This window comes from Aulonocara stuartgranti (genome assembly GCF_965226115.1).
Source record: "Aulonocara stuartgranti genome assembly, chromosome: 3".
NCBI classification, from domain to species: domain Eukaryota; kingdom Metazoa; phylum Chordata; class Actinopteri; order Cichliformes; family Cichlidae; genus Aulonocara; species Aulonocara stuartgranti.
Window position 1 is genome coordinate 80,039,862 of NC_138941.1, and position 72,089 is coordinate 80,111,950.

The following is a 72,089-nucleotide window of genomic DNA, read 5'->3' on the forward strand; positions in this document are numbered from 1 at the left end:
TTCAGCAACATTAGCAACTGGTGGAGCCCAGCAGGTGGATGAGAGAAAGGCAGGAGGAGCAGAGACCCGAGGCGGTGAACTGAACTTCAGGTAAGAAGTTATGAGCTGCAGTCTATCTGGGTCAGATATAAACCAAGTTTAGGTGCAGTTTATTTTAGTCGTGCTGACTTTTTACAGTCAGTTACAATAACTCGTACTGTGTGAGCTAGCATGAGTTTCTATACAGCTGGGTGGTGCTATGATGTTACTGATAGTGAACTTTATTTTATTCACAAGGTTAGTTAGTAAAGTCCCGTAAAAAGCTGAATCGTCTCGTATTCAGAGAAAATATTACGCACTTCGTATGGAGCTGAAAACAGTTTGTCCCGGACTTTAGCTAGAATGAAAAAGACACAAAGCTGGAGTTATTCTGTCTTTGCTGCACAGCTGCCTCTCCTCTCATTCTCCCCCCTCCCTCTCCCGTTTCTACTTCAATCATGAAACTGATCAATGATCAGCTGATCGACTCTCTTGTTTGTTTATCGCCCACTTTGCGCCAGAAAGAGGAAACCAGCGGATGTCGCGCTAAACAACAGCAGCACGTTTAAGCTTGATCAGCTGTTGTTAGAATTTATTTAATATTAATTTCTAGTATCAGCTGATGTTTGCTGGAGCCACAGCTGTAAAGCTGCTGGTCATGATGTCGGTTTGTATATGTGGTGAGAGGGAAACATGAAGATGAAACCAGGAGATGTCCTTACTGAACCATCAGAGCTGTGATGGAGAAACAGGTTTACCTTTTAGGTGACATGAATGAGTTGAAGTTATGAACTGTTTCTGAGAGACAAATAACACCAGGATCCTTTTCTAAGCAGCTGACAGCTGGTAACTGTGCAGGGGCGGGTCTAGCAAAGTGTTGCCAGGGGGGCAGGTAGGGCATTAACAGGGAAAGGTGGGCACAAAGAAATACTTTTCTTTCTTATTCTCATTTAAAATGTCTCGCTTTTAAAAAATAATTATCTGAATCTTACAACAAACGATTGATAGATTGATGCATATATACCATCAGAACTGTGTACATCACTGTCACAACAGCGTTTGTTTTCATTCAAAGGCTTTATGATTTTTCCTATAATGGCGGCCGGTCTGTAGTCAAAATGCCCGGGCCAATTTTCTGTCCCAGTCCAGCCCTGTATGCAGCTCATCTGCAGTCTGGTGTTACCTACATCTTCCTATTCAGAAGCAGAATTTCTGAGTTCTGAGTACAATCAAAGCACCACGACTGCAGTTTTTGTGTTGGATGTAAAAGGCGCACATGACGCTGTGACGTAGGCTAGAATCATGGCAGCAGTCAATGACGGTCCAGGCGTGGGATTTCTCTCGTGGAAATATGCACATTATCTTTTCCTTTCTATTGGTAGGTGACACAGTGCACTGTGGCAAGTAAGCAAGCTAGAAGACTGGCAAAGTTATGGAAGCAACACATTAACAAGAGAAGTCTGAGTAAAACCAAAGTTACTTTCCCCAGTAACTAGTTACTTTGGAAGTAACGAGTAACGTCAAGTAACTGAGTTACTTTTGAGAGAAGTAACTAGTAATGTAACTAAGTTACTAATTTAAAGTAACTTACCCAACACTCAGTCTGACCCAGGTTGATAGAGGGACCCAGTCTGGATCACATTCCTGCATTTTGTTTCTGGTTTTCCTACAAAACACAACAAACATTAGCCCACAAAGCCACAGTGAACAAAGCAGCATAGCAACGAATTAAATTCAAATCAATATAAGACTTATTTGTAACCCACATCAACAATTATGTTATGATAAATACGTAATAACTACAACAGAAGACTGACCATTGTGGAAATGCTTGGAGCAGACTAACATGTGAGCTGGAGTGTTCTGGGACGTTATATTTGGTCTTTGAACGGCTGCAATCCAGGCCATCCGTCGCCTTTTTGTTACTTCAGAAACACGGCTTTAACAATTTCTCTTCCACGACGTAATCTGATTAACCGATCTCTTTACCCGTTGACTTCCCGTGGCTGTCATGCGACTAATAATACAACAGCTTCTTGCTATTATTTGTGTTCTTTTTATCGCTGTGTGGCTGTTGTTGTGAAAGCCTGCGTGTGCTAGTACCGCTTGCCACCCCTACCCAAAATCCTTTGCAGTTTTACCCCTGAATGACGTCACATTTTCAATCTCTGTAGGTCGTGTCCAAATTCATGGGCTGCATCCTCCTGAGGACCCGTCCTTCAAATTCGGGGAAGAGGAGGACACATTTGTCGGCTGCATTCGGAGGAGTCCACGAATTTGGACAGCCTTCGGTGCGTCGCTGTGACGTAATCGGTCTATAAATGCGGCCTCAGGAGGAAGCAGCCCATGAATTTGGACACGACCTTAGTACGCACCATCCATAGTATGCGTACTGCGCGTACTATGGACGGTGCGGTGGCTGGATTGGGACACAGCCACTGTGGCTCTGTGTAAACTATACAGACCATGTTTGCAGACATCATGTGAGAAGCAGCTCTGACAGTGTGCAGACCGTCCCTCTGTTAGAGTCCTCTGTGCTCCCACAGCAGGGTAAAGTTATCTATAACAGTCACACCACAGACTGATCACAGTCAGGTGTGTGAGACCAGCAGACTGAAACAACCCACCACACAGCTGAGACACTGCACTGAGGTGAGTGTGGTGGTTCAGAGACTCCAGGACCCCAACAGATGCAGAGCATCTGGTTTAAACAGGTCAGACTGTGGATTTAGGAAATTATCAAGCAGGTTTTTTGTCTTCATCCTGTTGTTCCTGAGGATGAAGTCATCAGGTGAAGCAGGATGGAGTGAAGACCAGGCTGGGATCAGCTGTGGTGTCATGTAGATGGAGGGCGAGGTGCTGCAGGACGCTGTGGAGGAGCTGAGGCTGTGATATTCTTGAGGTGTCACTTGGAGAGGTGCAGGTTTCCTTCAGGAGTCTGATCCATTTGAATTCCCTGGAGATGGAGACCATAGGCTGTCCTCCACCAAGGACACTTAGTTCATCCTGGAGGCTGAAATAGTGGATGAACTCCTGACAGTGAGGGGTGGAGTCAAGACCGTCTGCCAGTGCTTCATGCTGTGGTCCTGGGTTTAGATCCTGGTGGACTGAAGCTCAGTGGAGCCTTTGGTTGGGTGCTCAGTGTGCTCCATGGACCTGAAGCCTGGGCTGGTCCTGACCACGGCACAGCTAGAGTTCAGATCTTTCTAGCTTCACTGAGGAGTCCAGGAGCTGTGTCCTTCTTCAGTCTGGTGCAGGGTGGAGGGCCTTGGTTCATTCATGGATTTTTCAGCTTAGACAGACATTTGTCTGACAGGAACAAACAGTCAACCTCATCATCTGAAAACACAAAACAGCAGCAGTCAGAAACATCACATCATTTTAACACTTTAATAAGAAACAAAGACCTAAAACAAATGCTAATCAAGTTATTTAGAGTAAATACAGGAGCCACAGTCAGACCAACATGTGCTGGTTTTTGATATTTCCAGCAGCTTCCTGCTGTATCACAGTTTCTCCTGCATGCAGCAAATATCTGTGCTCACCGAGAGCTTCCAGTCTTATAAAACATTAATATGTTCAGTAAATGTGATTATTCTTCATGCACTGTTTGTGATGTGAGGAGGGTCAGTGCTGCAGCTGCAGCAGGCTGTAGTTCAGTCCAACCAGCTGAGCCTGTGACACACGTTTATTTTCACTTCATAGGTGGATGATGTTCTTAGTTTATCAGGGAAGTAATTCAGGTTCACTTTAACTGCTCGAAGATGAATCAAAATCACATCAACTGTAAACACATAGATGTGAACTGTGGATTTATAAATGTGAATATTCCTTTTAAAACAAGTAGGAAAAGTCCACATACTTCACTCAGGTACACATGCTTGTGTTGTGCAGCAACAAGCAGCTCTTTGAAGGACGTTCCTATCAAAGCTGAGTGAACCTGGTGCTGTATGAACATAATAGTTCAATAATATATTTGTATGAGGGAACAGGAACTGTTCATGTTTGTGTCTCATCTCTACGTCTTCATATCAATCATGTGTGATAAACACTGATACAAACTAAACAGCTGTATTTATGTGTTGTTGTTCCTCCATTTGTGTTCAAATGAGTTTAATAACTACATACAAACTAAACCCACACATGTAAACGTATAAACAGTGTGGGTCAGGAACACGCTGCACCTTCATGAGGCTGAGCACACACAGGACTGACAACCTTTACAATTAATTCATCATTTATTTCAAGCACATTTGTACATAATCAGTGATTAATGAGCAAACAGCAGCAGCCAGTGAAGATGGAAATATGGATAATATGAAGCTCGATGTTTGGATCCTGCCTTCAATACAAGAAACAAACTGTAGATAAAGATGAATCATCAGAGGCTGGATGTTTCTGATCACTTTCATGGATTTATTGTGACTAAAGAACATAAAAGGCTTTTAATCAGACAGCAAAACGGTGGATGTATGCATGATAGATGGATGTTTGGGTGGATGGTGAAGTGGAAGTGGAGCTAACTTTAGCCTCTTTCCACTGACGACTCTTTTCAGTTCCTTTGTTTCCAGAGGTCCTGCAGCAGCTTTATATCCTCTTCTGTTCGATCCAGTTAAAGACTCTGCAAGTTCAGAGATGTCACAGTATTTAACTGTTTGTGTCTCTATGACTAAAGTCTGAGGTTATCACACACGTGTTGGATTCTGGGTTCAGTTCTGGCTGAAGCTTTTCACTGATTTTGAGGACCCAGAGTTCAGCAGTTGTTGAAAGTTCGGAGGTCAGACTGGCTGCAGAACAGCGAGCTTCATGAAGCTCAGACTGTTAGGCGTCTGTGTTTGAGAACTGAGTCACATGACGTAAAGAGCAGCAGCGTCTCTGAGGTTTACCATCGGTCACCTGAACTCTCAGAAAGTCCCCGCTCTCTCTGTGCTTTCACTTCCTGTTCAGCCAGCAGCCAATCAGAAAAGCAGCTGCTGCTGTGTCAGCTGTTACTACAGGCAGAAGACTGTATGTGAACAGCAACAGAGACACACAGTCAGGCACCGCTTGCTGGATCCACACTCAGTCAGAGTCAGAGTTTAAGGCTGGAATGTCCCAAACCAGTTTAACCAGTTTTACCAGTCTGACAGTCTGAGTGGAGCCTGCAGGTTTGAGTCACATCAGTAATAATCACCTGTTCACACAAAGTCTGAAAAAATACATAAATAAAAATTTAGAGCTGATTATTGCAGCAAGCAGCCAATCAGAAGCAGCTGAGTCATCAGTTACCAGGTAAAGCTGAACAGCAGCAGAAGTGTAATGTAATAATGTAATGTGTATGTGTTAGCAGTGCCCGGGGAGCAGTGTGTAGGGACGGTACCTTGCTCAGGGGTGCCTCAGGGTGGCCGTTCAGTGGAGTTGAACCCCGACCTTCCGATCATGGGGCCACCACTCTACCTACTGAGCTATCCCTGCCCCCACAGTGCTCTGATCCTTCACTGCAGTACGGTAATACTACAAACAGACACGAAGCCCTGCATTAGAAACAAATCTGCTTCTATTCTTACTTTATTTTCTTATTGTGAAGCAGTGACAGGGGAAAGAAAAACTCCCTTTAAACAGGAAGAAACCAACTGAACCAGCCTCAGGGAGGGGCGGGGCCATTGATATACCCTCATGTTAATTAGCTGTCTCACTGCACGTCCTATAGTGGATTTATTTCTACCTCTGAACTGTCCCACCATCATCACTCTGCTGGATTCAGTGTCAGTGATGTTCTGCTTCCATGGGCATAAAAGGATGTAGTCAGCCACCCATTGTTCTCCCACTTAAAAGATACAAGACCACTGATAATCTCCCTCCATCTGGGGCTCCATGCAAGATCTCATCCCGTGGGGTCAAAATGATCATGAGAACGGTGAGCAAAGATCCCAGAACCACACGGGGGGACCTGGTGAATGACCTGCAGAGAGCTGGGACCAAAGTAACAAAGGCCTCCATCAGTAACACACTACACAGCCAGGGACTCACATCCTGCAGTGCCAGACGTGCCCCCCTGCAAAAAACAGTAATTAAAACCATTTGCAATTTGTTTTATGTCACTGATCATTGTAGTTTTATTATTTGAAAGTTATTTGGTTATTCCAATCCTTTAGATCCATTATTTATGATATCATTTGGTACTGTCCATATGTTTTTATATTACTGCTCAAAGAAATAAAGGGAATACAATAATAAATGTCCTGTATTTATATAGCGCTTTTCTAGTCCCTAAGGACCCCAAAGCACTTTACATATCCAGTCATCCACCCATTCACACACTGGTGATGGCAGCTACATTGTAGCCACAGCCACCCTGGGGCGCACTGACAGAGGCGAGGCTGCTGGACACTGGCGCCACCGGGCCCTCTGACCACCACCAGTAGGCAACGGGTGAAGTGTCTTGCCCAAGGACACAACGGCCGAGACTGTCCAAGCCGGGGCTCGAACCGGCAACCTTCCGATTACAAGACAAACTCCCAACTCTTGAGCTGGCTCTCACAAACCTGTAACTTCTTCTGTTAGAGGCTCCTCTGTCCTCTATTCTTATTAAATATTTTGTTCTTTACATAGTTGAATGTGCTGACAACAAAAATCACAAAAATTATCAATGGAAGTTAAATGTATCAATCCATGTAGGCCTGGATTTGGATTTGGAAAAAACATAGGACAGGCTGATCCAACGTTGATGTCGTGTCCTTAAACACATCAAAATGAGGCTCAGTAGTGTGCGTGGCCTCCACATGCCTGTATGACCTCCCTACAACACCTGGGCATGCTCTGGACGAGGTGGTGGATGGTCTCCTGAGGGATCGCCTCCTAGACCAGGACTAAAGCATCCACCAACTCCTGGACATTTTGTGGTGCAGTTGGTGGATGGAGTGAGACACGATGTCCCAGATGTCCTCAATTGGATTCAGGTCTGGGGAACGGGCGGGCCAGTCCACAGCATCAATGCCTTCGTCTAGCAGGAACTGCTGACACACTCCAGCTACATGAGGTCTAGGATTGTCTTGCATTAGGAGGAACCCGGGGCCAACCGCACCAGCATATGGTCTCACAAGGGGTCTGAGGATCTCATCTCAGTACCTAATGGCAGTCAGGCTACCTCTGCCGAACACATGGAGGGCTGTGCAGCTCCCCAAAGAAATGCCACCCCACACCAAAACTGACCCACTGCCAAACTCATGCTGGAGGATGTTGCAGGCAGCAGAAGGTTCTCCACGGCGTCTCCAGACTCTGTCACGTCTGTCACATGTGCTCAGTGTGAACCTACTTTCATCTGTGAGGAGCACAGGGCGGCAGTGGCGAAGTTACCAATCTTGGTGCTCTCTGGGAAATGCTAAACGTCCTGCACGGTGTTGGGCTGCAAGCACAACCCTCACCTGTGGATGTCAGGCCCTCATGCCACCCTCGTGGAGTCTGTTTCTGAGATCTTCCTTAAGGCAGAGTTTGATGTAGACCTTGCAGTTTGCAGTCCATCTTGTTTTGTCTTCTTAGTATTCGTGCTTGTCGTGCTATGTCAGCATTTTTCTTTGTCAGATGCTCGTTTATGTAGACACAGGTTCCTCTCAGCTTCTTAGCCTGTCTTAGTAGCTCCATTTTTGATTTTCTATTCACAAAGCGTATTATTATACATGGTTTCCACTGTTATTTCTTCAAGGCAGAGAATGGCAAGTCGCAGTGTTTTTACTATTAATAGTTATTCCCTTGCCACTGAAAAAAAAGAAAATTTGTCAGTGTCAACTTCTATAGGCTCACTGCCTTCCTCTGCTACTACAGCTCTGGCATACACTGTTTTGTCTCCAATCCACTTACTATCAACTCATTCATACGGATGCTCTAGATCTGCCCTCGGGACTCAAGTAAGGCTATTTTTGTCCTTTTCTTCATTTAGTTTGTGTAGTTCTTTATTCTGTCCCATCATGTCCAATAGCAACTTCTGTTGTTTGTAGATGTTAGAAAGCTCTCCTGACATATAATTTATAGATTTCATAATCTCCTCTATCCAGTCCTCAGACTGTGACCTTCTTTGGTAGCATTTTGTAGGCAGCTTTAACAGATGATCATCCACTGTCAGGGCACTTGGGCATAAATAAAACTTATTACAAAGTCCTCAAACACCTTTTCTGGCCAGGACTCAAAGCTGATGTAGCACTATACTGTCCTACCTGTCACCTTTATAAAGTTGCCAAGTCCCTGAAAGTCAGCGAGCACTTGAAAGATTTCACCAGACGTTAAAGTCCATGCTCCACAAAAACTGTCTGGATAAAGGCAGGAAGTGGAATGATCCCATTTCTGTCGTGTGCTGTGCATGAAGCAGTGCAAGAATCATGAGGGTTCAGTCCTGCTGAACCTGGGTTTGGACATGAGTATGTTGCCAAAATGAGAAATTGCCTTAAATCAGCTTGCTCTTTAGCCAAGGATACCTTGACCACTAGCCAGGTAAAGATGAAAAACACTGACCAGAGAGCCCTTGCTAGCAGGTTTCAGCCCCCCCAGGACATGCACCATTGGTGCATATCCTGCCTGAATGCCCAGCCAATAAAACCAGGGCATTAATTGCTCCAGAGGTCTGTCACATCCCATACGCCCTGTCACGGGGTTATAATGAGCCTCCTGGAAAATCATTCAGGACGACCCTGCATTACAGCTGAATGCAGCACAGACACTGCACACCACTTAAGGCCATGAACCCATCAACACACAGATTGCCCCAACAGATTAAATCTGAATCTTTGTTTTTAGGTTTTATTGTTCACATTCTCTCTGTGGTAACTTAATGTCACGCAGGTGGAAATGGACTCAGGCGCAGACCAGCGCAACTAGAATAGCAGTCGTCAATGTATTTACAAAACACCACGTGAAAGTATGTACGGTGTACAGGGCAGGGGTATGCAACGGTCCGGGGGAAAGGGGAGAAAGTCCAACACACGCTCCGCCCACTCGCTCCTCTCGTATGGTTTTCCCATACGTTTGTTTGGTCTCTCACTCCACTCCACGCCACTAGGGAAACAGATCGGGTGTACAGACGAGTCCGAGAACCTGAGCACAAGAGAACTGCTGTTAAAATAAACAGAGTCATCACACAAGAAACAGGGTTTAACAGGACTGTACTGACAAGAGTAACTCAATGATCTAGTGAAGAAGCCTTCTGAGTCCTGAGTTTAAATAGCCCAGGAGTCCAGGTCATCAGGTAGATTCACGGCAGGTGCGTGGGCCAAGGGCGGAGCCCAGCTGAGCTCCGCCCAGGCAGACAGGTGAGAGACAGGAGAGGGAGAGAGAAACACAAACTAAAAACAACATGTAGCCTGAAACCTAGGTCCACCAAGGAGACAGAGACCATGACACTTAAGCTCTACTTGTGTTGTTGGCTATAACACTAGTCCTTGTATTTGTTCACCAGAAAATAATAATGACACTTTTATCGTTGTCTAGGATTCAGCCTAACCCTGGGCCCCTGACTGTATCTCATACATCATATTTAAACTGCCTTATTGAAACATACTTCATACAAACGCTTGTACTTTGGTACCTTTGAAAATCAGTTTTGGACTGTTGGCTGCAACAATTGCCTGTTAGCTGCAATTGGCCTCCACAGGTGCTGCGGGGGTCCAAACAATACACTTCTCTTCACTCAACTCAGTCTCTCCAAACACTCCAGAGCAGGAAAAATCCAGAGGTCTGTATCCTTGGAAAAGAACAATGGGATTACTTGCATGAGAAAAGGGCAAGACATACACACAAGATTAAGAAACCGGCGCTGAACTAACTGCAAAGTTTAACAAAGAATGTGGCGGCCTCCTGATCAGACCGTCTGGGAGAGGTGGTTGATTTCTGCAGGCGTGTTCAGCCAAAGGCGGGAACACAGATACAAAAGACAGGGAGAAACAGGGGGGCACAAAGAAAGACTTTTATATGTCATTTAAAAACTTTGAATAAACAATTATCTGAATGTTACAACAAAAGTGGTCATCTGATTAAATGTATAGAAGTCCATTACTGTATATAGTAACTATTAAGTCTAGTATACCCTAGTAAGCTATAGTACTTTTTCCTTTGGGAAGATACCATCTGTGCAGTCTGCAGTTCTGTTGAAGAAAGATGTTGAATCTATTTAAATACTGTAGAAAAATAATTGATTTCTGTGCATTTGTTTTACTCGTGCATTAAATTAAAGTTTACATCGATTAAGGGCGGGGGGTGGTTCCCTAACGTTTTTGCTGGGAGTTGGAAACCCTATGAGTTAGGTAGGTAAGTACTCTTTAAAATACCAGGATAGGGAGGATGGTGCAGGTTTAACTTTATTAGATTGATCAGTGTTGCTGAACTATAAGATGTTTTGGCTGCAGTGTGTTTTTTGCATACAGGTATAACAGAGTAGCTTCAGTCTCTTGTTTTTTAAAACTTGAGTATGAACTTATACAAAATGCAGCAAGATATTTATAAACAACAGTTTTATTGATTACAAAATATGCTATATCAGATTCATATCGGTATCGGCAGATATCCAAATTTATGATATCGGTATCGGACGTTAGAGAGTGGTATCAGAGTTAAGAGGTCAGGAGTTAATGTTTCCATTGTAACACCTCCAGATTTGACATAGAAACACTCATTTTTAACACTCGATTTTAACTACTATCATTTTACACCTCAGAGTTACATTAAAAGAATGTGACTCTACTTAGAGTAAAATTAACTCTACTTTTGCAAGAAGACTACTAACACCAAAACATTTAACACTTTTGAATTTGCTGTGTACGTTCATTAATAATCCTAACTGATAAGGGAAGAAATGAGTGCTTGTAGCGGTAAGAAACTCTGCACCTTCGCCCCCAGTTTAGTAAAACGTAGTCAGAATGCAGAACATGAGAGGTTAAAATGCCGTCTGCCTGTCTGAGGATGTTCTAGTAGTTCTTGGGGGTTTACAGGAGCTGTCATGGCCATAATCCTCCCTGCTGTCCTAATCAAAGTTTAATCTGAGCTTTTGACTCTACAGTTAAATTACCAAACCAGCGTGCAGTGCCATACCTTAAGATCGACTCAACTGTTGCTCTGTAAAAAATCATCATGATATCACTGTGAACGCCAAACAACCAGAGAGAGTGTAGATGCTGATGGATCAGAGCACAGACACTGTTTGCTTGTGTTCTCCAGCTGAGATCACTGTCAGTATGAACTCGCAGGTATTTGAAGGAGTTCATTTTTTAATTCAGTTCACTTCAATCCTCCACCAGGATCCACCAGCATCTCCACTGTCTTGTATTAATCTGCAGTTGGTGAGCATCGCAGCAGCTGACACACTTCTCCACTGCACAGCTGTGGGGTTTTAAATTGGACTTTGCAGGTAAAGGCTAAGTACCACAGTGTGATCAGATAATTTCACAACATCTTGATTTGAATGGGAGATTAGTGTAAAGTGTGATTAATTCATATTTTACACTGCTGTGTAAGAAAAGCTTAAATTAACAGTGCAGTATTGAATATTACATAAAATAAACTATATACACAATGCAGAGATGCAGAAATGTGTGCATGTAGCACAGAGCCATGGCTCAGTGTCTCACAGGATTAACTGTACTTTCACAAGTGTTACAGTTTTTTTTACTGATTAAAAACTTCCATTAAGGCTGTTAGTTCTACACAAAGTAATTAAGCAAAATATTAAATTACAGAAAAGTGTTTTTCAGTTTCTGCTAAAGAAATTTCATTTTTTTACAACTACAGTTAAAAAAACAGAAGGTCTGGGTAATGAAATACCAGAACATTTTGTGTAATTTTAAATATTTATTTCTTACAATATAAAGAGTCTTCAGATTTCTTCCTGAAGAAAGCGGAGATGTAGTCAGTGGGCTGTGTGTGGTCCGAGATATATAAATCTAGTCTCACAGCGTAACAGCTTGTAGCTCAGTGTTCCAACATTTAGAACTAGAGATCAATGCGGTACTAACATGCTGTTAGTTCATTTTGTAAGGTAGACCCTACAATAATACATACAGAGAATAAAACAACAATCATATGACCCACTAAGCACTTTGCCAACAATGCTGGGATGGCGCGGTGGGTATGCTGTCACGTGGTGTGTGGAGGCGGCGGTCACGCCTGCCAAAGATCATCTGGATGGATCTTGATATCCCATAGTGCCAAAGCACGCAGGTCCTTCGAGTGAGGTCCCGCCAGCTCTGGAAATTCACCCCACGGGAGATTTCCCCACTGGAGCACTCTCGTGATGACACCCTGTGTTCAGCCTTTGACCAAATGATAGAAGCTGATGGTCATGTGATGCACCCTGAACTGAAACTACCTGTGCTTCGTATTATTGAAAGGCTTTGCCAAGTGAGTCGCGACACTGGCATGGAGGAGACACACACCCAGTGTACAGTGTTGCTGGTGAAATGATTTTCCAGGCGGCTCATTATACAGCAATGATTAATGGCCCCATTTTATTGGCCCGGCATCCCTTCCAAAAGCACCTTTGCACCTGTTACCATTAATGGAGGTCTTGTTTGAGCGCATTGGCATGGACCTCATCGGGCCATTTCACCTGAGTGCACGCGGCTATTGCTTTGTATTAGTCGATTATGCAACGCGATACCCAGAAGCAGTGCTGCTGCCCACCATCTCTGCAGAGAGTTTAGTGCAGGCGCCATTTCAGGTCATCTACTGAGTCAGCATCCCGAGTCAGTATCTGTGCCCTGGTCAGATACTGACTGACCAGGGCACATCCTTCATGTCTCGCACACTAAAGGAACTGCAAATTACTGGGTGTTAAATCTGTTCAGACTGATGAGCTGGGGAGCGGCTGAATAAGACTTTAAACTCCATCATTCATAAGTTCCCTCCACGGGATTTTCACACACAGTCGGACAGGGGAGGGGCCACGCAGATTTATCACCTCAGCCTGCTGAAAGCATGGAGATGGATAGATGATAGAGGGTGAAGTGTAAGTGGAGCAAACTTTAACCTCTTTCCATGACAGAGTTTTTCTTGTATCCAGATCCTGCAGCAGCTTCATATCCTCTTCTGTTTGATCCATTTACAGACTGTGCAGGTTCAGAGGTGTCACAGTCTGTAACACTGAACTCTTTATGTTCTTTGAATGTCCTTCCAACAGGAGTTCAGTTCAATTTTATTTATATACGTCAAATCACAACAGCAGTGGCCTCAGTGTCCCGACCTGCTGACTGTGAACTTCTACACTGATGCAGTTTCCAAAAGTCCTCCAAAGCTGAAGCTGCTGAAACAGAAGCACTGAAACCATCTCAGTCAGGCTGTTTATTAACCGTCCACGTGACTCGAGGACAAAATACTGACACTTTATTTGACTTGCAGCAGGAGAAATATGTCTGGGCTCAGAGTTTTATCCTCTGTGTGATTAAAGTCTGAGGTTTATGACACATGTGTTGGATTTTGGGTTGATTAAGTTTTCACTTTCCACTTCTTTTGAGGACTCAGAGGTGAACAGCTGTTAAGCCTGTGGAGGAGTTTTTATGTGATGAGCTCTGATCATGTTTCCAGAGAACAGCGAGCTTCATGAAGCTCAGACTGTTAGGTGTCTGTGTTTGAGAACTGAGTCACATGACCTAAAGAGCAGCAGCGTCTCTGAGGTTTACCATCGGTCACCTGAACTCTCAGAAAGTCCCCGCTCTCTCTGTGCTTTCACTTCCTGTTCAGCCAATAGGAAAAAAGCAGCTGCTGCTGTGTCAGCTGTTACTACAGGCAGAAGACTGTATGTGAACGGCAGCAGAGACGCTCAGAGTCAGACGCCCTGCTGGATCCACACTCAGTCAGAGTTTAAGGCTGGAATGTTTTTAAACCAGTTTAACCAGTCTGACTGTCTGACTGGAGTCTGCAGGTTTAAGTCACATTAATAATAAACACCGATCCACACACACAGTCTAAAAGTTAAATAAATATTTAGAGCTGATTATTGCACCAGGACAGCCAATCAGAAACAGCTGAGTCATCAGTTACTAGGTAAAGCTGGACAGCAGAGGAAGTGCTCTGATCCTTCACTGCAGTACAGCAATACTACAAATACACAATAAGTCCTGCATTAGAAACAAATCTACTTCAGCCGCCCTCGTCAAGCAATCACGGTGCACAGACTGTGAGATCATTTCAAACTCCTGCTCTGAATATGTGGAATGTCTGACTCTGAGGTTAAGGCCTTTTTATTTGCCCACAGTGCTGCAGTGCATCATTGTGAGTGTCGTGCACATCCCCCCCTCCGCTAACTGAAGGAGCTGCACGACATGATCAACGAGCACGAAAATAAACACTAAGCGCTGCTGTCATTGTTCTGGGAGACTTTAATCATTGTAATCTCCAGGAAAACGTGCCTTAACTTTGTAACCTTCCTCACCAGGGGGAATAAAATACAGGATCAGTGTTCACAAATAAAATTTTAATCATTAGAGAAAAAATTACCAATAATCATCCCACAGATGTAATATTATCTGCAGCTACTCTTAGTACCATTGATGTTAAGTTAGACTCTTTTTATCCAATTGATCTTTCTGAGTTAACTTCAATAATTACTTCCTCCAAACCATCAACGTGTCTTTTAGACCCCATTCCTACAAAACTGCTCAAAGAAGTCCTGCCATTAATTAATTCTTCGATCTTAAATATGATCAACTATCTCTAATGATCGGCTATGTACCACAGGCCTTCAAGCTGGCTGTAGTTAAACCTTTACTCAAAAAGCATCTAGACCCAGCAGTCTTAGCTAATTATAGGCCAATCTCCAACCTTCCTTTATATCAAACATCCTTGAAAGAGTAGTTGTCAAACAGCTAACAGATCATCTGCAGAGGTTTATTTGAAGAGTTTCAGTCAGGTTTCAGAGCTCATCACAGCACAGAAACAGCTTTAGTGAAGGTTACAAATGATCTTCTTATGGCCTCTGACAGTGGACTCATCTCTGTGCTTGTCCTGCTAGACCTTAGTGGAGCGTTCGATACTGTCGACCATAATATCCTATTAGAGCGATTAGAACATGTTTAATGATCTTCTCTTAATGACTGATTCAGGGCATTCTGCTGTATTAGCCTTATTGGATTTGTCCTCAGCCTTTGATATGGTTGACTATAATATTTTATTAACAAGGTTAGAATGCACTGTGGGCATTCGGGGCGAAGCCCTTAACTGGTTCAAATCATACCTTTTGAACAGGTCTTTCTCCGTTACCTTGGGTACTTATTCTTCCTCAACTGCATCCTTATGCTGTGGTGTGCCCGAAGGCTCTGTGCTTGCCCCAATGTTATTCTCATTATATATGCTCTCCCTAGGCTTAATCTTTGAAAAATATAACATTTCTTATCACCTCTATGCCGATGATTTACAGATTTATTTTCAATTAGATGATGACGACATTGCTCCTTCATTGCACTGCTTCCTCGAGTGCGTGAGAGAAGTCAGAGAATGGCTTTCAGACAACTCCCTTATCCTGAACGAAAAGAAAACGGAGATTGTGGTGTTTGGCAACCATATCCCTAGGGGCCTATCAGCTGATACCTTTGGTTCCTTTGCCACTTCTTTCTCTGACTCAGTTAGTGACCTAGGGGTTCTGCTGGACAGCTCTTTCAAATTTAACAAACAAGTGTCTTCAGTAATCAAATCTAGCTTCTACCAACTGCGCCTTATTGCTAAGGCTAAGCACTATGTCCCTCATAAAGATCTTGAAAAGCTCATTCATGCTTTTGTGACTTCTAGATTGGATTACTGTAACTCCCTCTACTTTGGTCTTCACTCCGCTCTCCTTCACAGACTTCAGCTTGTCCAAAATGCTGCGGCTCGCCTCCTGACTGGCACTAGAAAGCATGCCTCTATCACCCCAGTTCTTATTGAGTTGCAATGGTTACCCATAAAATATCGCATTGAATTTAAAATATTGTTGCTCACCTTTGAAATTATAAATAATTTAGCCCCTCGTTATCTAGTCGATCTTCTTAGTCTACATGTCCCTGGGCGAGCCCTCAGGTCTTCAGCCCAATTACTCCTGGCTCAGCCTAGTCTTTTAAACGTGCTATACAAATAAAGTTGTATTTCCAGTCACCTTTCTCACTCACTATGTATTAACAGACCTCTCTGCATTGAATCATATCTGTTATTAACCTCTGTCTCTCTTCCACAGCATGTCTTTATCCTGTCTTCCTTCTCTCACCCCAACCGGTCGCAGCAGATGGCCCCGCCCCTCCCTGAGCCTGGTTCTGCCGGAGGTTCCTTCCTGTTAAAAGGGAGTTTTTCCTTCCCACTGTCGCCAAAGTGCTTGCTCATAGGGGGTCATATGATTGTTGGGTTTTTCTCTGTATCTACTATACAAACACTGTTAAATGTTCAGGTTCGATGCCATATGTTAAAACAAGATCTAGAGTGTGATTAAAGTGGTGGGTGGGTTCTTTTACATGTTGAGAGAAGCCAATTGAGCCTGATAATACAGATACAGCCACTTTAAATGGCCGCCTCATCACTCACAGGACCATGACAGATACTTAGTGGATTCCTGATGGATTGCCAGCTGATTTGTTACTGTAATGATAGGGTAATGTCTTGTACATCCACCAGGGGGCACAGTGGTAATGGAAGTTAACAACCTGCTTACTCAAGTCTGGTGCTAATCTCAGTCTCTAATCACCTTTGTGATTTATTTTAATATTCTACGCTGTGAAAGGGACTTTCTAAATCCAACAACTGGTACATGTCCTGCAAACAAGTGTCCAACCTGCAGTATTTATCTATTTAGTTAAAGGTGGAAAAGCTCCATGTGCCGACAGGTAGGATAGAATTAATAGTTATTAGTGTTCAACCTGGTCTGGTTGTGTACGAACAACGCTCCAAAAGAAGCATCTAAATCCTGACGATGAATGAATAAACTGATAAATCTCTGCAGGACCTTTACACACAGAGAGAGCACAGACTGTCATCAGCATCACAGAGGATTCTTTTGTCACACATCAGGTGGTCATTCAAACAGCTCTCTGACCCCTACAGAAGGACAACAAACCCAAATATCCTCTCTGTGCCAGCTGTGGTTTTAACACACGTACACAGTATTCCAGGAATCACTGACAGGATGTCAGTTATACCTGTCTGTGAAACCTTCTTAGTGAGTGCTATTGATGTGATTTGGCCTTAAATAAAGTTACTCAACGATTAAGATTTTTAGATTTTTACATTAGTGTTAAAATCCTGTTTTCAAAGTATTGTAACGATCCTTGAGGTGATTTTATTGTGATGTGTTCACTGATGTAAGTTACCAGAGCTGGACAGTGAGGTGTTCCGGTGGACCCTGCCCTGTTACCCTGTTAATAAACCATGGTGAGACCAAAATGTCTGCTGCTTGAGAGTCTACGTGAACATCACAGTATCCAGTAAAGGGTTAAACACTAAAACTGTTATTAACACATCTGCAAACTTTGTGACATCATGTTGAATTTATAACACACTGTTACTAAAGATATGCAGAAGCAATTTCTACTCGATGGAATTATCTGACAGAACATGCTGTGTAGTTTATTTATGTCTCAGTCAGAAGCAGTTTACAGTGCTGAGCTGTGTTCATGAAAACTCCGACATCAGAACACCAGCCTCTTTTTATCTTGATGTAACTGTGAGAGCATGCACTTGGCTCCTTGAAACAAACTGAAGGTTACAACAGACATAACAAAAACTAAATATCAAGTATGAAAACCTTAAATTTATGGAATTCACATAGTAGTATTGACTGCATTTAAATGGTAGCCTCCTAATGTCCCAGTTTAAGGAAGGCACCGTGAGGTTGCTTTTGTTTGTTCCCTCACATTTCCAAAGACCCAGATCAGCCGCCACAAAACAAACAGCTGGTATGAGTTACACACGAATTAACCTAAATGGCCAAGCAGGAAGTCCACAGCTGGATATTCGATTCAACAGGCAACAGTGCTAACCACCACACCACCGAGCTGGCCTGTGACTTGGCGCTATATAGATACAATTGAATTGAATATATCCATAATCACACACACTGTTAAACTAAACTGATCAAAACTGCAAGGTTATTAGAGTAAGCTAAAACTAAACCAAAACTAAAACCAGATATGAAAAAACATTTTAATTAACTAAAAGTAAAAATAAGAAGTGTAAGTAACTGAAACAATGTTGTAAGTTTTTTAGTAAAATAAACCTTTTTCATAACTTGTTGATGAAGCCTGAATTTTTACTGAGACTCTGGATGTCAACAAGCCTGACAGTGACTGCTTTCAATGAGTTCTGTTTTGATTGGGATGCCTGTGCTAATCTTACCGCCGACACAATAATACTACAAACAAGCATTGAAGCTGATAAAAACTCATATCAGTCCCCTCTAAACACCCTCCACATGAACACATCCGTAGGTTTGGAACAACATGAAACCTTCCTGCAGGACAGTGGGGCTCTCTCAGTGTTTAAACTGGTTTAAACTGGTTTCTCTGACATCAGTAACATCTGCAGTGATGCAGGCAAACAAACACAGCTGAAAGTTTGTGTCATTTTATTTTGACATGAAAGTTAAAATCTGTAAATTAGAATCAGATGAGCAGAGAGAACAAAGTCACCCTGAGACCTGGATTACAGGGATTATATTACATGGATTGAAGAGCAGAGTTAAACAGTGAAGCATCAAACAGCAGAGTCTACATTTGACCTGATCCAGGATCATCCTAGTGAAACCACAACAACCACCAACACTGAGATCCTGAGTCAGATTCAGAGTCCAGACAGAGATCATCATCATCATCATCAGTCTGCTGAACACATGAAGCAGCTGCTTTTATAACGTCAGACAGAACCAGGACCAGGATCCAGGCTCAGTTAGTGGGAACCAGGATACGACCTGGAGAATGAAGAAGAGACGAGGACACAGTCACCAACACGCTCTGAAAACACTTCATTGACACTGGATTTAAACTGATCAATACTAATGATTCAGAAACGATTCGTTTTTCAGGGCTTGGATCAGGACTGAGTCTTTTAAAAAAAACTACCAAAAAACTGGGTTTGAAACATGAATTAAACTTACAGTGGTCTAAAAATAAAGAAACTGGTCTAAAACTGTGTGAAACTGGTTTAAACTGGCCTGAAACAGAATTTTAAAACATTGATATATATATATATCTGACCAAGATGGCGCCGAGTATGGCAGCCTCGTCGCGAGCTCCCCCAAGCAACGGCTTTCTTCTGTGTTTAATTTTACTTTTCCTTTATTTTTTCATGAGTAGCACATGTCTCCTTGTGTACGACCGACAAACCTTACTGGACATAAAAGACGGTCTTTCTTATAACTTTCCGGAGTTCAAGTTTTGCAACACGGACGCTCCGTTTGCAGACCCCCCATTCATCTCACCTGAGACGCCTTTGTTCTCTGGCCCTGGAGGCCGCAAACGCCGACGCAGAGGGAGAAGATCTGGCGTTCTGGTTCGACTGAGACGGCGCACTAACAGACCACCGTTACCCAGTTTATTACTGGCTAATGTGCAGTCTCTGGAGAACAAGCTGTGCGAGCTTCGGGCACGGATCTCATTCCAGCGAGAGATGCGGGACTGCTGCGTGATCTGCCTCACAGAAACCTGGCTATCGGACAAAGTACCGGACTCCGCAATACAACTGCCGGGGTTCTCCGTGCACCGCGCGGACAGGTCACAGGATCTTACTGGGAAAAGCAGAGGCGGTGGTGTGTGTTTCATGATCAACAACAGCTGGTGTGATTATGCGAACGTGCACCCGGTCAAATCCTTCTGCTCACCGGACCTGGAGTACCTGATGATTAAGTGCCGGCCATTCTGGCTACCGAGGGAATTTACAGCAGTGATTATTACGGCTGTTTACATTCCCCCACAAGCCGACACTGACCGTGCACTCAGGGAACTGTACAGCGCGATCAGCAGCGAGGAAACCGCACACCCAGAGGCAGCGTTTATCACAGCCGGAGACTTTAATAAGGGAAACCTGAAGAAAGTCTCACCCAAACTCCACCAACACATCCATTTTAACACTCGTGGAGACCGGCTACTCGACCACTGCTACACCTCTTTCCGGGATGCGTACAAAGCCCTCCCCCGCGCCCCATTCGGCCAATCAGATCACTGCTCCATCCTGCTCCTGCCCGCCTACAGGCAGAAGCTGAAACAGGAAGCTCCAACCCGGAGGGCGGTGCACTGTTGGACGGACCAATCGGAGTCTGCGCTGCGGGACTGTTTTGATCACGCGGACTGGGAAATGTTTCACGTGGCTGCTAGGGACATTGATGAATACACAGACTCAGTCTGTGGATTTATCAGGAAATGCGTGGAAGATGTCGTCCCATCCAGAACAGTTAAATCCTTCCCAAATCAAAAACCCTGGATTAGCGGAGATGTTCGCGCGGCACTGGCGGCACGGAGCACCGCCTTTGCCTCCGCGAACACATCGGACTACAAACACGCACATTACCAACTCCGGAAGACGATCAAAGCAGCCAAACGTGAGTACAGGGACAGGGTGGAGCAACAGTTTGACAACCCTCGGAGTATGTGGCAGGGACTAAACACGATCACAGACTTTAGAGGGAAAACCAGCACACCGCAGACCACGGCCTCTCTGTGTGAGGATCTAAACGTATTCTACGCTAGATTCGACGCAGCGAACACCATGAGACCGGACAGTGTGCGCACCGCGGATGACGTCAGTGCGCACACTGTGTCTGAGGAGGATGTGCGGAGGTGCTTCAGGAAGGTGAACGGACGCAAAGCTACTGGTCCGGACGGGATTCCCGGCCGCGTCCTCAAGTCATGCGCGGCTCAGCTGGCTGGAGTGTTCACGCACATCTTCAACCTTTCCCTCTCTCTGTCTGTAGTCCCAGCCTGCTTCAAAATGGCCACCATCGTCCCTGTACCCAAATCCTCCACCATCTCCTCATTGAACGACTGGCGACCTGTAGCCCTGACCCCCATGGTGAGCAAATGCTTCGAGAAGCTGGTCAGGGACTTCATCTGCTCTGCACTACCCGACTCACTGGACCCTCTACAGTTTGCATAGCGCCACAACAGGTCCACTGATGATGCCATAGCCCTGACACTACACACTGCCCTGTCACACCTGGAGAAGAGAGACACGTATGTGAGGATGCTGTTTGTAGATTACAGCTCAGCATTCAATACCATCGTTCCCTCGAAGCTGGACAGGAAACTGCAGGATCTAGGACTGAGCAGCTCCCTCTGCAGCTGGATCCTTAGCTTCCTGTCTGACAGACGCCAGGTGGTCAGACTGGGCAGCATCACCTCATCCCCCATCACACTGAACACTGGTGCTCCACAGGGGTGTGTACTGAGCCCTCTCCTGTACTCACTCTACACCTACGACTGCACGGCCACTAACAGCTCCAACATCATTGTGAAGTTTGCGGACGACACTACAGTGGTGGGTCTTATCACCAACGGTGATGAGACGGCTTACAGGGAGGAGGTCAGCGCCCTGACCCACTGGTGTCAAGACAACCATCTCACCCTCAACGTCGCAAAGACAAAGGAGTTGATAGTGGACTTCCGGAGGTGCAGAGAAGTACACACCCCCATCACCATCAACGGCGCTGCTGTGGAGAGAGTGAGCAGCTTCCGGTTCCTTGGTGTACATCTGGCTGAGGATCTTACGTGGTCAGTACACACAAACAAAACAGTGAAGAAGGCGCAGCAGCGCCTCTTCTTTCTCAGGAGACTGAAAAGATTCGGCATGAGCCCCCGCATCCTCAGGACCTTCTATCACTGTGCCATTGAGAGCATCCTCACTGGATGCATCACCACCTGGTATGGCAACAGCACCGCCTACAACTGCAAAGCTCTCCAGCGAGTAGTGCGGTGCTCTGAACGGATAATTGGAGGTGAGCTTCCCTCCCTCCAAGACATCTACAGGAAGCGCTGCCTGAGGAAAGCGGGGAGGATCATCAAGGACTCCAGTCACCCCAGCCATAAACTGTTCAGACTGCTTCCATCAGGAAGGAGGTTCTGCAGCATCCGGTCCCGTACCAGCAGACTGAGAGACAGCTTCTTCCACCAGGCCATCAGACTGCTGAACACGTCATAGACACCTCAGCTTCACTACTGGAACTTCAACATTATGCACTCCATACTGTACAGTAATGCCACTGTTTTGCACATATTCAACTCTGTATATTTTATATATTTTATTATTATTATTATTATTTTATTTTATTTTTTTACTATTTAATTTGTAAAAATGTGCATACACACACACACACACACACACACACACACACACACACACACACACACACACACACACACACACACACGTAGGAAAATATTTAGTATACACATCCAGAAATGCATACACTATTATATATTGTACATATATTTATTAGTTTCAGGTTGGCCATTCTTGTATTTTGCTCGTTTGTGTTGTTGTGTTTGCACATCTCTGTTGCTTGTGGGGCTCGCACACAAGAATTTCACTCACATGTGCTGTGCCAGTGTGCCTGCACATGTGATGTGACAATAAAAGTGATTTGATTTGATATAAAAATACTGATGTAAACCAGATCCAAACCAGTTTTAGACTCATGTAATGTGTTTTTAGATTAAGTCTGGTCTCAAAACTGGTTTCAGGTATGAACTGGTCTGTGAGTGAGAGTCCTGCTCTGACCTCGGGACTTCCTCTTGTAGTAGATGAATCCAGCCAGAGATAAGATCAGACCCAGGATCAGTCCTGATGCTCCAATGGCGAGCTTGTTCCTCTCTGACTCAGGCATGGACAGATCTGAGTCACACAGGTGAGAGTCAGACAGGTAGGTATGTACAGGTGTGTACAGGTGTGTAGATACAGACAGGTATTTACCCCAGTCAGTGATCAGAGGTTTGTCCAGGCTGGCGTGCTCCACCTTACAGGAGATCTTCTCTCCAGACCTTCAACACAAACAAGCATTGGTAATTGTCATAGAACAAGACCAGAATCTGTATGACAGACCTGGAGCTTCAACTTTTAAACTTTAGTGCTGACTTCATATTAAAAGTTTTTTGGTTTCCATTATTAGAAACGATGCTCCTGGACCTGATGTGGACTCACCTGGGTGTGTACTCCAGGTGTGAGTGGGTCTGGTAGTACCAATCACCATCTGCCATCTCCTCAGTGGAAGTGACATCAGAGGTGACTTCCTGTCCATCTCTCAGCCAGCTCACTTTGATCTTACTGGGAAAGAAGTCATAGACGCTGCAGACCAACATGGCGGGATGGTGACTGGAGGCAGGTGTCATGGAGTGAAGTTTGACGTACGGTTGAACTGGAAGACATGATGAATTTGTATTATTATTAATGTCCTCTGTAAAATTTGAATGTATTTATGTAAAAGGTACAGAGCATATTAATGAACATATATCAATGTAAATATGTCAGAGTCAGCTGAAAGGTTACTTTTCATCTGTAGACCCCGATAGGTCAGACAGAACAATAAACAAGGAATTTAACAAACCCTCAGTACAACAGTCTCGTCCAGACTACAAACACACAAAACTACAACATAAAATTTAATACTACAATAATACATAAAACAACAACTAAATAAAAATAACACATAACATGAAACAAGTAATTACAAATCAGATTCCTCTTTAGCCATTGTTTGAGATTAGTTTTAAATGTGTTGAAGGTACTACCATCTCACTACCTTTAGCTGATGTTGTATGTCTACAAGGTATTCCACAATCCCCAGTAGAGGCTCTGGTGATGCTTCCACTGATGTTGGATTTAAACATGATAAACTCACCCAATGTGGGTGGAACAAGTCAAAATAACATCTTATATATACTAAGTAAACCTAAATATCTTTAATAATTTAAAACTGTAGATATTATATTTCTGAAGTATGAAAGGAAAAAGGTTTTCTGTCTGACACTTTTAAGGCCTTTTTAAACAAAGATTCTGTTGGTTTAATGTAGCAGTACTTGCCAGTGACAAATCAGTAAAACACTGTTCTATATGAGAAAAAATAATAGAGTAGAGAAACATCCTGGCTGCATGTTTTTGGCAGCGATGATCTAATTTGTTGAAGATTGTGTAGGTTAAATCAATGATTTTAGATTTGTTCTTAATATGATTCTTGAACAATAAACTGGAATAACACCAAGATATTTAAATTCATGTACAATTTGAAGGCAACAAAAACGCACCAAAGGGCACTAAACCCTTTGAGTACTCAGAATAGAAAAGCGCTGCATAAGAACCAGTCCATTTATCATTCCTCCTGCATCTCACCTGCTGTTGTAGTACCAGTATATATCACATCCTACTTAATATCACCATCAAAATTCAGGACTGAAACTGATCTCAGTCTCAATATCTGCTCATTAGTAATAATAATTGTAACCCGGGTTAAAAAGATCCATAAATAGTTAAAGATAAGCGAAGTCTGAGAATATAAATATCAAAGAGTTCATTTATTTAAATTTTCTTGTATATTAAAAAAGATTAAAGTTCATGTAAACTGATTAAAAACATGTTTGCATTGTTTAAAATAAGTTATCTTTCTTTTCTTGTGAATTGTTTGTGAGAAGTGTAATTTCCTACGGGGATAAGGTCTGTGAACGTAACACAGGGTGGAGAGGAAAAGGAAAAAAAGAGAGCGCGAGGAGAGAGGGCGGTGGTGCGTGAGTTACACGAGCATCCAGAGAAGTTAGCTTAGTAGTAAGTGTGTTTTGACTTTTCGGACAGATAAGTCAGTGTCGGTAAGCTAGTGACATGACACGTAAAGTTTCAGCGTGAGTCTGCTGGACTGTGTGCTTTGTTTCTTGCGGCCGTGCACGTTAAAGTTAAAGTGAGGCTAACCCAGCCGTTCGCTAATAAGGACTACTGTAGGCTGCCGTTTCGCTAAAGTTGTGGAACATAACAAGCTGCAGAGGATCGTTACCGAACTGGACGGACACACCCCAGATAGTCACTCAGAGTACCTCTGGCAACGTGGGAAGCTAAAACAGGTAGCTTGTGGAGCAGGTGGAGATCACGGACCTTCCTCATCTTTGTGCTGCTGCATTCAGAGCGGAGTGTTTCTGACGGAGCTGAAGACAACCTGTTGCCTGGATTAATCTGGTGGGAATTGCACGTCTCACAAGGTACTGAGTTTATTTATTTATTTTTTGCTCATGGAGTGAAGAACTTCCGGTTGGGAGATCGTTTTGGATTTATTCTGGAGCAATACAGGCCTGCAACGTAGGGTTTATCTCTGCCGGCTTTAGGTTTAGTTTGGGACTGTAATTGTGTTATCACTGGTGGTTTACACTGTGTGTGTGGAGATTCTGTGTACAGTGGGTAAATTGCTGTGTGTGTTTTTTGGTTTGCCTGAATACTGAAACCTGACATTTTATTATTTTATTGTTTTTCATTGTTTGGTAAATTAAAGAAGGGTTGCATGCTCTACTTTACATGGTGTATGACATGATTTGCTGCACTGTAGACACTTGTGTTCATTTTGGTGTGTACTGCTACTGTTAAGGAATAAGCTTCATTGATCCCAGAAACAAAAGAGGAGTTAATGTAAGAGTATCGTACGAGAGTACACTAGAGAAAGAACCCAAAGCCCATTTATTTAATGGTATTGAGTAAATGAGGGCTAAATAATAATAATAATAATAATAATAAACCCAAAGATGCCTTATACAAGAGCATGAATAAAGAAAAATATATAAACAAACAAGTAAAGGTTGGAGTTTGGAAGGTTTTTTTGAAGTGAGTTTTGAGCGAGAGAGTATAGAATAGAATAGAATAGCCCTTTACTGTCATCTTACATGTACAATGAAATTGTAACTGTGCCAGAATTAAATATAAATAGTAGACAGCAGGAATAAATAAAAACTAGATAAATATTTATCATCAATAGACTGCCACACGCCAGAAAGGAAGTCACTCCTATAAACAGCCTGCTCATCTACACATGGTTCAACATTCATGCTGCGTTTAGGTGCACTCGTAAATCTAGCCATCTATAATCCAAAAGCAGAAGATCAGTATCAGACAGCTTCCCCTCCACAGGAGGTCTGAGCTGGTTCTCCTCATGTTTCTCTGAGCTGCTGCTGGGACCTGATTTCAGTCCATAACATGAGGAAACACTAGTTTCATAATCTGTCTGTTAGATACTTTACCTGACAGAAAACTGTATTATGTCATACATGAGCACATGCATTATTAACCTGAAGTTACCTACATCACAGTGTGTGTCGCTACACTATGAATACATTTCAGCCCATCAGTTGGATCAGCTTATCATGAATTCATCAGCTGCTTCAGCACTTTTGCTCATTTTACTGCAGACACCATTAAGAGAGGGACACTTCACACACACAGATTAAACAACAGCGGTCGAGCTCTGTGTTTGAGTGTGTGTGTGTTGTAGACACGAGTACACAGGAAGAGTCGGAAACAAGCAAAAACTCATGTTGTAGTGTGTGACTGCAGTCATTCACACAGCAGCTGTTTCCTCTGGGTTATGATGATAACTTTATAATTGTTTCAGTATATTTAATAGCTCCACTGTTACACTGACTCATAGATCTGAGCTGTAAATGTGTGCAGGTGTGAAGCTGCTACACAAGCTCTGAAAGTCAGAATCAATAAATAAACAGCAGACGGCCTTCAAACAAACATCAGTGTTTCTCAATTTTTGTCTGATTTAAATGAATTAATTAGAAGAAAAGAAGGAAAAAGTGTTTTATCAACCTGTCAGGCTGCTTCATGCTGTTAGAAATATTTATATGGAAATATTTAAAAATAAATATGAGCAATAATTCAGCTTAAAGAGGTTTAATGAATCATCAGTGTGTTATAATGAACAGCTGCAGTTGCCTGTTTCACCAGCAGGGAGCGCCACAGACTGAGGTTAGAGTGTTCAGAGTCAGTGATTTATTACAGTCATTGATCACCAGAGTCTGACCTGCAGCTGTGAGTCCATCATGAATGATTCAGAGTGAGGTCAACACCTGATGATGTCACACAGACCAGCACACTCACCTGATTTAGACAGAGGGTTGCTGTACCAGACACCAATGTTGTGTTGGCAGTACGTCTCCTTCTGAGCTCTCCATGCAGCCAGCTGTCCCTGATCTTTGTTCCAGTCTGCTGCGTACTTCAGCCCAGGCTCAGTGTATCCAACAAACTTCCCCACACTGCTGCTGAACCTGACGTCCTCCACTTTGTTGAAATAGTAAGAGCTGATGTACTCGATGTCCTTCAGCTCAGTGGAGTTAAAGTCACAGCGAGCCATCATATACTCCAAAAATCCATCTGAGAACAAACAGAACATCAGACTGTGAACTGATCACATCACTGGTCAGATTATTGATCAGTGTGTCTCTGCAGTGTATTGATGAGTGTATATTGATAGTACCTGCTATGCTGAGGCTGATGAAGAGGAGGCTGAGGCAGAGGAAGGATGAAGCCATGTTCCTGAGTTCTCCTGACAAACTGACTCAGTCTGACTGAGAGCTGCTCTAAAAACAGAGGACAGGTCACATGACCACAGCATCATCTGTTACCAGGAAGAACTGTGTGACACCAGCTCAGACTGCAGTAAAAATATTAATTCTCTATAGATGATAAGCTGTTAATTTGTAACATGAGCAGTAATGGCAGTAATCTGCCTCTGTTACCTTAGTTAATATAAACCTGAACATTTTAATGATCTTTCTGACCACTTTACAGAAACACATTTCTCATAGAGCTTGATTCTGAACTGCATGTCTGCAATAATAAAAAATACATCTGTTACAATATTATAAATACATCTTTAAGGCTGATATTAACAGTGACATTACTGGACTGAATCAGAGCTGTATATTATAACAGAAGTGAATATCTTGCATTTGAGAAGGAGCTATGTGTGTGCGTTTGGTTTGAAAAACTCACTGTAACGAGCATCAGTCTTTAATATATGAACAAAGTACATCTGTGATGAATTAATGTAATTATTATTACTAATGTGATCCACATTTCTTCATATCTGACTGTAGTTTAAGTGGAGGAGAACATCATGGGGGCTTCAGCAATTTGAGTATTTGACGCTATCCCAGTTGTCTTAGGGGGAGAGGCAGGGTCCACCCTGGACAGGTCGCCAGTCTGTCACAGGGCTAACATAAAAAGACAGACAACCATTCGCACTCACATTCACATATACGGGCAATTTAGTGTTACCACCTGATTCCAGTAACTGCATGTGTATCGATTGTGGGAGGGAGCCGGAGTACATGGAGAGAACCACTGTTATGTTCACCCATAACACCCAAGACACGCATGTCCACACCTGAGAGAGGAAAACCCACAACCATCCTCGGGTGGGAGGAGTCACACACAAACACGTATGACCCATATGATCTTAGATCATAACACCACGCAGACACGGGAAGAACATGCAGACTCCACACAGAAACGCCCCGGCCTGATGGTGGAGGTGAACTCAGGACCTTCTTGCTATAAGGGGACAGAGATGTCTCTTTGTCTTTTTAAGAAAAGCAGCTACAGGTGAACTGTTACAAAACAATCAGCCTTTAGCTTAACTCTGTATGTGTATGTGTTTCTTAAACCTATATGACTAATACTGACCACTGAATGTTATATCTACAGCAATGGACAGTAAACCAGACACACACATACTGCATAAATAGTCAATAACTCATAATTACATCAAAACAATTACACAATTTTCTTTCAGACAGTTAAACATTTTTTAATATTAGTTGTGAAGACCAGTGTCAGACCAACAAACAACATCCTGAACAATCACTTTTTTTTTTTATTTATTCTTAGTTTTATATTTTAGTTCATTTGCATTTAACTGTCCTCCCAGTTAAAGCAGAAGAGTGAAATATTAATACCAGCCCATTTATCAATCAGCCACTGCCAGTAATGAAAACAGCAATGATTTCAGCAAAGGTCTGTTTATTAACTTTCATGATTAAAACAAATATGCTTTCAGTTTCTAATCAAACTGTTCATATACTTAGTTTTTACTTTAAACACAGAGAGAAAGCAGAGAAACAAACATCTGTAAATCAAACATCAGTAAATCAGTGTGAAGGAATGAAGCAGCAGGTCTGTGTTTGCACAGAGGACGGCCCTCGCCTCAGACACCACAGGAGGGAAAGCAAACGTCAGGATATGAATTCAACTGTCTCTGTACTGATGACATCATCACTGTGAGCCAATCAGCTGCACTCGTTTCCTTTGATGAGGAAGAAGGTTCCAGCAGCCACACCGAGCAGACCGAGAGTCAGACCCACTCCACAGAACACAGAGGGTCCAACACCTGGATCAGACTGACCAGTTGCCTGCACATCTGGAGACAGAAACACACAGAGATAAACATGAACCTCCACATCTGGACACAAAGAGGAGAAACAGTGAACCAGCTGCTCCTGATCAACACTGGGGTCAGACTCCATATCTGGATATAGTCATCTCTGTACCTCTATCAGTGATCTGTGTTTAAATAAAGTTTTCTCACCATAGAGCTTGGTCAGTGGTTCTGTCAGGGCCAGATGTTGCACTGCACAGCTGTAGATGTCTCCCAGCTGTGGGGTGAACTGCAGTCTGGAGATCTGGGTGAAGGTCCCATCTTTGTTGGGATAGGGAACGTTGATGCTGGATCCTGTGACCTTCTGTCCGTTCTTGGTCCAGGAGACGTTGACAGGAGCAGGATAGAAACCAGTCACATGACAGATCAGAGTGTTATTCTCTCCAAACTCCACCTCATCTCTGCTGTAGATCATCACACCTGAAGGAGCATCTGAATAAAAGCACAGATCACATCAGTGTTGGAGATGAGCACATTTATTTCGCAGCTACACCGATGTTCATCATGTGAGCCCTGCTGATACATAAAGCCATATGTATAAACACACAGGGATGGGACCTGAACGTGACCCTGTCATGTGTCACAGACAGTCTGACTCATGACAGGGTCATGTTTTCTTTCTGGGAAACAACAAATTTGAGTTTTTTGTATGAAATATTAAAACATGACTTGTTTGTATTGTCAGTAATTATCTGTGGAATCAACAAAATGTTTTGATACATTTTCTTATTTTAAGATGCTTGCTAAAAAAGTGAAGTCTGTATCACATTCAATTAATTCTGGTTCATTTCCTCATGATCTGTTTCCCAGTATTTTAATTGTTGTATCTCTATATTTGAATTTCTCATTACAGTGTGTAAATGAGCTAAGACTTCACAAGTCAAAGGACAGATTTGTATCTGAATGATTTTTTTTCAGTCAGACTGTAAGAACGACACGATGAGTTCCCTGACCCCAAAACCCAAATTTAACCTTCTAATATCCTTAAACAGTTTTGTAGTTCTGCTGTCTGAATGTGGCCACAGATGCCTATGCAGCTGTCACCTCTTTATGGAAATCTCACAGGTTCATTTGACAATTAATACAATTAATTTCACTGTCACAAAAATATTGTTTTTGTTAGCAGTGACTGCAGCCGTAACTTACCTTAAACATCAATGTTTTAAACAGTTTTATTCAAAGTGAAGGAAATAGTTTCTCACCACGCTGCAGTGGAGGGTTCTTATAGTTATGCATATCAGCTTTCAGGCTCTGTCTGCAGATCTGTTGCTGAGCCCCAGCTTGTTCATAACCTCCTGGTACAGTCATAGGATCAATAAAAGGAGGCAGAGGGTAGATAAACTCCTGTTTGTTGAAGTCTGCGTAGGCAAGCTCTTCACCATCCAGTCCATACATGAACTCTCCATCAGAGTCTGAACAGCCATTGATATTAATGTCACTGTGCAGAGCTGAAACACATCAAACACTGATCAGTGACCTGATCAATAACCTGATCAATAAGCTGCTGTTTACAGAGACAAACTCACCGTCAGCAGAGACACAGAGGACACAGGAGAGGAAGAGGAGCAGCTCCTTCATCTTCATCAGCAGCTCTCTGACAGTTAAACTCTGAGTGTGTGTGTGTGTGTGTGTGGACCTCACCGTGTGAGTGTGAGAGTCTCTGAGTGACTGAAAGTGCAGCTGAGCTCTAACACACAGCAGCCAATCACAGAGCTCACAGCTCATGATGTCATCAGTGTCCGGGTAGACAACAGCTGGAGGTGAACACGATCTGACACACACAGCACCGATCAATAATCAATATTTATAAAGTTTTCTGCCTGATCACAGCAGACCAAACAGGAAAACAAGGAAAAGGAAAAGTCACTGTAAATAAAAACTAAACAAAAAAACTATGATATAAACATGTTTATTTTTATTTATTTTGATATCACTGGTGTATTTTACTGATCATAAATAAAATAACTGGCTTCAGAAACATATAAAGCTGACCTGCTGCTGATTTTAACTGATTGAGACTAAAGCAGATCAGTGTGTCACATTTATTATCTGACAGTGAAAATGTTCACGTGTTAATGAATCAGTCGTGCTGATTATCCACTGACTGAAGTCAAACTGACAGAATTAAAACTAACAGTCTGAATACAGGACTTTAACTTGTGATGGAGAACTTCATTTCTGCTTGATAAAGAGAACGTTCTCCTCTGCAGAGGTCTTAGCTCAGGTTCAAAGGTCAAGTCCAACAGCTTTTGAAGAAACTATTGAACATTTCTGGTGACCTGCAGCTGACTGTGTTTCTTCTCTTCCAGTTGGTCTTTTTTACTCAATAAACTGACTCTGTGATGAAGCTGCTCTTCTGTCTCTCAGTGCAAAGTCTCATCCTGACCTTATCCTGTGTCCTGATGTGTTTCCAGCTCTAACAGAGTCCTGCTTTTATCTCATGACTACAATGTGGACTGTACTGATATGTGTTCATATGTGTGGATGATTTAAAGCAGGTGTGTCAAACTCCAGGCCTCGAGGGCCGGTGTCCTGCAGGTTTTAGATCTCACCCTGGGCCAACACACCTGAATCAAATGATTAGCTCTTTATCGGGCCTCTGGAGAGCTTCAACACTTGGGGGCTGTATCCCAATTCAGGGTCTGCAGCCTTAAAGGCCGCATTTTAAGGCCGATTATGTCACAGCGACGCGACGAAGGCTGTCCCAATTCAAAGGCTGCTCGAAATGCGGCCCTGAAATGCGTCCTTCATTTCCCTGAATTTTAAGGCTGTGGCAGTATAGACTTCATGGCCCAACATATCCCAGAATGCATAGCGCGGCGATGGGTGTGGATAATTTTGCCGCAGACGGCAGAAGTGGAGCAGCCGAAGAGTAAACTGTTAAAAGTAAGCACTGAATAATATGTCACTTATTTATGTGCAAATGTTTAATAACGAAGAACATTAAAACATTCCTGTTGGCCACATGTCGGCAAAGTCATGTGACATCAGTGACGTTTGTACTAACTTGGTTTTAAAGCCTTTACTTTAAAATATACGCCGTTCAATAGCTGAGCTTCATCTTACAGAGAATGTGATGATTTTGTGAATTATTAAAGTCAGCACTGAGAGAAATGTAATAATGCCAACATATTAAAATAACAATATTTGTCTCTTATATATAACACATCTGTATACACACTGTCAAAGATACTCGTCTTTGAGTGAAGATTTAAGGTGACAAGAAATATAAATAACTGCAACTTGAATCTTTACTGAAGCTCAGTATTTGAACCAGAGTTCAAGCTCACTGTTGTAATAACTAATAATGATTAATATAATTACTATAATATTGGCCATATTATATTTACATTACCAAAGTGAGATGCCTCAGATAATTATCAAATCACACAAAGCTCATATAACAACAAAATATTTTCTCCTTCATTTCTTACGGAGAGGTTCTTGTATCTCTGCCCACACTGTCTTTATTTATCAGCAGGTAAAAATGATAAAAAATACCAAAAATCTATTCCCTCCATATTTTTACTCCAGTGAGCCAGATCAGAGTCTTTGCTGGCCCGGTGCAGCCCCCAGGCCTTATGTTTGACACTCCTGCAATAACAAGATGAGAGAGTGATTATTGATCAGAGGTGGAGGTTCAATAGTTAACATGCTGTCAGAGGAGCAGCTGAGTTAGAGCTGAAAAGTTTAAACTGTTTCCTCTGCTGTTTATCAGCCAATCAGCTCTTTGCTGTCACACAGCTCACCTGTGCAGGTGAGTCATTCCATCTCAGATCATTGTGGTTCTTCTGCTTGACCATGTCTGATTTCATAAACATGTGATGGTGCAAAGTTTGAACATATAAGATATATATATTTAAAAATGGCCGTCGACCTCCAGCATGGATATTTTTCACACACTGAGGTCATGTGTGAACATCAAACATCAAACTGTGAGTTCAAATACTAACATCACGCTGTCCTATAAAGTCCCATGTTTGAGCTGATGAAATCTAAGTCACAGCAAAGAGAGAAAATCTCATTTTAAATTAACTTTCATGCTGAACAAATATGACAAGTTACAGCACAAAAAGTAAATCATCAGCAGATACTCTGATCCACGGAGAATTAAGTTCTGGTGTTCAGATGGTAAAGCTGAGAATATTGTAACGATCATTTCAGGACCTTTTGACCTCGAGGTCATCAACACTGAGTCTCAGCTGTTCTGACATCTGTCACAGATCCTGCTGGATTGCTCACCAGGGGAGTGGTGCTTGTGTGGTGAATGTGGGGGGTTGATGGCACATGAAAGTGTTGGAAACTAGAGCAGGGCAATATGTCCAAAAATATTTATGACAATATATATTTGTAAATTTGCGATAACGACATAACTGACGATATAACTGAATAAATACTTTACATCTCCACAACGTGTAAAAACGTGTTTTAAAGTTATATAAAATGTAACAGTGCAAATGCAAATTCCTCGCTGACAGTTTAACCAAAGGCATTTCCAGTGGAAACTGGCCGACACATCCTCAGCATAACCATGTATAACATCCACAAAACTTAAAAAGAGGTCATACACACACAATACGGTAACATTATGTTGAAGCACAGTATGCAATTTGCCGCGTGTTAAGTCGCAAAGTGAGTTAATGCGGATCGCCCTGTGCGTTTGGCTGCATGGCGCTAACGCGTTGACGCCATGCAGCCCCAGGTTTTTCGGCCCGCTAGAATGCTCTACCAAAAATAGTGCTTTGTTGTGTATCTGACAGACGAAAGCTAAACCAGTTCCACACCACTAAAGTTGCAGCGTTTTTACAAACCAGTTCTGGTTCATCTGATCCACTTTTGCCCTTCTCCGTCGCCGCCATGCTTTTTCCACCATGCTTTTTCCGCCATGTGCTTATGTAAACAAAGGCACTGCGCATGCACGTTTTACCCATATTCCGATATTTGTGATATTTAATTTTCTTATCGTTGCCTATTATTATACCGGCATTATACCGTGAATGGTATGATATGGCCCAGCCCTATTCCACGCGTCTCTGACATCTGTTGAAAGCCCTCCACACATCTGACAGGTCCACAGCAGCAGCCAGCTGCCTGAGCCTGCGAGAGGATGCAGGATGAGGTTCTGTGTGGTTCCTATCCAATAGTGGGAAATCACCACATAAAAACAAATACTCATCATCACTAGAAACCTTAACAATATCACACAGGACATATAAAAAACCCATTCTGTCCACTCCTTTAGTTGGAGCTTATCCATTGAGAAAAACAAAACTCACATTTTCATATTTGGCTTTAACTTTCAGTAAACCGCCCTTAATTAATTCCTCTGCTTCGCAAGAAACCGGTAAAAACAATAAATCTCTTGATCTGTCAACACATCATCAACAAAATTTCCAGATTTTTTGTCAAGACCCGAGACAATTAAAAAAAGAAAGCTTCAGGTCTGGAAAGTAGTCCTCCACTTTCACCATCCTGAGGCCTTTGGTTTTCTGTAGGAACCTCCTGATGTCAGCAGGAGAGTACAGATTCTGGTTCCTGGCTCAGAGACTAATCACTTTCAGACTCAATACTGCTCTCTCCTGCTGTTTCCTCTCTTAGCTTTTAACGTTTTAGTGCTGCAGAGGGCAGGTTCAGAGCTCTTCCTCTTCTGAGACAGTTTCAACAAATCCTCCTCAAACACCAACATACCAAACAACACATATTGACTCTCTCGGACTTTGAACAGCTTCTGAGTACTGCGGCAAAGCAAGTTATTTTGTGCTTTATACATTATCTGTGCCCTTTTATATTCAACTAAATCATAAAATTTCAGGGTATTCAGATTAATAAACAAAATGTTAGTTGGTTCTTTATTCTCCTTTAAGTCATTTATCAAACAGTTGGTTAAAAAAAAATTAAATTGAAGCTCAGATTTTTATTTCGAATGAAGTCCTTCCTGTCTTTCTTTTGAGGCTAAGAAAAGACTTGTGTCTGCCACTTTCATGTCGTTGCTTGACAATGGAGATGTAATTCATCACAAACCTCAATAGTTTTACTCATCATTGCATGTTGTACTCTACTGTCGGATGTTCTGTGTTGTCGGTGCGAAGACTAAATCACTGGCATATCTTCATTTAAAAAGCTATCCATGGCCATTCTTCCCTTATATCTAATATCGCATATTATCCAGTGTGGGATGTTACTATATTAATTCACAAAAATCTGTTCTTATTGATGAGGTCAGGGGTTTGCAGTGAGTTGGGGGCGGGGGGAAAGCTCTCAAGTACTTTGCCCCTTATGCATGCAATCAGCTCCAGACTGAGCTACACTTGAAGGAAGTTGTTTCTCTGAGTTTTAACAAATGCCTAATATTTTAAATAAACTAAAAAGAGATCTTATTTTAAAACATGTCTAGCTCTATTAATGTTTAGGGTACCAACTTACAGTTGCTCATATTTGAAGAAGAGCTAAAAGAAAACAAAGACAACAGTACCAGAGAAAATATAGACCCAGTAATTTGATTCTTCACCTTCATTATCAGTTTTCTCAGTCTGAAAAACTCTTGGTCAGAATGGATTTTTTCACTAATATCAATTATAGTTATATGATGGACATGATCTGTAGACTTGCAGCTTTCATTTCAGTGTATCCACGTTTAAATTGGATGAAAGGTTTAGAAGTTTCAGCTCTTTAAAATTGGACAGCTGACTCAAAGGCTATTTGATGGGCTTCATTATGTCAATATTGTTGTGATATTTTGATACCATGGTAGCATTTGCTGAGTATTGTTTTTGATGATATTATACAAAGGACCCTGTTTCTGCAATGCCCTTTGTTTGAACCTCATCTCCTCTTGCTGTGTCAACTGAGGATTTTATGGTGTGAAACTAGATACTAAGGTTGGAGGGAAAACACCAACAAATCACTCTTTTACTTATCACTCCCTTGCAGATGTTTTTGGGTTGTGTCAGAACTCAGGATGTAGCAGACCTCTGTATAAGATTTATAGGCCTTGTGAGTGCATCTTTATTGCCCTTGCTGAACAAAGGATTCCAACTGTCGAAGGACACCACCCCACCCAGTGGGCAGGGTCTGAGCTGAAACTTGTTGTCTGCCTATAAAAACTGCTGCACAAAGAATAAACTTTGAGTTAGTTTGGGATGACAATCTAGAACAGTCTCCGCGTCTTTTTGTTCTTCCAAACTGCTCCCGGTACTCTGGCCGGTACCGTAATTAACCGTTGATCATGCTTGAGAATATTTTAATTGTTATAGGTTAAAGGATGAACTCTGATGATCCCAGCCCACGCCTCAGAGAAACCCAGAATGGAGTCTCTTACAAATATATATAAAGCTGATTAAAGGCCTGGAGTTGATCTGAGGTGTGGTGCTTGCATTTGGAAGATTTTGCTGTGAGCAGACAACATGTTGTCAAAGGAGCTCTCTATGCAGGTGAAACAAGCCATGCTTAAGCTGTGAAAACAGAAAAAACAATCGGAGAAATGGCTACAATATTGGGAGTGGCAAAATCAACAGTTTGGTCCATCCTGAGAAAGAAAGAAAGCACTGGTAAATTCAGCAATACAAAAAGACCTGAACGTCCACAGAAAACAACAGTGATGGATCATCATCATTTCCATGATGATGAGAAAATCGTTCACAACAACCAACCAAGTGAACAACACTCTCAAGGAGGACGGCGTGTCGATCCAAGTCTACAATAAAGAGAAGACTGCATGGAAGTAAAAAAAAAAAAAAACATCTAAAAAAGCCAACACAGATCTGGAAAAACATTCAACAAATGAAACCAAGATCCACCTCTCCCAGAATGATGAAAGAATAAAGTATGGAGAAGGCGTGGAACAGCTCATGATCCAAAAACACAGCGGAGGCAGTGTTATGGTTTGGGCGTACCAGAACAAACCAAACAGGAAGTAACACATTGCTGTGCTTTTTTCTTTCTTTTTTTTTTAACAACCTATATTGGGTTGGGGGTAAGGGGCAGGCGTTCTGAAGAGTGGTACAGGCAGGTACACAGAGAAACAGGGAGCTGGATTTAAATGCAAGCGTGTCAGGAACAAGTGAAGAAATTAGCAAAAACCATAAAATGAACATCTGGCTGCATTGCAATGATATTGGAGAAAGCTGAGTATAACATTAGCAGCTGGATAAAGTGATACCCCTTATTATTTTCAGCCATTTTCCACTGTGGAGGACAAAAGGTTTCAAACTCGTCCAAGCTGTAAACCACATGTGTGTTCTCCCTAGTAGTAATAAATGCATGAAAATGTTTAAAAAATCGTTTAGAATTAATTATTTAAAATACCCCACCCCCCCAAAAACAAACAAACAAACAAACAAACAAACTAAAAAACATATACATCTTTAACCACAAGATAAAGTCATTAGGGATGTAAAGTTATCTAGGTAATTTTTCTGGGCCTGTTCACCTGCACCTTTGCCCCCAGTTTAGTAAAACGTACTCAGACTGCAGAACATGAGAGGTTAAAATGCCGTCTGCCTGTCTGAGGATGTTCTAGTAGTTCTTGGGGGTTTACAGGAGCTGTTGTGGCCATAATCCTCCCTGCTGTCCTAATCAAAGTTTAAATCTAAGCTTTTGATTTTACAGTTAAATTACCAAACCAGCGTGCAGTGCCATACCTTAAGATCGACTCAACTGTTGCTCTGTAAAAAATCATCATGATATCACTGTGAACGCCAAACAACCAGAGAGAGTGTAGATGCTGACGGATCAGAGCACAGACACTGTTTGCTTGTGTTCTCCAGCTGAGATCACTGTCAGTATGAACTCGCAGGTATTTGAAGGAGTTAACTTTTTAATTCAGTTCACTTCAATCCTCCACCAGGATCCTCCAGCATCTCCACTGTCTTGTATTAATCTGCAGTTGGTGAGCATCGCAGCAGCTGACACACTTCTCCACTGCACAGCTGTGGGGTTTTAAATTGGACTTTGCAGGTAAAGACTAAGTACCACAGTGTGATCAGACAATTTCACAACATCTTGATTTGAATGGGAGATTAGTGTAAAGTGTGATTAATTCATATTTTACACTGCTGTGTAAGAAAAGCTTAAATTAACAGTGCAGTATTGAATATTACATAAAATAAACTATATACACAATGCAGAGATGCAGAAATGTGTGCATGTAGCACAGAGCCATGGCTCAGTGTCTCACAGGATTAACTGTATTTTCACAAGTGTTACAGTTTTTCTTACTGATTAAAAACCTCCGGCTGTTAGTTCTACACAAAGTAATTAAGCAAAATATTAAATTACAGAAAAGTGTTTTTCAGTTTCTGCTAAAGAAATTTCATTTATTTACAACTACAGTTAAAAAAACAGAAGGTCTGGGTAATGAAATACCAGAACATTTTGTGTAATTTTAAATATTTATTTCTTACAATATAAAGAGTCTTCAGATTTCTTCCTGAAGAAAGCGGAGATGTAGTCAGTGGGCTGTGTGTGGTCCGAGATATATAAATCTAGTCTCACAGCGTAACAGCTTGTAGCTCAGTGTTCCAACATTTAGAACTAGAGATCAATGCGGTACTAACATGCTGTTAGTTCATTTTGTAAGGTAGACCCTACAATAATACATACAGAGAATAAAACAACAATCATATGACCCCCATAAGCACTTTGCCAACAATGCTGGGATGGCGCGGTGGGTATGCTGTCACGTGGTGTGTGGAGGCGGCGGTCACGCCTGCCAAAGATCATCTGGATGGATCTTGATATCCCATAGTGCCAAAGCACGCAGGTCCTTCGAATGAGGTCCCGCCAGCTCTGGAAATTCACCCCACGGGAGATTTCCCCACGGGAGCACTCTCGTGATGACACCCTGTGTTCAGCCTTTGACCAAATGATAGAAGCTGATGGTCATGTGATGCACCCTGAACTGAAACTACCTGTGCTTCGTATTATTGAAAGGCTTTGCCAAGTGAGTCGAGACACTGGCATGGAGGAGACACACACCAGTGTTGCTGGTGCCCAAAAGCCGCCAGGAAATGATTTTCCAGGCAACTCATTATACAGCAATGAATAATGGCCCCATTTTATTGGCCCGGCATCCTTTCCAAAAGCACCTTTGCACCTGTTACCATTAATGGAGGTCTTGTTTGAGCGCATTGGCATGGACCTCATCGGGCCATTTCACCTGAGTGCACGCGGCTATTGCTTTGTATTAGTGGATTATGCAACGCGATACCCAGAAGCAGTGCTGCTGCCCACCATCTCTGCAAAGAGTTTAGTGCAGGCGCCATTTCAGGTCATCTACCGAGTCAGCATCCCGAAAGAGATACTGAGTGACCAGGGCACACCCTTCATGTCTCGCACACTAAAGCAACTGCAAATTACTGGGTGTTAAATCTGTTCAGACTGATGAGCTGGTGGAGCGGCTGAATAAGACTTTAAACTCCATGATTCGTAAGTTCCCTCCACAGGATTTTCACACACAGTCGGACAGGGGAGGGGCCACGCAGATTTACCAACTCAGCCTGCTGAAAGCATGGAGATGGATAGATGATAGATGAAGTGTAAGTGGAGCAAACTTTAACCTTCTTCCATGACAGAGTTTTTCTTGTATCCAGAGGTCCTGCAGCAGCTTCATATCCTCTTCTGTTTGATCCAGTTACAGACTGTGCAGGTTCAGAGGTGTCACAGTCTGTAACACTGAACTCTTTATGTTCTTTGAATGTCCTTCCAACAGGAGTTCAGTTTTTTATTTGAAACTGATCAGAGGGAGGATGTTCGTGACACAGACCAGCTTTAATGGCCACAGCTGACCTCTGAAGGGTTTATTTTAGCTAAGAGCAGTTGTGTTTCAGAGAACTGTTACGGTCCTGCTCTTATTTCATGCCCACACTTCGGTCTGTATTGATGTGTTTTAAATGTGTGGGTAATTTAAAGTGTCCCGACCTGCTGACTGTGAACTTCTACACTGATGCAGTTTCCAAAAATCCTCCAAAGCTGCAGAGTCACCTCTGAAGCTGCTGAAACAGAAGCACTGAAACCATCTCAGTCAGACTCTGTTTATTAACCATCAGGTGACTCGAGGACAAAATACTGACACTTTATTTGACTTGCAGCAGGAGAAATATGTCTTGGCTCAGAGTTTTATCCTCTGTGTGATTAAAGTCTGAGGTTTATGACACGTGTGTTGGATTTTGGGTTGATTAAGTTTTCACTTTCCACTGATTTTTGAGGACTCAGAGGTGAACAGCTGTTAAACCTGTGGAGGAGTTTTTATGTGATGAGCTCTGATCATGTTTCCAGAGAACAGCGAGCTTCATGAAGCTCAGACTGTTAGGTGTCTGTGTTGGAGAACTGAGTCACATGACGTAAAGAGCAGCAGCGTCTCTGAGGTTTACCATCGGTCACCTGAACTCTCAGAAAGTCCCCGCTCTCTCTGTGCTTTCACTTCCTGTTCAGCCAATAGGAAAAAAGCAGCTGCTGCTGTGTCAGCTGTTACTACAGGCAGAAGTCTTTTATGTGAACGGCAACAGAGACGCTCAGAGTCAGACGCCCTGCTGGATCCACACTCAGTCAGAGTTTAAGGCTGGAATGTTTTTAAACCAGTTTAACCAGTCTGACTGTCTGACTGGAGTCTGCAGGTTTAAGTCACATTAATAATAAACATCGATCCACACACACAGTCTAAAAGTTAAATAAATATTTAGAGCTGATTATTGCAGCAGGACAGCCAATCAGAAACAGCTGAGTCATCAGTTACCAGGTAAAGCTGGACAGCAGAGGAAGTGCTCTGATCCTTCACTGCAGTACAGCAATACTACAAACAGACAGTAAGTCCTGCATTAGAAACAAATCTACTTCAGCCGCCCTCGTCAAGCAATCACGGTGCACAGACTGTGAGATCATTTCAAACTCCTGCTCTGAATATGTGGAATGTCTGACTCTGAGGTTAAGGCCTTTTTATTTGCCCACAGTGCTGCAGTGCATCATTGTGAGTGTCGTGCACATCCCCCCCCTCCGCTAACTGAAGGAGCTGCACGACATGATCAACGAGCACGAAAATAAACACTAAGCGCTGCTGCAATTGTTTTGGGAGACTTTAATCATTGTAATCTCCAGAAAAACGTGCCTTAACTTTGTAACCTTCCCCACCAGGGGAAATAAAAAACAGGATCAGTGTTTTTCTCTGTAGCTATTATTATTGTAGGATATACTTGTTGTGATTTATATAAATAAAATTGAATTGAATATTGTTAAAATTATGACATGGAGAGCTCTGCACAAGAATTCCAATGTGCATGGACTGTTGGTCCTGTGCACACGTGGCAAATAAAAATCTTGCATCTATATATCTATATAATAATAAAATAACACATCACAGGGTCAGACTGAGGAACAGCTCACAGCTTTGTGCCCTCAGAACTTAAATCAGTCATTTTTATACTGGAGTTTGGTGAGTCAGGATGTGTTTTGCGGTGATGTGAGTTGCAGGTTTTAACAGATCTCAGTATGAACGAATATCTGAGTGACTTGCTGATCAAATAAAAGTTTATAACCTGCTGGTTTAATCTGTAATCACCAGAGGTGATCAATCAACCAGCAGAATCCGCTGATTCCCAATGTTCTCAGGCTGGATCTATGTTTGATTATGAGCTGGTTCACTTCATGCATGGCCAACACACACACACACATGCAGGCACACACACACATACACTGATTTAAGAGGGCAGGGATAGCTCAGTAGGTAGAGTGGTGGCCCCATGATCGGAAGGTCGGGGGTTTGATTCCCCTGAACAGCTACCCTGAGGTACCCCTGAGCAAGGTACCGTCCCTACACACTGCTCCCCGGGCGCCCAGTGGCTGCCCACTGCTTCACTGAGTGAATGGGTTAAATGCAGAGAGGGATTTTCCCCACGGGGACCAATAAAGTACACTTTCTTCTTAAGGCTCACCAAAGTAAACAGGGACCAACATGAAAACATTCACAACACTGACACTGTCATGATAACAGTCTATTAAAATGTCGCTTCCATCCACGTGTGAATAACACAAGCCTGCATTTGGACACATCTTTACTACAGACGTCTGACAGCATGTTAAAAATATGAAAGAAAATTAAATTAATATATATAAATATTCCCTTAAAAATAAATATTGGTGGAGGGGAGTGCTAGCTGAGTGCTTCCTGTTTTCAGAGGTTTCACTGAGAGATCCTCAAACTAACTGCAGTTTGAAACAAACTAAAGTTTAATCATTTTTTTATTATGAAAATTATATCTACCTTTGGAGAAAAGTTGATTTTATCAAAACAAAACCAGTATCAACAAAAATTAGAATAAAAATTAGAAAAAGGTTGGACACCTGAATCAGAGCATGTGAGTGTGTGTTTCTGTGTATTTGTGTAGCTGTGTGTGTACATGCTGACACATGCTGTCACTTTGTTGGGACAAAAACAGAAAGTAGAAACCTCCAACAGCCAATCAGAAAAGCAGCTGCTGCTGTGTCAGCTGTTACTACAGGCAGAAGTTTGTACATGAACAGCAGCAGAGACACACAGAGTCAGACGCCCCCTGCTGGATCCACACTGTAACAGCTGATCAGGGATCAGTCTGAGTCAGTCAGCAGTCAGCAGATAAAGCTGGACAGCAGCAGAGGGTGAGGTACTCTGATCCTTTACTGCAGTACAAGTACCACAGTCCTATTTCTGACTGGAACAGCTGGAAGCATCTACAATCAGATTACGCACTGAGAGTCTGAATCTTCCACCTCACGGGTTTAAATACAACACATGTTTATAACATGTTTGCTAATGAACGTGTGAGTTAAATAAAACATGTGAGTTATATTCCTCTGTGTGTGTGTGTGTGATGGTGAGTTTATGTGTGCTTCTGGATTATTACAGTCTCTCATTATCATCCCCCTGTTCTCCCACTGTAACCAGTATAACCAGTATCAGTGCTGGTGCCTACGCTCACTGCTAGTTCACCTTGTTTAAAGGTCCATGAAGAACATGAAGATCAGACGTTAACACAGAACACGAACACCGTGTGTACAACTACACACTAACAACATGACGTCATGGCGTCGATGAGCACTGACACGTCTCATTGACTCAGGTACATCAGCGGCTCCTTTTCCAGTACAAATGAGTACCACCTAACATGTGTGGGATTGTGATGTCCATGACCTCATCTGCACCCGACACAAACGCCACAACATGTGTGGACATGGAGGCGATGGTACACCTGTTGCTTGGCCTAAAGCTTTTTCTCAGACCAACACGTTGTTGTTTTTATGTCATTTTTGTTGTTGTTGGGTTTCAGAGAGGGCAGTTTTGATTTTCATGAAGGACTCATTGAGTGACGCCACTGAATAGCCAATCAGCAGCAAGCAGTCTGCTGATGTCACATTTTGGGATTATAGCTCAAGGTAAAACGGCGCCGTGTCTCTTACTCTGGTCAGCGTGACAAACAGATAAAGAGCACCGGCTCAAGGTGGAAACTAATAAAGTTACAATAAATGACGCATGGGTATCAATGGGACCATTATAGCAAAAGACTTAATGGTCCACTATCTGTGGCCTGTCTCTCGGCCTGTTGTATGTGTGTTAGCCTTCAGTGTGGACGTGGTTCTAGAGCTCACTCGTAACAACAGTTTGAAGTTGCCCTGTGGCACAGGCCCCATTCACATCAGTCAAACATGTCACGGAGCAGACACCTGCTGATGCTGTAGCCGGGCCCACTCCACAGGTGATGCTAATCAGGCACCAGACTATCTGCACCTGGAGTAACAGACGCTTAACACATGACTAAATAAACAGATGAAAGAGTCACATGAAGAGGAGCCTATAGAGATTTTTTATAGCTGTTGTTCAAACAGTCAAATGTGTTCAGCACCGCACTTTATTCAGATCATAATTCTGATTGCAAACGCTGCCCGACAGGACACGTTAAAAAACAAACTGTCAACAGAATCAGCTGTTCGGCATTAGCAGAGAAAATTTGGTTTCATGGGCGCAACCCAATGACTCAACTCTGCTGCTCAACCCACAAATGCATTTTCATTTCACATGTGGCAGATCTAAGGGGAAATAAACACATTCTGTAACCGTACAGGATTCACTGCAAAGAAGAACTGTTACACCAAAGAAACAGCCAACTACAGAGATCTAATATTTCTAATGTGATGCAAAGTGCACATAGCAAGTGCTTAGTTGTTTTTGTTTTCTAAAGATGAACAGATTATCATTTTGACTCCATTTGAGACGCACATATTCATGAAACAGGTGAGGATTGTCACTTTTGCCCATGATATCAGAACAATGACCAGAAAAAGAGTGTTCAGTGATGCCGTCGCCTAAGGATGATGGACGATATCACAGATTATCTCTGTCACTGTTTTTGTAAGACACAAACGTCACAGCAGTGTTCATAACCTGTGAAAGGAGAGTTAAAGCATTCAGAGAAGTCAGAGTTTACTCAGAATCAGAATATCTTTACTGCCATTATAACAAGTACAATGAAATTAGGTACCGTCCCTGTGGTGTCAAGAGAAAAGTTTAAATATGTTTGCAGAAGAATGATATAAAAAAGAGGTAGAACTCAGGCCTTCAGTACACTCAGAAAAATTATGGTTCTTAAATGGTTCTTCAGATGTCTTCATGGTTCTTTAAAGAACCATCATACGTCAAAGAACCTTTTTATTTTGTGGATGGTTCTTCAGCTATTACAAATGGTTCTTTAAAGAACAAAAGGTTCTTCATCCTTAGCAATCTAAGTTTGATGGTGTAAATGGCATAAATATTTATTCAGTATAACGAGGCTGTGAATTATACTGTGTGTTTTCTTTGTGTGCATGTGTGTGCAAAGGGGGAGGGCGGATTACCTGGCAATTACCCTTTAAGAGAAGATGGTAGGAAACTGAATATTCAAATAAAAGTTAGAAATATTTGTAAACAGTAGACACAATACACACATTCAAGTACTGTACTTTAGTTTTAAATTTTAATAAAGCATTACTATTTTCTACTCCAAGGCATTACTTTTGAGATTATTATATATTTTTGAAAATATAGCATAATGATAATACTAGTTATTGTAAACTTTACAAACCACCCAGCAGTATGTAAAGTCAAATTATAAAATACAAGTAAATAACAATTGCAGAACAGAATGTCAGTGTAATGAACACACACTTCGTTTTGACAAAGCGCACTGCTTAGGTAAATGATCTGAGTAGTTGTTCATCACTGAGCAATTTGTTAATATGTGTTTCGAGCCAAATAAATGACAGGGAGAGAGAGAGTGACGTCAGAACACGTCATACTATAACCTCCCGGGAGCGGACGGAGGGGTCAGTCGTTGGGATGCGCATGCGCAGACAGAGTGTGCGAGCGGCGGGCCTTGACCTTTCGGGGGAAAAAACTCACGGACGGTGACAGCGAGGCGGATAACAGTCTTCAGTACCTGCTGGACTTTGAAGCTGTGGATTCTGGGACTGTTAGAAAAGGTAAAACATTTCCATTAAAACCTTATTACTGTTTTGTTTTTGTTACTCGTCATTGTAGCTTGCTGTTAATGTTGTGCTAACAGTAGCGATTAGCTAGATACGTTAGCCGTTGATGTCAGCGCAATTTAGTATCCAACTGTTTTCCTAACAAAACCACTGTTATAATTAAGTGAAGCTGCTCCCAGCTAATTTGAACCTTTGGCTTCTAAAATATGTGGTTCAATTGCGTGCTGCGTACATAACCTAATGTCAGCTAGACCGAAATTAAAATTTAATATATTGTTAAAGTCACTAAAATGGCGCCTGAAGCCTGTTGTGGCGTGAGCTCTGTGTCTGCTCTAGAAACTCTGAAATTCTGTAGATCTGAGCCGTACATTAAATACTCACATGAACCTGTACTTTGAATTCTGTATGAGCTGTATAAAATGCAGCTATGCATAAGTGTTTTGAATGAATAATTAGATTAGATAACTCTTTATTGTCTAATCTAATTATATAGAAATGTGACATGAGAAGGTGTCTTTGACTGTTCCTGCATAACTTAGTTTCGGACTAGTTGACAAGTTATGCTCCGGTCATTTGATGTTTCCAAGATAGATGTTCTTTTGTAATATAGTTTAATTTTTTTGTATATTTCATTTATCCACCATCATACATACAAGCTAAGAAGAGGTCGTTATACTAACAAGAGGTATCAACGCTGGGCCAAAGTTCAGCACATGGTTAAAGTTTGTAATCCAGCCAGGGTGTAAATATCACTCAGCAGCCAGAGCTGAAGCAGGTAGCATCAACACATAAATCTACTCTACCCGGCTTAAATCACAAGAGCACCTCTGACCAAAAAGCTGTAGATTTTTCTTGTTTGCACAAATTAATCCAGATTCACATAATTGTGTTCACAGCTCCAACAAAATGAGGAAGAGGAGGGGGAGAAACACAATTAGGTTGAATTACAATTGGATGGAAGGCGAGGACAAGGAGAAGGAAGCTTAGGATGAGGAGGAAGAGAAGCAGCAGGAGCATCTTTAGGGATCCCTACGATGTCATTGAGGTTTGTTTCATTAATATGGTCCTCTCACAAAGAACGATGACTTGTTTTAGTTCACCTACTTCCTGTATTAAATAGTGATGTGCAAAATGTTGTGAAAAACCACGGCGCAGGTACGTATAGTGCATCTGCAGGTAAATGAACATCAAATCTCTAAGACAGACTGAAATCTGTATATTTATCACCCTTATGATAAAACCCACGTCAGCCATTGGTTTATGGACTTTGTATTTTTTTAGCCTCAGCATCTGCTTTATTGCTGTTGCTATGTTGGGACCATATTAGGATGAGGGATCAGAATCTGGAGTCATGCACACTATTGTTTCATTTAGTGTGTATCCATAAGATTCGTACAGCAGATCCAAGTTGTGCCTTGAAAACAGGAAAGTCGTCTGCATAGAGGAGAACTGTAATAGCAGGCTTGTACAAAGTGAGGCTTTGTGCACTCGTTTTACTTCTGTCACCCTGTTTTGATGCAGAATTCATTTGAAATCAGGCAAGAACTGGACTTATTTTTTATAATGTGTTCTTGTGAATTGATTGTGTATCGCATATGTTTGATTTGACTTTCTGCAAGACAACAGTCGTCCACTGGCCAAAAAAGTTTTCCAAATACCTCCACGTGATCTAGCCTGGATTTAGAAAAGAATAGCAAAAAATCTGCACCTCCTGCTTCAGATGCAATTTGTGTTTCTGTGTTCAGAGGCAGCGGCGAGAGGGGAGACCTCGGCTCATCCAGCTGGAGAGCCTGACCAGGAGGAGTCGAACATTAACTCAGCTCTTCCAGGGGACCCTGCAGACTCGGCTGCTGGCATCGGCGAGGGATGACGTGAACGCCAAACTGGAGTCCATCACAGGTCAACTGCAGGTATGCGAGTCAGACCTTCTGAGGAGGGTTTCACTTTTCTCTCTTCTTTATAATTGACTCTTTTCTCTCTCTTTCAGCTCCTTGTCTCAGAGTGGGAGGGATTTGAAGCACAAAGGGAGGAGCTTGTCGTTTGGTTGGCTGATATGGATGTCCGCCTGAGAGGTTGACCAGCTGACAGGAAACACCAGTGAAAAACTGAAACAACTGCAGGTGTGGGCTTGTTTTGATATGACATATGTTTGATATGAAACATACGTCAGAGACATTATCCTAAACTGGACTAACAAAGGACCATGAGTACAACATGAAACGTACATTACATGGTGTAATGCTAAAGTTCATTGATCATTTTAATCATAAACTTGTTGAAATATTTTTACTGAACATGCAAACATCTGCTGATGAAAATGTGTTGATTTATTGGTCTGTTATGAAGCTATTGCTATTTCTAATGTGTTTTATCACTTTCTGATGTTTTATTAATTAAACAATACATGTATTATTTGTTGTGTTATCTGTAGATATAGTATTTATATATATATTTATTTATAGTATAGCAAATATATTTAATTATTACTGTTTAAAACACTAATATGTGACATGTATTAGTAGTGATGTTGTGCTGAGGGTTAAAATGCCTTTTTGTCTTTTGGTATACTACAAAATGACAATAAACCATTAATATATGTCTATGCTGTGCTCGTATTTATTTTACCCTACTCAAATTCAATTTATGATGCATTTTATTTTGAAAGATTTAAAATGGTTTTTTAAAGAACCACTCAAAAAAGGTTCTTTAAAATGGTTCTTTTAAAGAACCATTTGAAGGACCTTTTTAAAAATGGTTCTTTAAAGAACCATTTTTAAAAAGGTTCTTTGAAAAACCATTAAAGGTGCCCCAAAGAACCATTTCTTGATGGTTCTTTGGGGCACCTTTAAAGGTTCTTCAATGAACCACTGAAAGAAATGGTTCTTCAAAGAACCATTGTTTGAAAGGTTCTTTGTGGCACCAAAAAAGGTTCTTCTATGGCATCAGTCTAAAGAACCACTTTTGGTTCCAGTTGGCACCTTTATTTTTCTGAGTGTATAATAAATCAAACCTCATTGCACATAGACATTACTGAACAAATATCAGGTTTTATAAAGTAACAACATCATCTAATTTTGAATGAAAGCCTCATCAAGTGAGTCCATACCGTGTAACAAATTTAATATTGTACAGTAACCTAACAGAACTGAAGACAGATTTCAGTCAAAGGTCTTCAGTGGTACCAAAATATAAGTTACACCTGGAAGTGTACTGACTGGCACTCAGGAAGTAAGAACAACCAGACGGTGTGCTTGCATGGACCACACCTGTTACTAAACACCTGACAAGTCCCCAGTAGGCTGCTCCCAGTCTGGTCTGGGAACTCTGATCATTTGTAGTGATAACTTGGTTTAGGTCCTTTCTGAGATACTGCCTGATTTTTTTTCAGTGGTGTAGAATCACCAACTAAGGGCGGCCCCCACCAGCATACTCTGGTCATGTGTCCCTACAACATCACAAAGACAAGGATGGGTGTGTGTGTTGGTTGACCACATGCTTTCACTTCTTCTATGAATAGAAACAGAAAGTAAAAATCCTCCAGCAGCCAATCAGAAAACCAGCTGCTGATGACTCATCAGTTGTCAGAGGAAAACTTTCTCTCCTGAACAGCAGAAAACTGAATAAGCTTGAGCGCCCCCCAGTGGAGGTATTACATATGTAACCACAGAGCTCCTCAGTCACAGAGCAAAGCCTCAGAAGGCCCACGAAGGAGAAACTACATGTAAATAAATCTGTGAGATCACCAGGATAAAAAAAATGAAGTAAAATAAAGTGGCTCCATGATTCCGTATGAACATTTTTACAGATGAAACAGTCTAATAATCAATGATCATTAAGTCAGTCTGTTTCCTGTCAGGGTCAAACTCCTGCTGACCTTATAAACTTTCATACTGAAGATTTACCTGAACAGGTGGAACATAAACCAGCATCAGTGTCTGAATGTTTCAGGTAAACTAACCTGAGAGTGCAGAGTTTCATACTAAACTGACACACCTTCATCAGCTGACTGATCAGCCAATCAGCTAACAGCTGCTGCAGTCTGCAACTAAATGAAGGAGCTGAGGCGCCCCCTGCTGGCTATCATCGTCACCATCATATCATTACTTTAATCAGAAGATGAATGAATCTTTATGTATGACCAGTTAGAGTTATTATTAAACTGCTCATTAGTGAAATAATCACATTTCTGATCATGTTTATGGGTACAGAAATTATTTCCAGGGTCTGTATCATTTTCCAAGTCTGCAATCAGTGTACTCAGAGGGTTTTAGTCCCAAATCCTTATAAACAATGTTCATGTATGGGTAAGGTTCATTCTCACCTTACAAAGAAAGTGATTATTATCAGCATTTTGTCGTGTTATATCATTTAGTTGGCTGTCAGTAGTTTCCAATAGAGAATTTTAATTTTTATTGAACCTGTCATAGTTTTTAACATTTCTAATATTTATGCAGAAAGTTCTTTAATGACCACAACCTTTTGTTCTTCTGCTGTTCCTTTGAGTTTGATGTAGACCAGGCACGTACGGGGGGAGGGGGGATGTAGAGAGGATGTAGAGGAGAGGGCGAGCCAGGAGAGAGTGAGACAGAGGAGAGTGAAGCCATAGAGAGGACGTTCTCAAACCTACTTGGACTTACACACCCATCTGATCCTGCCCATGTCACACAGTTCCACAGACAGTATGATGAGGCCCAAATGTGTGATAATATTGGACCCTGCCAACCAGTCCTGTCATCACATCCAAAGAATGAATGATGATGAGACCTTGTCAAGTCAAAAGTGAGGAAACTTCTGGGAGCTAGCAGAGTTGTTCATCAAGTATGACGGTGTAATTACACCTCGATGCCATAAAAGAGCGACAGGGACCTGGAAAAGGACCTGTCGTCTCTCTCCTCTCAAACAGAAGTCAGAACGACATGATCAAAGCTTTGGCCACATCAGTGAGACGTGTACTCCATGCAGAAATGCAACAGTGTCTCTTGTCTCTTGAAAAGCCAGTAATGGCTCTACTGAAAGAAAATCAGAATCAGAATACTTTATTCATCTCGTGGGAAATTAGGGTTACAGCACGCTAATGGCGCATGCGCACTTACAAAGGAACCTTCTGACCAACTTTACACAAACATCACATTGGGCAGACATGTCAGAAGGTAGGCTGATAGGAAAAAAACAACGAAAATACACTACATGAGGTAAGAGGAGGAGAAAAAAACTCCACTCAGACTGAGCTCCTAGTGGGAGAACAGTTTGATAAAAGAAAAAACACCTCAGCACAAAAGCACATGACTATCAATACACCATAGAAACACGAGACAAGCAACAGGGGCGGGTAAAGGGTAAGAGAGAGCCGGCGTAGACAGCGCATCCGGTCCTGCAGCATCTGCGCTGGTCCAGTTGACTGCTATCTTCCCCGGTAGGGCACAAGCATCGAAGGCGTTGGAAAGGGAGGGGGGATGAGTGAGTGCTTTTCAGTGTAAGTGTGTGTGTGTGCGTGTCCATAGTTTAGCTGAGACAGTGTCCTTCGGCCTATCAGGCTAAGTAAACAGTCCTCCAGCCAATCCAGGTGTCCTTGCATGGGACGGGAAGAATAGCCGTAACACAGTCGTTATCAGGGAGTGATTGTTCGGCTCCAGCCTTGGGCAGCTGGCGCCGTTATGGGGGTCCGCAATTTTGATGTTGATTTTGTAAATTTCCATGCGAGCAGCCCAGGAGAATAACCTGAAGATTGACAACATCCCGGGTCAACGTTACGATGGGGCTGCACACTGTTGCAGAAGCGCACGGCTCTCCATCTCAGTACTCCTTTCTTTTGTTTAGTTTGTCCGTCCTTCTTGTTTCTTTGTGCACGATCGGTTCTGCTTTCAACATTCACCTGCCAGGACCTCATAGACATCAGTGATCAGCACCAGATATCTTCATCGGACTTTCATCGTACGCACAACATCCCAGATCACATAGCGAGACCACGGGGCTCTCCGTGGATTGTTATCAGGTCTAGGCGGCAGCGCAGACGGGGGGGGCGGCGTCATACTGAGGTTAAAAAAAAAAAATCAACAATACAAGCCACCTCTGCCAAGATCATGTTTACTCCAAGGAGGTGGTAACTCCACATGGGACATCTTGAATGCCTTACATTGCCTGACAGTCCCAGAGAACAGAGGCACACCAAGCTGTGAGGAACTCTGCCGGTTCTATAACACTGAGGAGGAAGACACTTTACAAACTTAAGGTCTTTCATGCTTCATACTCACCAGTGTGACATTCTTTCAAAGAAAACAATGCACATCTGATCTGCCCCAACATGACTGAGCTGCTGAAAAGATTATTCTTATCATTAGAGAAAAGATTACCAATAATCATCCCACAGATGTAATAGCTACTCTTAGTGCCATTGATGTTAAGTTAGACTCTTTTTCTCCAATTGATCTTTCTGAGTTAACTTCAATAATTACTTCCTCCAAACCATCAACATGTCTTTTAGACCCCATTCCTACAAAACTGCTCAAAGAAGTCCTGCCATTAATTAATGCTTCGATCTTAAATATGATCAACCTATCTCTAATAATCAGCTATGTACCACAGGCCTTCAAGCTGGCTGTAGTTAAACCTTTACTCAAAAAGCATCTCTAGACCCAGCAGTCTTAGCTAATTATAGGCCAATCTCCAACCTTCCTTTATATCAAACATCCTTGAAAGAGTAGTTGTCAAACAGCTAACAGATCATCTGCAGAGGAATGGCTTATTTCACATGTGTCAAAGTCAAGGCCCGCGGGCCAGATCTGGCCTGCGAATGACTTATCTATGGCCCCCGGGATGATATTTGATTAGTATTAGAATCCGCCCGCAGGTCACAGCCGCCTGCTAGGGTTTTGCACAAACCAATACTCCATTTCCCACAATGCAACGGAAGCCGGTGAACTCACTGCAGTGACACAAGCGGGGCTTGGCTTCATTATTCATTCATTATTCATCAGCATTCAGAGCAGATGTCAACTTTCAGCAACTCCCCTCCCCAATAATGGCTAAACGGAAGGTGGACGGTGAGAACAGGGAATTTCAAGCCAGGTGGGAGGCAGAGTACATGTTCACGGAGGTGAAAGGCATCCTGTTTGTCTTCTGTGTGGAGAAAGTGTGGCTGTAATGAAAGAATATAATCTAAGAAGGCACTATGAAACGTTTAAGAAACACAAAGAACATTGACTTGACTTTCTGATTAATAAAATGTTTGATTTATCCTCCTGTTGGTTTGTCATTTTTAATGTTTGAAAGAAAGAAAGAGATTTTAGAGTTCTACGATCTAATCCCCCCAGCTGGTGGTAAGGATGATGCTACTCTGTGATGCTTAAGGTTCAAGGTTCAAGGTTCAAGGTTCTTTATTTGTCACATGCATAGTTATACAAGTATAACACACAGTGAAATGTGGCCTGACACGCTCCTCGACATGTGCAAAAATTGGGGGGGGGGGGGGGGGGGGGGTGTAGAGGAAGAACATTATATATATATATATACATACATATAGTATATACACTGGGTGAATGTGCAGTAGTAGCAGCAAGCAGGTGAATTCTGTACATTAATATGAATAGACATCTGACTATTTTACAGGATAGACAATATAAACATATTTAAAATTAAAGGAATTGAAATGTACATTGTGCCTTGGTTTAGTGTCTGGAAGAGTCCTGTCTCAGTCAGTTATAGATGATGTGAGAGGGCGGGTGTGTGTGTTTAGGGCACGGATGGCTTGGGGATAGAAGCTCCTCTTGAGTCTCTCTGTCCTTGCCCGGATGATGCGGAACCTTCTACCAGATTGCAGAAGTTGGAACAGTTTGTTGCCAGGATGGGACGGGTCCTTCAGTATCTGCTCTAGTCCGGCATCTCCTGGTGTAGGTGTCCTGAAGCGGGGGGAGAGCAATCCTGCAGCAGCGTTCTGCTGTACGGATCACTCTCTGGAGAGCTTTTTGGTCCTTCACACAGCTGTTCCCGAACCACGATGTCATGTTCTGTGTGAGGATGCTCTCCACAGCTTAGAAGGTGCCAACAGGACACACATAATCCTCTGTACAGGTTTTTGCTTATATTCTTACAATTCAATTCAATTTTATTTATATTTATTTATATAGCGCCAAATCACAACATAAGTCGCCTCAAGGCGCTTCATAGATACAGAGAAAAACCCAACAATCATATGACCCCCTATGAGCAAGCACTTTGGCGACAGTGGGAAGGAAAAACTCCCTTTTAACAGGAAGAAACCTCCGGCAGAACCAGGCTCAGGGAGGGGCGAGGCCATCTGCTGTGATTGGTTGGGGTGAGAGAAGGAAGACAGGATAAAGACATGCTGTGGAAGAGAGACAGAGGTTAATAACAGATATGATTCAATGCAGAGAGGTCTGTTAACACATAGTGAGTGAGAAAGGTGACTGGAAAGGAAAAACTCAATGCATCATGGGAATCCCCCGGCAGCCTATGTCTATTGCAGCATAACTAAGGGAGGATTCAGGGTCACCTGGTCCAGCCCTAACTATATGCTTTAGCAAAAAGGAAAGTTTGAAGCCTAATCTTAAAAGTAGAGATAGTGTCTGTCTCCTGAATCCAAACTGGAAGCTGGTTCCACAGAAGAGGGGCCTGAAAACTGAAGGCTCTGCCTCCCATTCTACTTTTAAATACTCTAGGAACAACAAGTAGGCCTGCAGAGCGAGAGCGAAGTGCTCTAATAGGGTGATATGGTACTACAAGGTCATTAAGATAAGATGGGGCCTGATTATTTAAGACCTTGTATGTGAGGAGCAGGATTTTAATTCTGGACTTAACAGGAAGCCAATGAAGGGAAGCCAAAACAGGAGAAATATGCTCTCTCTTTCTAGTCCCTGTCAGGACTCTTGCTGCAGTATTTTGGATCAGCTGAATGCTTTTCAGGGAGTTTTTAGGACTTCCTGATAATAATGAATTACAGTCGTCCAGCCTGGAAGTAATAAATGCATGAACTAGTTTTTCAGCGTCACTCTGAGACAGGATATTTTTAATTTTAGAGATGTTGCACAAATGGAAGAAAGCAGTCTTACATATTTGTTTAATATGTGCATTGAAGGACATGTCCTGGTCAAAAATGACTCCAAGGTTCCTCACAGCGTTACTGGAGGCCAAGGTAATGCCATCCAGAGTAAGAATCTGGTTAGATACCATATTTCTAAGATTTTCAGGGCCGAGTACAATAACCTCAGTTTGATCTGAATGAAGAAGCAGAAAGTTAGCGGCCATCCAGGTCTTTATGTCTTTAAGACATTCCTGCAGTTACCCCACCATAACAGCCCCTTTCTTTTGCCCTGCTAATATTCCAGTTTCATTTTATTTCCCACAGTTTTTTAATCTGTTGCCTTATGGTTCCAAGCGCTGTCACCAATCTTTGCATGTTATTGTCTCATAAAGCTTGTTTAGTTGTAGGAGTGGGTGTGAATGGGTGAATGAGGCATGTTGTATAGAGCGCTTTGAGTACTCTGGGAGAAAAGCCTTATTTAATGGTAAATCAGTCCATTTACCATTTAGCAGCAGGTCAGAGGTCACAATAATAAATGTAAAACAGTCCCACATCCTTAAATTCACTCTTTTCTCTATGGACTTCTGCAACTGAATTAGCTCAAAACACTGATTGGCTGCTGCTCTGCCTTACGTCATGACGCAGAGAGCCTACATACGCAGTGCTTTGCATGTATGTAGGACTGTCTTTATCGCCCGCTTCGCAAAAACAGGGTCAGACTGGGACTCACAGCCTCAGTGCTGGGTTTGACCCGGTCCAGCAGTTGCTGGGGGGTCCATGTCTTCAGTCCGGGTACTAGTTTCTCCCCGTGCGGACAAACTACCGCTCAAAGCTTTTAAACCGGTGTTGTGCCAAAAACTGATTTCCAGTGTTTCCGTGTATTTTTTATGTGTAATATCTTTACGTATGTTGGTAAATAGACTTCGGTGAACAGCGTTTACAAAGGATTTATATATAAAATTTAAAAAATATCTGTTTTTTCAAGTATCTTTCCAACTCTGTGTTATTGTACTTAATTATAACCAATCCAGTCCTTTATCCCCACTTAAAATAATTTTACTGAACTATGGTAATATTTGCTGCCATTTCTGCTGTCCTCATGGCCAACTTACTCTTAGAAAAGACATATTTAATGTTAATGACATTTTTTACCTGCATAAATAAAGGTTATATAAAAGTCGCTGCCAAAAACTGATTACGCCTTCTAGCTTGTTACACGAATGTTGTTTGTGGCTCAGTATGACTTTGTGTCATCCATGAGGGATGCATTTGACATGTTTCACATATTATAGCCCAACAAGTTACTTATAGCAGTTTAAATACGAGCAATCACTTTTTGGCAAATACCGGAAATCAGTTTTTGGCAGACAATCACTTTTTGGCACAACACTGGTTTCAAACAGCTTCCGGTCGTCCTCTTCTTTATGTCTTCCCTCTGACCGTCGCCCTCCGTGTTTCCACCTCTTACCGTTCATAAAGCCGTGTTGTCCTCCATCCAGCTTTATTCATTTTTTATTCTATATTTTAACCAAATCATCAAACTTATTAAAATGCTGATGGAGGATCTGTACCGCGCATGTGCCGAACAACTTGTTCCCTCCCTGCATTTCACAATAAAAGATGCCACATGCGTCTGATTTCCTCCTCCCTGTTTAGCATTCTGTGGCTGCAGTAAAATTCCCTCCATCACTGATCCAGCTGACCCTGAAACATCACCTCAGATCTCTGTGAGGCTCAGAGAAGAACCCAACCTGATGATCACCTGGAGCATTGATGACGTACAGTTGTGTCAGACTTGTGGGTGTGGTCACCATGATGGTGGTGATGGTGTTCTTTGTTTTTACTGAGAGAAGTTTAGGAGACAGTCATGAACAGTTCAAGATTCAGCATGCACAGCTGTGGACGTCTCTATGTGAGGCAGTCTGCATACAGAGAAGTGAAGGACTATTCATAATTGCCTTCTCCACACTCACAGCACCCACTATCCTAAAAAAGCTCAGAACATTATAAAAGACTTTATTACACACCCTGTTTGAACTGTTGGCAGACGGTACAGAGCAATCAGTGTAAGGACAAATAGACTCAAACACAGCTTTTACACAGCTGCAATAACATGTCTGAATGCTGCTACTAAATAATAGCCATTACGCTGCTCTTGAATTGGTCTATGCATCTCTGAGGTTGAAGCATGTTGCGTTGATGTATGCAGAGTTCTAAGTCTTCATCAGTGAGGTTAAAATATGTGTGAAGCCTCAGAAACACAATGAGCTGTGAGCTGATGCACTTTAAAAACATAGGTCTGATTAAAGAAGCTCATGTAAAGCTCAGCAGCTCGTCCTGTTTCCGTCATGCAGGTTCAGTCCTGATGAAACAGGAGCAACGTCCCACATCTCCAGAGCTCCTCAGAGAGAGCCGGCAAACCAGCTGAAATAAGACCACATCAGCTGACTAACAAACACCTGGACTTCCTGCCAACAAGGCAAACGTTAAGAGTAATGTGAACGTGAAAAGAAAATGGCAGCTCTGCCCCACAAGCATACTCTGGGCCACTGTAACAGGACACAGAGAAACAAGGACACGTCAGTCAGGTTAACGACGAACATCATGCTAGCCAGAAACATTAGCCTAGCAAAACTAGTGCAGTGATGCATTGAGTGAGTTGTAGTGAAATTTCTCCAAACTACACTGTGTTGTTTCTGTTTTTTTTATTAAGTTACATTACATAAGTTACATTTAAGTTACATTTCTGTACACCTAAGGTTCCATATGCCTCTGTTTAGTGGGGCGTTAATCAGCAGTGCCCAAATTCAGGGGCTGCATCGGAGGACCCCGCCTACCTGTGAAGACTGGAAGTGCAAGGCTGTTAAATTGGATGGTCTAGCGGCTAGACCATCCAATTTAACAGCTTAACAGAGTTTCTATACAGCTGGGTGGTGCTATGATGTTACTGATAGTGAACTTTATTTTGTTCATAAGGTTAGTTAGTAGAGTTGCCAACCATCCAGTAAAAAACAGAATCGTCCCGCATTCAGAGAAAATATTACGCGTTTCGTATTGAGCTGAAAAGAAACACAGTTTGTCCTGGACTTCAGCTACAATGAAAAAGACACAAAGCTGGAGTTATTCTGTGTTTACGCTGCACAGCTGCCTCTTCTTCTCTCATCCTCCCCCCTCCCTCTCCTGTTGCTAGTTCAGTCATGAAACTGATCAATGATCAGCTGATCGGCTCTCTTGTTTGTTTATCGCCCACTTTGCGCCGAAAGAGGAAACCAGCGGATGTCGCGCTAAACAACAGCAGCACTTTTAAGCTTGATCAGCTGTTGTTAGAATTTATTTAATATTAATTTCTAGTATCAGCTGATGTTTGCTGGAGCCACAGCTGTAAAGCTGCTGGTCATGATGTCTGTTTGTATATGTGGTGAGAGGGAAACATGAAGATGAAACCAGGAGATGTCCTTACTGAACCATCAGAGCTGAACAGGTGATGGAGAAACAGGTTTACCTTTTAGGTGACATGGATGAGTTGAAGTTATGAACTGTTTCTGAGAGACAAATAACACCAGGATCCTTTTCTAAGTGGCTGACAGCTGGTAACTGTGCAGGGGCGGGTCTAGCAAAGTGTTGCCAGGGGGGCAGGTAGGGCATTAACAGGGAGAGGGGGGCACAAAGAAATACTTTTCTTTCTTATTCTCATTTAAAATGTCTCGCTTTTAAAAAATAATTATCTGAATCTTACAACAAACGATTGATAGATTGATGCATATATACCATCAGAACAGTGAACATCACGTTCACAACAGTGTTTATTTGCATTCAAAGGCTTTATGATTTTTCCTATAATGGTGGGCCGGTCTCTAGTCAAAATGCCCGGGCTGATTTTTTGTCCCAGTCCAGCCCTGTATGCAGCTCATCTGCAGTCTGGTGTTACCTACATCTTCCTATTCAGAAGGCAGAATTTCAGAGTTCTGAGGACAATCAAAGCACCACGACTGCAGTTTTTGTGTTGGATGTAAAAGGCGCACATGACGCTGTGACGTAGGCTAGAATCATGGCGGCGGTCAACGACGGTCCAGGCGTGGGATTTCTCTCGTGGAAATGTGCACATTATCTTTTCCTTTCTATTGGTAGGTGGCACAGTGCACTGTGGCAAGTAAGCAAGCTAGAAGACTGGCAAAGTTATGGAAGCAACACATTAACAAGAGAATTCTGAGTAAAACCAAAGTTACTTTCCCTAGTAACTAGTTACTTTGGAAGTAACGAGTAACTTGAAGTAACTGGGTTACTTTTTATAGAAGTAACTAGTAATGTAACTAAGTTACTAATTTAAAGTAACTTACCCAACACTGCTCTTCAAAATATGCAATTTTGATGGGCGTGAAACGGAACATGTGGGAGGAAGTTGTGCCAGACCGGTATCTTTGCAAGATGGCAGCTGTCTAGCTAGCGTTTGAAGAGAGAGTCTCCCTTCTCTATGTACTATGGAGAGCAGAGCAGTGGCGTAAAGGACGTCCTCGCCGTACCTGGGTCCATCAGGTCCTCCAGAGGGGTGAGCAGTTTGTTGAGTTTCGCCATTTGTTCCAGGAGCTGCGCCTGGATGACGGCGGCTTTCAGCGGTACCACCGTCTTTCACTCGCCCAGTTTGACGATTAAAAGTGTTTAATACCGTAGTCCTTTAATGATACCTGTGCTGATATATAATAAACCATCGGTTTATACACTGCTAACATGGCTGTGGTATGCTATCAGTACTTAAGATACTTAATATATGGTTAAAAATCTAAAAAATTAAAACCCCCACTAGGTGAGCTGATCCTCCCTCACCTCTATGGGGGGAATCCCCCCCACAGAATTCAAGTTTTTATTACATTGGTTTTTTTGGGGTTTTTTTGTGTGTTAGTAGACAACAGAGTTCATGCAGCTGTTAGTAAACACAGCAACCACATCCAATTAGTTTTAGTTGAACTCTTTATTCACATATCAATGAGTACTTTCTTAAGTGAAGGAAGATCAGCTCACCGGTCAGTGTCTCAATTAGCCACCAAATCCTGGCTACTCTTATTCTATAAAAGGCTCTCAAAACCAATAAAAGTATAAAAATAAATAATAAAAACAAAGACCTGTCCCACCTCCCTACACACCAAATTGCATTAAAAAACCTTTTATACAGGGTGTAATTATTCGCTCATATATCATGTTTAACCTGAGTAGCAAAAGACTGCGGTGGATTTGCTAATGATGTGCCGGGAGTCCACTGTTCTCGCCGTCTCTAGTGAGCCTTGAACCCCACCTAGCTATCGAGCTGGTGGGTAACAGATGTCTCAGAAAACGTCGGAGCGCTTTTGCAAATATGTGAAGTATTGATAAACTGAGCAGATACTTGAAGGTTACACAGCTACATTCTCTTTTTTTTTTTTTTTTTTTTGTCCCGTTTGGATCTATAGCCATCAGAATTGTTGTCTTGAGGCCAAGAAAGATGCCAAGCGGATTTATTTTACCAAGTGGATCATCATGGCCTTGCCATATTGGTCCATTTGGTTGACCTTTATTATAATTATGAATTTATTTTATTTTCAGTTGCAAACGGGACAGACATAACTGTGGGATAGGACAGGGGGAAAGAATGAAAGAAAGAGGGGGAGAGAAAGAAAGAAAACCAAAGGGGGGAAGAGACGGTGAGAAGGGGGGGAAGAGAGAAAAAAAAACAAACAACAAAAAAAAAAAAACTCCTGGGTCACCTGTATGGAGAAAAACAAAAACAGAGGAGACAGCAAACAACAAAGAGCAACATAATAACACAAAGATTTGTGTGTGGACTTAGCCCAAAAAACCCTGCAAGTTACAAGTACGAATTTTGACCCTATTTTTCTTCCTTTCATCTGATTGGTCAATGTCATGTCAATCACAAATTAAACAATCCAATCAGAGAACAGATGGGTTTGGCTGTCGGAGGGGTGCTTTTTTGAACTGCAGGTCCTTGAAGGGTAATCTCTATATAAATACCTGATAGCAGCTAGGTCCCCTAACTTTCAGTAGCTGTTGAAAGGATAAAGTTGTGGTATATCAGTGGTTAGAAATACCATTATTACTTTAGGATTAGTTTAACACAACATCAGGGCTGACCCAGGACCATTGCTGTGAGTCACAGTGCGCAGCATAAAAGTCCTTTCACATCGGACGCAGCATGTGCTGCTAATGCTAATTGCTAACTAAAAGCAAAGGATGCAGAATTTGTTGCTGGCTGCTGGGCTCTGTGTGCAGCAGCTCTACCTGTACTAGATGCACCTGCTCCTTGTCTTTTCTATCTCTGACTTTATGTCCTCTACAAGAGTTTTTTTTTTTTTTTTTTTGCTAGTTCTTCAAATGTTCAATAAAAACATGTATGCTAATTCATAACGAAGAAAGCTTTGTAACGAAGACTGTCATTTCCAAAACACTGCCCGCCCCCACCCTGCGTTCCACAGCGCTGTTGAAAAGGCTGTGGAAGTCCCTGTATTAAACACGTAGACCTGTGACACAAAAATCACCAAACTCGGATGACCACAGACTGTTTTCCTTCGTGGTGATGAAGGAAAACGCTGGGTTGGCATGTAAAAGGGCATTTATTCCCTTCAAAGACCTGCAGTTCAAAATAAGCGCCCCTCCGACAGCCAAACCCATCTGTTCTCTGATTGGATTGTTACATTTGTGATTGACATGACATTGACCAATCAGATGAAAGGAAGAAAAATAGGGTCAAAATTCGTACTTGTAACTTGCAGGGTTTTTTGGGCTAAGTCCACACACAAATCTTTTTTACGCACACACAATTTTTTTTACACATACAAATCCTGATTTACAAGTACAAAATATTTATGACCACATTTTGAGCCCATATAGGTTGGGCCACGAAGGTTTTACACCTATTTGTCAACCGCATTTGGAGTCTTCGAATTTGAACAGCCTTCGTCATGTTGCTGTAACGTAATCGGCCTACAAATGCGGCCTCTGAAGGATGTGGCCCCTAAGATACCGGAAACTGCTTCTTCTTCTTCGGGGTTTAACGGCAGCTGGCATCCTTGTACATGCAGTGCTGCCATCTTCTGTTTCAGTCCGTTATTACACTCTTAAATCCTACTACTTAATACTGCGTCTTTCGGGATCTTTCAAAGCTTCAAATGACGCGTCTACTATTAAATTAGCCGTTGACGATTTTGATAGTCGACGTAATCGTGACTAGTCGACAAAACGTGGCAGCCCTACTCTAATCCTTCTCTTGGATTATTTTCACATATTCCCCAAATTGATCCTCCAATGGCTGCCAAGCCATCCTAAGTAGATCTAGAACACCCGCTCTGATGAAGCTGTCCACATGGATGCTATAATCATCACAGGACGATATTCAATTAGATTTTGCTCGTCCTGAAGGCCGTTTAACGAAATTACATCCCTTAAGCATAGCTGGACTGGCCATCGGGCATACCGGGCATTTGCCCGGTGGGCCGCTGGCGATTTTTTTGTTTTTATTGGCCGATCGATTTTTTTTTTTTTTGGAAGGGTATAAATAATGAAAGGTGTTGGATTGGCCAATTGGTCATGATCGACTCTGGGCTGAACCAATTACAGCCGAGGAGGTCGGATGCACCCTCCCCCTTGTTTAGCAAACTTATAGACAAACTAAAGAAATGGAGAACAAAAAAAGGAAAGGAGGTGCAGAAAAAATTAGGGCCAAAAAGAAACAAGCCCTTCAGGCAGACGCTGCAAATGTGTAAAAATAACTGAATTGTTTGGCGGTAGCTATGGTATAGCTTCCACAGATTTAGCAACATCAGCAAGTGGTGGAGGCCAGCAGGTGGATAAGGGAAAGGGGAGGCAAGAGGAGGAGAGACCGAGGCGGCCGCCGGTCATAGTGGCAGAGGAACTGAACTTCAGGTAAGAAGTTATGACCTGCTGTCTGTCTGTGTCAGATATAAACCAAGTTTAGTTGGAGTTTGTTTTCGTTGTGCTGACTTTTTACAGTCGCTTAGAATAACTGGTACTGCGTACTAGCTAGCATGACGGAGTTTAAATACTGCTGGGCAGGTGCTATGAAGTTACTGATAGTAAATTTTATTTTATGCTTAAGGTTAGTTTCTCAAACTCCTCAAAATCTTAACAAATTGTGCCAATCCTTACATGTTGCACCAGCTGATTTATCATCAAAAGTGGAGAAGTCTGTGACAGGAGACAGAAGAGCAGCAGAGAGAGATGGAGAGATGACTTTATGTCATCCATGAGGGATGCATTTGCCATATGTTTCACATATTATAGCCCAACAGATTACTCATAGCAATTTAAATACCAGCAATCAGTTTTTGGCACAACACCGGCTATTGCAGTTAATAATACAACAGCTTCTTGCCATTTTTTGGGTTTCTTTTTATCGCTGTGTAACTGAGTTCAATTGGAAGCCTGCATGCGCTAGTACCTCTTGCCACAAGTTCCCAGAATCCTTTGCGGTTTTACCCCTGAATGACGTCACATTTTTGGTGGGCCGGTCTCTAGTCAAAATGCCCGGGCCGATCTTTTGTCCCAGTCCAGCCCTGCCCTTAAGACAGGGGTGTCAAACCTCAACGCTCACTTTATGTCGCAGGCCAAACAAGACAAACATTCATTGAACACTAAAACTGTTTTTTAAACATAAATATGAATAAAAACAGACGGGAATATTATTCCAGATTAAATAAACTTAAAAAAATAAACTTTAACTTTAAATATTTTGCTCTTCATAAAAATATATCCTGCAAGTTAGAAATACGAACATGCTGCCAAAACCCCAGAAAAAGTAAATGAAAGCAAACACAAGGTTGGAGCCGCATGTAGACGGAGCTGGGCGCTGCTGCAGGAGTGGAGCTAATAAACTGTGCAGCCCATTCAGTGTCGTACTTTCCCTGAGTGCATCATTACACTGCAGCTCCATCTGAATCTGCACAGGTGCAGCTCAGCAAAGTGCGCTGACTTGATTCAACATTACTGCAACAGGGAAAGTGAGGCAGGTTGCACTGGTGCATTAGTGACAGCTTCACTGCATCATACATGTCCATGAACTGACAGGTTTCCTTGCTGAGCTCAAAAACTCTGTTGAGAACTTTTATCCCAACTCAGCCAGCGGAGCTCTGCATGAAGGAATGTGGGCAAACTCTGAATCTATTTCCCACATAAAAGACTGAAACTGACGGTGATTTAAACTTTTAGCTCAGATCAAATGTACGGTCTGCGTCACGGTGATCATTACATGCTCCATTTTTAGGACTTTACCACACAGCCTTTCCTGGAGTGTGATGCAGTGATGCTGTTAACTCACCGGTACATTTCTCCTGCTGCATCTTTACTCGCATCCTGCTGACCAGTCCGCTTTTTTCACTGCACAGCACCGGCGCTCCATCTGTTGTAGGTCCAGCAAGTTTGTCCCAGGGCAGCTTCATGTCGTTACCCTTTGACATACTTTTCTGCTCAGGCTCACATTTGCCAAACTCTGCGTTTTGTCTGGACACAAGACGTCACACAGCTTCATCCTGCAGCTCTTCAGAGCGGTACCGGGCTGATTTGGCTCCTCTGCTACAGTAAAACTTGCTTTCACAACAGCTTCACTTTGTGGTTTTGCTCTGGTGACAAACGTCTGCTGAAATGTCAGATTCTTCTTCAGCTCTTCTATTTCCTGTAGTTTCTTTGTTTAGGTTTTTCAGCTTAACCTGACGTTTTGTCTCGTAGTGCCGTCTTAATTAAATTCCTTCATTACAGCCACATTAGCTCCACTAATAAGACACACGGTTTACCAGCATGTCTGTAAACTTATATTCAGTCTCCCTCTGGCGCTGAAAGGCTCTGCTTTCAGAGTCAACTTTTCTCTCCACCATTGTGAGCGGCCAGCTTTGAAGTTTGACTTGATTGATGCGGAAATGTTCCCAGTTAGCCTAGCGTTCAGCAAGGAGGCTGCAGCGCTGCATTATGGGATCTGTAGTCTGTGTGTTATTAGCGCCTCATATCGCCGGGCCATGCATAACAATAATAGTACATCTATATAAAATCATCTCGCGGGCCGGATATAAATGTCCGCCGGGCCAGATGTGGCCCGCGGGCCTTGAGTTTGATACATGAGCCTTAATACAATCTAGCCCTCTCCTCAATGTGGCTGCATCCTCCTTTAGTAATACACCCACACGATTCACGACTAATTCTTTCAGTGGCAGCGATGTTAGTTTCAACTATGCCGCCTGAATTAAAACATCACTTTATTGCTTTAACTGATATGAAATAAATTCTATATGAGTCACGTTGTGTGCCAGTATTTGCTGTGTAGTAGAACTGAGACATTAGTCATTACAAAAATGTATTTGAAATATTAAAATTCTCAAACAGACAAACATTAAACATAAATAGTTATATTTTGTATATATTTACAGAGAGACTGGAATAAAAAGGACCCGTTTTAAGTGGAAGAGAAAGCGCTTTGGCTGGACCTGACCCTTTGAACTAGGGTCAGAGCCACGTCACCAGCCTCCTGATTGGTTGTCACGGCGCGACTTGAAGCTGGAGTTCAGATTTTTCCAACTCGAGCGGTACACGCGATACGCGTGAATGCACAAAATGCAACACACGAACTGCAGCGCATATTTTAACTCGCGCTTCAAACACATCAGTTGCGCTACTTGGTTGTTTTTGCGACGCAAATCTGCTTCTGAAGTTTCGCGGGGACCCCCAGTCGTGCTTCACCGCGCTCCTCCATCTATGGCGTTCGGTGTGTACGCACCGTAATAATAACGCTGCAAGCAAATCAGTAGTGTTGATGCTCACAGTGGTAGTAATGATAATAACACTAAACTGACCTCCAAACCCACCCTGTCAACACACTTTATGAATGGACAACTTTCTTTGAACCTCTTATTTAAATGAGCTGCACACTTTCCCACTGAAACAGCACAAGCCCACTGTGATGACAACAATATTTGAGCTAAACATGTTCTGGGTAAATCAAAGCGTTATCACAGTCGTCTGTGGTCTGTCAGATCCTGCAGGATCAGCATCAGTGAGAGGTTCCCTGTGTGCAGCTGTTACAGTTTGTGTTGGAGACACGTCTGCAGATATCTAGAAACTGTTTTAAGTGTTTTTACCAGTCCCTCAATTACAGAGAACAGCTGTCTGTTCTCCTCTGCTGGCTCCTCTTCCTCACACACTGTCCTGGAGCTGTGCTGGTGCTTCATCAGGGGTGGAGAGCCTCCGTCTCCTCTCAGCTTCTCGGTCTCTCCTTACTCCGGACACTTGCAGCAGGAAATCAACCATGACAGTTAACGACGACGACAGAAGTTTATCAAATATCTGTTTATTTGCAGGGTGAAAACAGTTTTCTAGTAGACTTTAGTATTTTAATCAGAGAAAGGGGAAACAGGACATACGATCCTGCACAAGTGTTGGTCTTTATAACAAAGGTGACAGACTCAGGTTGTTTGATAGAAGCATGACAGAAACAGCACAGACACAAGAGGAGGAGCTCTCCATTTACCGTCTGGTCAGATCATCTGCTGATCGGAGGATTGGTGGTTCAATCCCTGGTTCCCCCTGTCTGCATGCCAAATATCCTTGGGCCAGTTGGTCGTATGGATGTGTGTGAATGTTAGTCAGAAAGCCCTCGAAGCATAGAGAGCAGTGCTGGGGTGACTGTGGCATGTTGTATGAAGAGTTCTCTGGGAGAAACGCGCTCTATTAAAATCAGTTCATTACTTCAGACAGACGGCAGGTCCATCATGTCATTGAGGTCTCCATCTGAAGACGCTCCTAAAATCACACACAGAGGGAATCATTCAAATCACCTTACTAAGAAGTTTAGGCCTCAAATTCATTATTTTCTCTGCTTTCTTGTTGTTTGTATGGCATTTAGCACATTTTGTTACACAGGTCTACGATGTTGATAACTGATAAGGATTAATGAGTGTGGTATTGATAAAAATAGATCAGCCTGCACAGAACAGGACTTTACTTGTGCCTTATGTTCACACACTTCAAATTTAGACTGTAAGGCTCACCGAACCCTGTGACATAATCCAGGACGGGTGTCGCTTATAGCTGAAACCAGCTGGAAGCATCTCATCTGCATCTCCAGCCCAGAAGTGGGGCAGATAAGCACAAACTGGGACCACTTCTTTACATTACACAGTATTTATACATGAATACATTTAAGCTGAGCAGTAAAAAGGAGCATTTTGCTGTCTTCTCAACATGTAACAACAAAAAGCCCACTCACTGTTTTGTTTGTCTCCTTATTTATGAAGAAAGAGTCCTTTTGTGATCTGCAACAGATTTTATTAACCATGCTTGGTTAGCCAGAAGAAAACACCACCCCTGACCTCTTAGCGTTCATGCCCATCTTCTTTACAGATAGTGCCACCTTGTGGTATGGCATGAAACCAAGTTAACTTACAGCAACAGCTGCTTATCATTACACTCACCACGACGAGGTGCAGGCTATGAGTGGGAGCACAGGACAACATGCAGCTATACATAAACTTAATATACAGGAAAAAACTAACATTTTACATAAACTGTCAGGGTCCTGGGTCGTGCCACCCAGTGTTCTCGTTTCCTTTCTCCTTATCTAGTTACGTTCTGTCATAGTTGATGGTTTATTAGGTTCCCCTTGTGCCTCACCCCTGTCTTTAAGCCTCCCTTGTTGGTCAGTGTGTCTAATTTGTCATGTCTATTGTCTATGTGGTTCATGTTGTCAAGTTCATGTCATGTTTCCTGTTTATTTTGAAGTCCTGTTCCCATGTCCTATGTGCTTAGTTTACACTTCCCCTGCGGTCATAGCTGGAGTGGCCATCGGACATATGTCCAATAGAGATTTTTAGTTTTTATGGCCCGATGTGGTTTTTTTCTTCTTTTTTTTTGTAACGCTATAAACACTGAAAGGTGGTGGATTGGCCAGATGGTGACAATTGTTTTGTGGTGGCTATGGTGGAGCTTCTACAGATTCAGTAACATTAACAAGTGGTGGAGGCCAGCAGGTGGATGAGGGAAGGTGAGGCAGGAGGAGCAGAGACCCGAGGCGGCCGCCGGTCATAGTGGCAAAGGAACTGAACTTCAGGTAAGAAGTTATGAGCTGCAGTCTCTCTGGGTCAGATATAAACCAAGTTTAGGTGGAGTTTATTTTCCTTGTGCTGACTTTTTACCGTCAGTTACAATAACTCGTACTGCGTGCTAGCTAGCATGACGGAGTTTCTATACAGCTGGGTGGTGCTGTGATGTTACTGATAGTGAACTTTATTTTGTTCATAAGTGTTACATCCCCCAGGAGGATGTCTCTTCTCCCTACTAACCCTTTGTTTTGTCCAGGCTCCACCTCCTCTGTCCTGATTGGATGCTGCGCAGAGTCCGGCTAATTGGCACTATTTAAGGCCTGTGGAGCTGTGCTTCTGTGCCCTCTGGCCATTTTGGGTTGCCATACTTGTGCAGGCTTGCATGCCTTTGTATCTTGTGTGAGCATTGTTGTTTCATGTTCGGACTGCTTGTAGGGGAGAGCTGCCTTTTGTTTTGACACCCTGTTTTCTCCTGTTTATGTGTTGTTAGGTAGGTTATGGTTATAGGTTGTACATTTTGTTTCTTTGGAGTTAGGTAAGTTTCTTTTATTTCTACATCAGGGATGTTTTGTTTGTTATGTTGGCCTTGGCTCTCCCTGACGTTATACCTCAGTCTGATCCCATCACCAGTATTAAATAAACCTTCTAAAATTACCATCTTGGCTCCTCCTTCTCTATCCACCTTTATGTTTGTCCCTTCAACCCCCTAGACTAGCCAGGGGACGTAACAATAAGGTTAGTTAGTAGAGTTACCAACCGTCCAGTAAAAAGCTGAATCGTCTCGTATTCAGAGAAAATATTACGCGCTTCGTATTGAGCTAAAAAAAGTTTGTCTCAGACTTCAGCTACAATGAAAAATACACAAAGCTGGAGTTATTCTGTCTTTGCTGCACAGCTGCCTCTTCTTCTCTCATTCTCCCCTCCCTCTCCTGTTTCTACTTCAATCATGAAACTGATCAATGATGTAAAATGTATAGAAATCCATTATTGTACATAATTTCTTCAGAAGTAAGTACTGTATATGATGCCAGTATTTTCCCACATTTTGTGTGTGAAGTTTTGTTCTTTCTCACCTGTCTTTCTGTTTCCTTTCACTTTGTAAAGGTTGCCATGTTAGAAAAAAATATTTTTTCCTGCCGTGCTGTTTATTGATGTGGTAAATAAATAGTTTATGAAAAATCACTAAATCTGTCATTTATTATTTTCTAATATTCAGTAATGATCATGTCTCACCTCGTGTCTTCTCTGTCTTAATGTCAGGTTTCCACCATGTGTTGTAGATGTTCAGGAGGTTAACTCGACCATCAGTCTACTTTTGAGTACTGTTTAGAATACCAGGACAGGGAGGATGGTTTAAGTTTATTAGATTAGATTAGATTGATACATGTATATCAACAAGACTGTGCAAGGGTGTACACCTCACCCCTGGCGTCGTTGCCCACCTCTCAATCTTAAATACACTTAGACATTGAGGGCTAGCAGGAGGGACTATGCGCTTACCTGCTGCTCTCTGGCAGGTAGCTCCATGCCCTCCTGGGTTTTAATTGCACCTTAGAACACACATGCATCAACACTACAATGAGCGGGTGGAGGGAGGTTTGGAGTCTTCTCTCACCCCCGTTCTCTGCGACCTGCTGGAGCGGGGGGGCTAGGAGGAGGAGTTGGCCGTCCGACTGCGGTCTGGAGTGTGGGGCCTCCCTGCTGCTGCGGAGTCGGGGTGGTCTGCCTCTCCCCACCGCAGGGAAAAGGGTAACACCACCTGGGTCTGGGTGCAGTTCCCCCCTCCAGGGGCAAGGGTACCTAGACCCGGTTTGTAGAGTACGCTTGGGGAGTGTGATCGTGTATACAGCGTCTCTTTATATTTGTCTCCACGTCGGTTGAGTGTGGAGTAAGTGCATATGAGAGCATGAGGGTGGGAATGGATGTTTGTGTCTGTGTGTGCCTGTATGTTTGTGTCTATATTAGACTTGTAGTCAAGACCGCCTAATCCGAGACCAAGACAAGACCAAGACCAGAGGGTATCGAGACCAAGACAAGACCAAGACCAAGTTGAGACGAGACCAAGACCGAGACCGAGTCGAGACGAGACGAGACCAAGACCAAGACAAAAAAAGTCTTTAAACTGCAGCCAGATGCTATTCTATATATATATACATATGCAGGACACCTTACACTAGTTTTTTAATTAAGCAGCAAGGCAGAACAAAGTCGGGCCTGTATCAGGACACAGGGACTAAACCCCAATTCAACCAGACCCAGAACTGATCCGGAATTAAAACAGGACTACAACAGTAACCAAGACAGAACCAGAATCAGAACTAGATGATAGTAGCACTAAAAATCATCATAGACCTGCACTACACTTATTTAATTCTACCAAAGTACAATATTTAGATTGAGAAAAGTTTATATAATTATTTAGCCTTGTTGTGCAAACAAGCCTGCAGAACTTAATAAATATAGAATTTGAAAAGTAACAAATGGCATCTAAAAAGAAACACTAGGTACATGTTCTGATGAGTTTTGGCAAACAACCATTTGACTAACATGTGTGTCTCACCTGCTCTTGTTCATCTCTGTTCTGTCGTCATTCTCTCTCTCCCTCTCTGTTCCTCTCTCTCCCTCTTTGTGCTGACAATCAAGCCAAACACCAACATCATCAAATATACAGTTGAAACCAGATATTTACAAACTCTTCAGATAAAAACACTTTTTTAATTGTAACATCAAATCAGACTAAATGTTTATTTTTTAGATTGATAAATATAAAAACATATTTGTTAACTTTAAGAGTAAAGAGAGAAACTATCTGTATTTCTTAATTGCAAATGGCACCAAATTGTATTCAAACTGAGCCACACTTATGGAGCTCCACAGTTCTTTTCCTGGTGTTTTGGTTGACATCTCCTGATGTTCCCATGTCACAGAAACAGCCTCTGTGTTTTGCCTTATATGCATCCACAGCTGTGCCACCAGTTTACTCACATGGACTCTACTAACCAATCAGAAGCTTCTTCAGCTCAGAATGGAATCGTCTGGAGTTTCTTATTAATTAACAATAAACTTAGTGTACATGTACTCCTAAATTTGATTAAAGTGATTAAAATAGACAGCTCCCTCTTTTTATTCTGACATTTAACTAATTCAAAAGATATTTCAACATTTATTTATCAAAAACAAAAGTTTACTCTAAATTGATGTTTAACAGTAAAAAAAAATGTTTTTATGTTTTCTCCATAAAGTGTAAATATCTGGTTTCAGCTGTGAATATACTGCTGTGTGTTGAAATCCCTCTTGTTTTGCATAGATATACTAAACAACATCCAAAGCATAATATATAAAATAACATCTACCTGAGTTTTTTCTTTGAAAGAAGCTCCATTGTTGTGTTCATCGGTACACAACTGAAACCGATTTAGAGGGTTTGTTTAGCCATGGAGGGTAACAACTAAAAATATGAAATGTAAGCTAAGACTCTCTAAAAAAATCAGCATTGCTGTTCGGCTTTTTATTTATCCATTGGTTGATTCACTCGAAGAGCAAGTAATGCAACCAAGTGATCAGTTTGATATCAATCTTTTGTGATACACCGTCATATTTACATTATTATGATTTGCTTTGGTACCTGGTCAAACTTAAGCTCTCCTCTGTCTGCAGCGAACTCGCCGGCAGCAGCTTCTCCCCCCTCGCTCACATGGGTGCTGCGCTCAGTCGCCCAGTGCCTGAGCTCGGATCATACCAAAATTAGGGGGAATTTACGACGATGCGCTCTGTGCTTCGTGTGTTGTTTTTGTTTTATACAGTTGTCAGTCAGGCATCTAACTAACAAATTACACTCCAAAAGACCCCATGCTTCTGAAAAAATGACCTGGGCTTAAGCCCAGTAAGCCACCCCCCCGCTCTGCTGATGGTTGACTCCAAATCTCCCGAACACTATGTCGATTTGAGAACGCAGGACCGAAACAGCGAGACCGAGACCAAGACAAAAGTCCGTCGAGACCAAGACAAGACCAAGACCACGTAAAAGTGGTCTCGAGACATCCAACTCTAGTCTATATGTCAGGTTGGGTATCAGACGCCACCTCTCTGGGGTCACCTC

General features: G+C 42.4%; 3 protein-coding genes across 4 annotated transcripts; 1 reads left to right on the top strand and 2 right to left on the bottom strand.

Annotated features, from left to right (window-relative positions):
• Positions 1-18,536: 18,536 nt before the first annotated feature.
• LOC309702840 (H-2 class II histocompatibility antigen, E-S beta chain-like) lies at positions 18,537-27,541 on the bottom strand. Its single transcript, XM_082527461.1, has 6 exons — positions 27,422-27,541; positions 27,046-27,318; positions 23,116-23,329; positions 22,888-22,955; positions 22,696-22,809; positions 18,537-18,895 (listed from the first exon to the last, which is right to left on the bottom strand). Exons 1-6 carry the CDS (start codon positions 27,474-27,476, stop codon positions 18,870-18,872), a joined length of 750 nt encoding a protein of 249 aa, XP_082383587.1. The 5' UTR covers positions 27,477-27,541; the 3' UTR covers positions 18,537-18,869.
• A 1,410-nt stretch (positions 27,542-28,951) lies between these two features.
• LOC309702844 (HLA class II histocompatibility antigen, DR alpha chain-like) lies at positions 28,952-31,046 on the bottom strand. The gene is made up of 4 exons (XM_082527465.1): positions 30,910-31,046; positions 30,586-30,831; positions 29,534-29,815; positions 28,952-29,365 (listed from the first exon to the last, which is right to left on the bottom strand). The coding sequence occupies exons 1-4, from the start codon at positions 30,965-30,967 to the stop codon at positions 29,235-29,237; spliced, it is 717 nt and encodes a 238-aa protein (XP_082383591.1). The 5' UTR covers positions 30,968-31,046; the 3' UTR covers positions 28,952-29,234.
• Positions 31,047-45,360: 14,314 nt separating this feature from the next.
• On the top strand, positions 45,361-48,470 carry LOC309702849 (uncharacterized protein). 2 transcript variants are annotated; one of them, XM_082527470.1, is made up of 4 exons: positions 45,361-45,862; positions 46,765-46,913; positions 47,614-47,778; positions 47,856-48,470. In XM_082527470.1, the coding sequence occupies exons 2-4, from the start codon at positions 46,857-46,859 to the stop codon at positions 47,943-47,945; spliced, it is 312 nt and encodes a 103-aa protein (XP_082383596.1). In that variant the 5' UTR covers positions 45,361-45,862; positions 46,765-46,856; the 3' UTR covers positions 47,946-48,470. The 2 variants fall into 2 exon arrangements, with proteins under 2 accessions (XP_082383596.1, XP_082383597.1); XM_082527471.1 differs by having other exon boundaries at positions 47,620-47,778.
• Positions 48,471-72,089: the final 23,619 nt, after the last annotated feature.

Bases quoted from the DNA above. Each gene is read 5' to 3' on its own strand.
- LOC309702840 (XM_082527461.1), bottom strand. From the start codon at position 27,476: ATGGCTTCATCCTTCCTCTGCCTCAGCCTCCTCTTCATCAGCCTCAGC. The intron at 22,956-23,115 runs GTGAGTCCACAT...TTTGTGTTGAAG, and splicing joins CACCTGGAGTACACACCCAG to GTCTGGAGAGAAGATCTCCT. The intron at 18,896-22,695 runs GTCAGAGCAGGA...TTCATTCTCCAG, and splicing joins CTACAAGAGGAAGTCCCGAG to GTCGTATCCTGGTTCCCACT.
- LOC309702844 (XM_082527465.1), bottom strand. From the start codon at position 30,967: ATGAAGATGAAGGAGCTGCTCCTCTTCCTCTCCTGTGTCCTCTGTGTC. The intron at 29,816-30,585 runs GTGAGAAACTAT...GCTTTTATTCAG, and splicing joins GAACCCTCCACTGCAGCGTG to ATGCTCCTTCAGGTGTGATG. The intron at 29,366-29,533 runs GTGAGAAAACTT...TTCTGTCTCCAG, and splicing joins ACCACTGACCAAGCTCTATG to ATGTGCAGGCAACTGGTCAG.
- LOC309702849 (XM_082527470.1), top strand. From the start codon at position 46,857: ATGAGGAGGAAGAGAAGCAGCAGGAGCATCTTTAGGGATCCCTACGAT. The intron at 46,914-47,613 runs GTTTGTTTCATT...TTCTGTGTTCAG, and splicing joins ATCCCTACGATGTCATTGAG to AGGCAGCGGCGAGAGGGGAG. The intron at 47,779-47,855 runs GTATGCGAGTCA...TCTCTCTTTCAG, and splicing joins CCATCACAGGTCAACTGCAG to CTCCTTGTCTCAGAGTGGGA.